This window comes from Coffea arabica, chromosome 6c, assembly GCF_036785885.1.
Source record: "Coffea arabica cultivar ET-39 chromosome 6c, Coffea Arabica ET-39 HiFi, whole genome shotgun sequence".
NCBI lineage: Eukaryota > Viridiplantae > Streptophyta > Magnoliopsida > Gentianales > Rubiaceae > Coffea > Coffea arabica.
Window position 1 is genome coordinate 15,851,019 of NC_092320.1, and position 60,948 is coordinate 15,911,966.

Genomic DNA, 60,948 nt, shown 5'->3' on the forward strand with positions numbered 1-60,948 from the left:
TCAAACAAGCTTTTAAACGTTTAGTTTATGGCTAATTGCAATTTAACCCCCTAACCACTCACTCGGTGACCAATACACCTTTTGTTCTTTTATAAGCATCATAATCTTGTTAAGTCTACACTAATAACAGAAATCATATTAAATTAAATATACACATATACAATAGATTGAAGGACCAATATCTAACGAAGAATTAATAAAAGAATACACACTATGCATAGGTCATTATTGAGTGACCAATAAACTTGTAAATTTTTTTTTTTTTTGACATTTCACTTGTACTATTAATTTCTGGTACATTATTTAATCATTTGTATGATTTCTATTAGTTTTATGACAATTTCAAAAAAAAATGTTTAATTAGCAAACTACCAACATATGTCAATTTCATAAATGTACCACACAAGGAAACTTAATATTTGTTATTGGAAACTAAAACATAGCTTAAAGAGATCATTAGGAGAACTGGCACAAATTATTGACCGGTTAAAGAAAAAAAATTAAAATATGGGGTTTTCCCTTCGTGTGTTAAAACATAAGTAAATTTATGTGTTAATTAATTTTTTTTCAACATTTACTTTTCATCAGTTTGGAGCAAAATGCTATGCTTTTGAAATTTATTTGGTGCTTTGAGGAGGGAGCTGATATGATCATGGACGTAGGAAGGGAAGCACAAATTGAAATGAGCAGCCAACAACACCACGTTCTCGCCAACAACAATTTTACATGCAATCATATTATAAAGATCACCTGATATCTTTGTTATATAGTGGACAATCAAAGACTAACATCATGGCATTCTTTTTCTTTATGACCTGAGTTCTTTATCAGGGGGCCGGAAACGAAAAGCAGGAAAGGGAAGAAGGGGATTGTAGGCGATAAAAACATGAACCATGTTACAAAAACAAGGAACAAAGACCATTTTTGCCAAGCGTATCAAACGTCAAATCCAAATCGATCTGTTCCCATCAAATGATGCTCCGGCCAGTTGACCATAGTTTTGAAATCCTTCTCTCCTAACTCCAGACTTGCAGCATTACTTGTATCTATTTTGGTTCCCTGGTTTTCCATTGCGTGATGATCAACTTGCTTAGTCTTCTGACATTCCCCACTATCAAAAGTCGCAGGTGCGTCGATCAGCATAGAGTTTACCATGTTCCCTTCAAAAGAATTTCCACTGAGATTTAACCTACGTTGTCTAATACAAGTATAAAGAAAAGGCCTAGCAGAAATAGTTAACTATGAGGAATTAATAAGTTTGTACCTTCCACATTACTGCTCCCCGATAGATTTTGCCGTTTTTGGCTTTCAGACTCCGGATTGTATCCTAATGGAATGGTTTGCCAGTTACTATTGGAGCCAAGTGCAGACCTGCTTCTTGAGAGCCTGAAAATCAGTTGTTGTATGAGATTCAATGAAAATTAAATGCAAATAGGCATTTTGACATGTATTAAGGGAGAGAAACTGTTTGTTTAGTCTGTGTCTGTGTCTAGTCGTATGTGAGGGGAGAAAAAGGAAGATAACCTAGAAGCCCTATGATAAAGAGGGGTGGCACTAGATATGCCTCCATACCCCTGATAGGTTACAATTTTTGAACCGTCACCAAAAAATGAAGAAAAAATGAATTGATTGATAAATAGAATACTCTCTTGGAAAACAAGACTGCAGATTCTCAATGTAAAACCGATTTAAAAGAAGAGATGCAAACATGTTCCAATTGAAGCGGCCGTTGCTTGAGCTCCCATGAGAAGTCTCCCCATAAAGCTTCACTGGGAATGTTCTCGCTTGCGACCTTATAGGACCTCCAGTTCCCCTACAATTATCATTTGATTAACATTAGTTCACTAGATAATTCCTATATGAAGCAAAGATTCTGATTATATTAATTTCTTTAGGACTAACCTAGTTACACTTGGTGGAGAAACCAAACTTGGTAGGGGAGTATTCGATCTCTCCGAGAAATTTTCATCCGTCCTGCTGACTAATGCGGTGGCAAGAAGACTAGGTGTTGCCTTATTATTTTCTTTGTATCCAGGGGTCCCTGGACTTGCAACTTGAAGTTTTCTTTTGGGTTGGCTGTCACCTTCTTTTCTCCTTTGACTTGGACAGTAGGGCAGATTCTGTTTCAACAAGTCTATGATCTTCAGGGAACCCTTGTCCCTTTGATTGGTTGCTTCTGAGGATGGTTCTACCATCAGTAGACCACCAGTGAAATTTTCTTCCTTGGAGAGGTTCCTGGTGGTTTGTTGCCTTTCGTTGACATCCCTGGTACAGTGCTTCATCCCTTCTTGGAACACAAATGCCAGTGAATAGTCATCTTTTGCTGGGAAAATTTCATCGATAGCTTGTGATGTTGTTTGACTTGGAGGGTCATCTTCTTTGGAGTTCTCAATTGGCCTTTTTAGAAGTTGTTCAGATTGTAACTCTTTTGGGACGTTGGGAGCCGAAAGATTTTCAGTTACCTTGTTTGGCAAAAGTAGGCTAGGGGAAGAAAAATGGTTCGCACTGTCTGAACCGTTTTGCCCCTGTTTAGGAGCAAAATTGTTCAAAAGTTGCGAACACCCAAGATTTTCTGCCGGCATTTGCATTTGGTTTACAACGTTAGAACCCGCATACAGCTGTTTTGCTGGATTCTGTAGCAAAGAGTACTGTCCAGGGACAGAATTGCCCTGATCTTTTGAACCCGTAACATTTTCCATTGGCGATTGCAACAGGTTTACTGATTTTGATGAACTGGCATACATCTCTGTTGCAGAATTCCGCAGGAAAGATTGTTGTGGTCGAAAACTGTTCAAAAGTTTTGAAGCACCAGGATTTTCTTTTGAGGTTTGCAAGGGAATTATAGGAGACAGGCTTTGGTTTTGGCTGTGGTTTCTATTGAAGTTTGAATTTTGGAGAAAACCATGATTCAAGCTGGATCTATCTGAGGCTATAAATTGACCAAAGAAAAGGCTATATTTTTTTCTCTCTGAATTAGATTCCATGCTTGGGATTGAAGTTGTCACAAGGCATTCATAACTCAATTTCGAAGCGTCTATAAATGGCCAAGAACCATTAGATGATGGATAGATGCTTACTCACTCACCATGTGTTTGAAAGTTTTATGCCAACATCCTGGCTTGACTAATTTATTCAAGTTTAGAGGTTATATTCAGAAACCAATAATTATGCTGTTACCATCATTTTTTTTTTACGAAAACATTAAAAATGTCATTGATATAAAAAACAAATTATACAAACTTGAGCAAAGGCTGTTACCATTTATTGCAAGATTTTTAAATGAGAAAATATTGACTTTATGGAAAGTAGTTGCATTTCTGAGTAGGAACTGACAAATTAATTGATAGCTATTGTTGTCGCCTGCACTGGATTACACGACACAATGAAGGAAATAGTCACCATGATTCTTTTTTAAACTGGAAACTGAGATGGATAATGTTGGCTACTAATAATAATACAACCCGCACTGTGTGTGTATATATATTTCAAAAACTGTTTTTGTTTTGGAGTCTATAGCGACCCTCTAAAAATAACACATACACGCAAATCTCAAATACATCTAAAAAATAAATAAATAAATTATACCCGCTTTCTTATTTCATCCACTACTACCCACCACCACCATCATTCCTTTCCTCCTTCTCTCTCTTCCCTCTTCTTATTTCTCCTCTTTTTTCCTTCTTTCTCCTCAGTCCTCTTTCTTCCCTCCCACCGGGTGCTAAAACCTTCCTCCCCATCCCATTTCCTTTCCAATCGCGACTAGAGAGTTGTAGTTGGACCCATTGGTCGCGATTGAAAAAGGAAGGAGAGGGTGAGGGGTTTCTAGTAGAGGGAAGGAAGAGAAGGGAGGAAGAGAAAAAAGGGAATGGGAGAAAGAGAGAGGACGGAGGAAGAAAGGGGAGAAAGAGAGAGGAAAAGGGAGGCGATGGTGGTAGGTGTTATTTTTTATTTTCAAAAAATACCTTAAAAATTTTAAATTCTAAAAATGCCCAAAATACATTCTAAAAAATACGTCCAAAAAATACTCTAAAAAAATTTAACTATCTATAATAAAAAAATTTCACATATATCACTTCATTCCCATAAATACCTAATTTATATGGAGCCATTTCTTAAGACTAAATAGAAATCAAATTTACCATTTACCATTATGTATTGCTTTTAAAGAAAAGCCTTTTCTGCTTATTTTCCTCCAAAAGATAGAGATAATTCATGATTTTCTCTTAAAGTGGTAGAGAACCATGCAAATAACCATTCTATGCCCAAGTTATCAATTTACCAAACTTACAAATCAAGCAACCATGCAAGAAATAAAGTATTGTGCAATACATACATAGATACAATACAGACACACGCATACATATATATACACACATATATGTATACATGCATACATATATACATATATATATATATATATATATACATACACAAACACACATACATATATATGCATATACATATAGATATACATATATACACAGACATACATATATGTTCACATACATACATATATACACACATATGTATATGTGCATATATATACATACGTACACAGACATATATACATATATCTATATACAGACATGTATGTATGTATACATACATATATACATGTATATATATATATATATATGCATACATATATATAATGGTAAATTTGATGTATGTATGTATATACATATATACAGATACATACATACATACATACATAAATATGTATATATATATATGCATGCATACATGCATATATATACATATATATACATACATATATATATGAGGGGTTAACCCCTTAAACTAGGAAAATAAATTAAATAAATTAAATAGAAAGTATAAGAGTTAGGAAGTGGGTCGCAGTCATACTGTCACTAGTTAGATTGTTAGTTTAGGCGGTATAACCGGCTATGGATGATTAGTATAAATAGAATAAATAAAACAAGAATAAGTATATGAATATGAATATAGGCAACTTAGCCGACCATTCAACAAAATAAGATTGAATAAGAGAATAAAAGAAAAGTTACAGAGTTTGAAACTTGCACGAGGCTTGCTTCCTTGTTTGAATTTTAAAAACTAAAAATTAAAAATTAATTTGTAAAGAAAAGGAGGAGAGAATTCTTCAAGTTAGAGAAATGGTGTGTGTAGAATGGTGTTGGGATTGAGGGATATTTATAATAATTTTTCGTATTGCTACATTACCCGCTACAGTGATTTTTACTATTTGTTACAGTATACAGTACTGCTACAGTGCACGTTACGGTGCACAATTTGTCTTTTTGCTGCCATATTTGCACAGTAACGTCGGACTACTACAGTGACTTCCGGTGCTACAATGAGAATAATTTTTTCTGATTTTCTTGTTCCGATTGAGCTAGCTTCAATGTTCTTAGAAGTTTTTTTAGCAAATTGTTGCTGATAATTCTTTTAATGCTTCTTTGATCCATCTCTTGTAGTGCCATGTATTGACTCCTTGTTTCTCAAGTAGATACTTGTTGAGAGCCATTCTTTTAATATTTCTTCTTTGCATGAAGTATTGTTCTTTCAGGGTTTGTACAGAGTAGTTTGAGTCTATTACCCCGATATGATTGTATCTGTGTATATTGTAGCATGAAATTCTTTCTCCAATTTTTCGGTTGAAATATATGGTACCAGAGTTTATGATCCTGGATTCTTTACGCTCGTTTTCAATATAGTGATATTCCATCCATAGGCGTGAAAAAGCATCGTATCTAAGTTTGATCTGGAACGATTGAGTAGTCGGATCTTTAGGAATTAGAAATGAATTTTCATCCTCTTCAGTTTCCTGAATCCAGTTTATCGTTGAATTTTCATCAATTGCTTGAAATTGGTTTGAAATTGTTTCAGCAGGTATCCAATCTGAAGTTGATTCAGCAGGGATCCAATCCCAATTTGATGTTTGGCCTTCATTGTCTTGATTCTAATTTGATGATGTTTGGCCTTCATTAGTTTGATTATTGGATATTTCTCCGAGAGAGGTTTGTGCCCGACTAGAGTATCCTTCAAAGAGACTATTGTTTGTTTCTTTCTTTCCTGGATTGTGTGACAATGAATTTCCTTCGTCTGCCATCTTTCTACAAAAAGAATTAGTTAGTTTAAAGGATTTAGGATTAAAAAGTTGGGATATTATCCTTTTATAAATGATTTGGAAAAGGAATAATTGATTGAGAAAGGATGTCTCTATTATGATATTGTCGATCAGATACTTGGTAAAAAAAAAGATATCTGAGAATTGGTTTTGGATATTTGAAAATTGAAATCTGATATCAAGCTTGGGATTGTTGGTTTCTCTAAGGTTTTCTAAAAATTAGATTGGAATGAGATTTTCATAAATATAGCTTTGGTCTGTCCCTATATCAAATAGGGCTTTAGTTTTGATTACATAATTGTTAGCAATTAGTAATCGTATTTGGACCGAATACTCCTGAAATGACTGAAAATTGTCATTCAAATTTGGACGGCTGGTTCCTTTTTGAAGATTTTGGAAGATTATTGGCTAAATAGGGAATTTGTTAGGGATTTTTAAGAAATCATGGAGTTTTGGTTTACAAGGATTTGGTTTGGGAATTTTGAAGCTGTCTTTTTCTAAAACACCAAAAAGGAGACTTTGATCTCCGGTTAAAGGATTAGAAACGATTGAAGCTTGATTTAGGGATTCAGGAATATCTTCAATGATGTCTAGAAGAAGGTTTTGATCTTTGGTAAACCCATTGACTGTAGGACCTTCTTTTTCATCTTCATCACTGGTGGTTGGGGAAGAAGATGTTGAAATACCATTGGTATAATCTTCTTCTTATTCAGATTCATCAGTATCTGATTTGATTTGATATATGAACTTTGATTTGGTCTATATGTCTAAGTTTATGGATTTTGAAAATGGAATAAGACTAATTGTTTTGTAGGAGAGAAAGGGTTTTCAAGGCTTTTTATGGGTTTAGGCTGTTTTTGGGCTTTTATAGCAGTTAGATGGCCCAAACTATTTGTAAAGAGGTTCAAGGTTTCTTTCTTAGGCTACGTTTTCTACATGTCGTCTAGGAAGCCTCCTGCTTGTTGGACTTGTCTAGTAATTTGTCCATAAGTCATTTCTTCCCAAGATTTAATCTTCTTATATTGAGGTTTGAGAAAGTCTTTGAGGAAATCTTTCCTATGAACCTTGTTTTTGTTTGGCCTTGTCAAGAATATATGTTGACATCTACTGGAGTTTGGGAATAGTTTTGATAAATCCCCTCTGGCTATTCCTGAATCAGATATGAATATGTCCAAGATATCTTCAATAGATATAATATTGAATGGTATTCCTGAAAGTTTTGTATGGTATTAATCAATGTGATTTTTTGGATTTTTAATTCTTGTTTGGGTAATGAAATAGGAAAGAATTGTTCAATCCTAAATTTTTTGATTTTCTAATTGGTCTAAAGGTTTGAAAAGTAAGTTTGAAAAATAATATGTTGCTTTGTTTTTCTCAAGAAGTCATAGAAGTTTTCTTAGGAATTCGTAGACGTCTGGTATCAGAGCCAGAGGGGAAGGTGGGGTGATGGTTACCTTTCTTTACTTATTATGATGTTGCAATTGTAGATCTACAAGTTTAGATCAATGTTTTCAGAACCGGATTGGACCGGCCGATTCAATTGGTTGGACCGTGAATCGAACTGGCCACCGGCCGGTCTAGAGCTAAAGCCAGAGAGTAATGAAACACCGTTAGAAACCAGATGACCCGGACAAACCGTGAAAAACCGCTTAGACTGTGAACTAGCAATTTTTGAAACTTTTCAAAAATAGTTTCCAGATTGCAGCCACCAAGAATCGAACGCCAGACCTTGCAATTGCAACAAAGAGTCCTTGCCATTAAACCACAGCCAGTGCACAGGATTGTTTGGTGTAGATATATACTTATTAAGTGAAAAACTAAAAATACCCCAACCCTGAGCCCCTTAACTCCTAAGACACATCAAACTTATTTCTTTGTTTGCTTCAGTTCGGCGGCTTTTCCTAATCTTTTCTATTCTGTTTTCTTTTTTGGTTTTTCCTCTTCTCCTTTTAGCATTTTGGTGTCGGCGACAATAACCATCTTGAACTATTTTTGCATCATTTCTTCGGCTCATTTGCAAAGTTGCAATTCGCAAGTAAATTTTGAAGGAAATTCAAAGAAGCACTAATCTAGTAATCTGGTTTATCTTTTTTTTTAACATGAATTCATCCTTTTTTTCGGGAAGCATAATTTCTGGAATTTCTGTAATGCATGTCCGAATTTATGGCTTGTATTTATGTTTTTCTAGCATTTTGAGGTGTTTAAATATGCATTTTGATAATGTACGCTATCTGTTTGGTTTTTGGCCTGAAAGAACCTTGTGAAGTGATTTTAATGCTATAGTCAAGTGATTAACCTTGTGAAAAGTTAATATGACTTCAATATATACTGTTGGTCTGGAAATGCTACAGTCAAAATATTGTGTTAGGTTGCACATGTTTTTAGACTTCAAGAATTAGCATAGTACAATACTGATGGTATGATGTTGGTGAGCAATCAAGGCAAACTTGTTACCTGCTAAAACACCTGTAATTTATTTTTTCTGATTTTTACTGGATTTGAGAAGATGGGCGCAATCTGAGCATTCTGTGCGATAGTGAGTGACATGGTAATTTTCGCCCAAAGTATTGAATTCCACAACAAAAATGTCAGAGCAACATGACTTTCTTGTAGTCTGTATTACTATTATTATTTCTAGATTTGGTTTGTAAATTACGATATTTTGGTTATGTTTATCATTCCATTTCATGTGTAAATTTTAGGAATTTCATTATTATTTCAACTTAAATTTATTTTTAAGTTATGTTGGTGATTGCATTTTAATTTTTAAGAACTTAAGTTATCAATAATTATGTTGGAGCATCAATAACTATGCTTTTAAATTTAGTTTTAGCACTGAAGTTGCATGCGTAAAAAAAAACAGTGAACCGGCCTGTCGGATCGGTCAAACCGCGAATCGGTCCTTTCTCCGGTTCACTAGCCAGTTCGACTTTTAAAACATTGGTTTAGATATGTCTGATGAGATTTTTTTTAATTTCGTGATTACTATCTTTCTCTATTTATGATATTGTTAGTGTAGATCTACAAGTTTAGATCTGTTTGATGAGATTGGTTAATTTCGTGATTAGTATCTAATATATTGAAACTTATTATAGTATTGATAGTATTGATCTATGAATTTATATTTGTCTTATGGACATGGAGCCTGTAATTGTCAACCTCCGGTCCAGGCAGTAAGGCCATTGGATTTGGCAGTGAGTCCTATAGGGATGTTGAGTTCCCTGTGGTCCGAGATCTAGGACAGTGAAGTGCTTAGAGGATCAGATCTGGTTTCATAGATTTATACTAGTAATATTATAATTTTGTTTGAAAATATAATCGTCATGCATAGTTGATCTTTCTCAAAAAATTGATCTATTCTTATAACATCCTCACTATTTTTGTTATAATAGAAATATAGTCGTCATGCATAGTTAATCTTTTTCAAAAGATCATATCTATTCTAATAGCACACTCACTATCTTTGTTATAATCCATGGATTCTAAAAAATTCTGTGCCAAAGGTAAGAGGATCATAAGAACATCTTTTGACCAATCTTTTTGCAGTTTTTTATTGCTTACTTTCTTATGGCTTTTGTTGTTAAAACAAACTCCAGATCTCTCATTTTTCATCAAACAGCAAGTCAGTAGACGATCTTCAAATCTGAATTGCTCGAATTGAACAATTAATTCTTATTCAAAAGAAACTAGAAAACAAGTCTCTTGAAATCCAAATCGACAAACAAAAACTTAGATCTGAATTCTTTGTAAATCACAATCAGTTTAAAAGAAAATAATTTTTTGAAAAATATCAGGGAGAAACCCGAAAAAACATACAAGAAGACTTCTATGATTTCTTGAGAAAAATAAAGCAACATATCCAATTTTTTGACTAGTATGAATCCCAAATAATCCAAAGATCTACCTCAAAATCCATCAATCTAGACCAAACTATATCAAAACCTGTATCCTCTATGTCAAAAACAATAAAAACTCATATTTTCACACCAGATCTCATAAATCCAGTCCAAAGAAAGCCAAAACCCATAGATCTATCCATAGATCTATATCAAACAACCAATATACTAGATTCCTCTCATAAACTCTCAGCAGAGTCTATAGATTCATCAAAATCAATTCATATATCCATACCATGATCTATAAACCTACCAAATCCATAAAAATTCTTGAAAAACAAATTTATAGATCCACCAAATTCTCCCGTAGATCTATCAAACCTAGCTAATAGAATCACCAAACCGAGAGTTTATCGGAATTTCAAAACTTTCTGATAGTCTTGATTTAGGAAAAGACACAGAAGATCCCATAAACATAGGAGATCCCATAATAAATATCTTGACCAAAACTCAACCTAGTATCAAATCTATAACAGTCAAAGATCTTTAAGTAGAAATTGCTTCTCTCAAACGGGAAGCTAAAACAATTGAGAATACAGCCCAATCAACTACAGAAGAAGATACCATTAAGGATCCTTCTCAGTAAAATATAATATCTTACAAAAAATATTTTGTTCTTATAAAACTAGTCATTAGTAATAATTATATTGCTGAAACAGAAGATTTATTTGATACAAGAACTGATCTTAGCTGTATTCAAGAAGCACTTATTCCAACAAGATTCTTTGAAAAAATAAAAGAAAGCTTGAGAGAAACCAATGGTTCCCAACTAAACATTCATTTCAAATTTTCAAATGTCCTAGTCCAATTTTCATCTGTATCCATTAAAGAAACTTTTCTTCTAGCAAAAGACCTAACCAACAATGTCATACTTGGTACAACCTTTGTTATCAAACTTATTCCATATTTAACCACCGATGAGGGTATCATACCATAAAAATATGGCCAAGACGGTCTCTTACCCTTCTCCAGAAAACAATCAAAAAAATACTAAATTATTTATCAATCAAACACAGCCAAATCAATTTCTTGAAAGAAAAAATTGCTTACAAAAGTATAGATAAACAACTCAAAAAGTCAGAAATCGAGCAAAAAATTCAGAATCTACAAATAAGGATCCAAGGAATGGTCTGTGCAGAGGCTCCAAATGTATTTTGGGTAAGAAAACAACAAACTATCCACCTTTCTTATGATCCTGATTTTGAGGAAAAGAATATTCCAATAAAGGTAAAACCTATACAGATGAATCAAGAATTACTCCAACGCTGTCAAATCTCTATGGAGCTACCCAGCATTCTATTTCAACAAACAATCAAAAATCGAAAGAGGAGTTTCGAAACTTGTAATCAATTACAAAGCTCTGAATAAATCTCTTCGATGGATCAGATATCCCATACCAAACAAAAAGGATCTTCAAAGGTTTTATTCAGCCAAAATATTCTTAAAATTCGATATGAAGTCCGGATTTTGGCAAATATAAATTCATATTGCAGACAGCTACAAAACAGTATTCACAGTACCATTTGGGCATTATGAATGGGACGTAATGCCATTTGATCTCAAGAATGCATCCTTAGAATTTCAAAGAATTATGAATGAGATATTCAGTCCTTAGTTCTCATTCATCATCATCTATATTGATAACGTTCTAGTATGTTTAGAAAATATTGAACAACACTTCAAACACCTAAACACTTTCTTTCATATTATCTAGAAAAATAGTTTGGTTGTGTTCCAAAAGAATATCAGCCTTTTTTAAAGAAAAGTCTGGTTTTTGGACATCATATTCACCAAGAAACTATTACCCCCATAAATAGGTCAATTCAGTTTGCCGATAAATTTTCTAAGCAAATTCTTGACAAACAACAACTCTAAAGATTTTTGCGATGTTCATACATATGTTCATACAGAAACAGTCGAAAAAAATTAAAACCCAAGTCAAAGTCATTCCCTGTCTAGTTCTTCCAAATCCAACAGCTCAAAAGATTGTGTAAACGAATGCTTCTAACTTAGGATATGGTGGTATCTTTAAACAAATAAAAATAATAAATAACAAATAATTGCTTTTGCTTCTAAACATTTGAACAATTCTGAACAAAATTATTCTACTATTAAACAAGAAATTTTAGCAATAGTTTTATGTATTATAAATTTCAGGCTAAATTACTAAATCAGAAGTTGTTACTTCGGGTTGACTGTAAATCAACCAATGATGTTTTATAAAAAGATGTTAAAAATCTTGTCTCTAAACAAATTTTTACAAGATGACAAGCAATTTTATCAATATTTGATTTTGACATTGAGTATATCAAAGGATTTTCAAACTCTATTCCTGATTATCTAAATCGTAAATTCTTGTAAGGAAGATAAGATATCCAGAAAAAAAAACAGCAGGAAAAATCGTCAGATAAACCAGGGCCTTCTTCTCAAATAACCAAACAAGACTCTTCGAATTCTTCCAATTCATCCCAAATAGAAAAGAAATTTTCTTCAAACTTACCATCAAACAGGCTTCAAATCCTTTTTTCACCTCAACCTATATCCATTGTTACCCCTAAAACATGGGCTGATATAGCTGAAGAAGAATATGAAAAACGAGTATACTTTAACCATTTCAAACAATAGATTGAATCACTAAGATATCAGTCTGAATCAATAAGATACCCTGTTTGGGATACACCGGACCATCTCAAAGCAACCTTAACCCAAAATATTAAGCCCAAACCACTTACTATTCAGGAACCCAAAACTCTGGCGAACTTTGAACCAAAAAACAAGGCCTCTAGCCAATATGTCAAATTGAGAACCCATGTCCTTGTGGCCGAAACAAAACTCGATTATTGGCATGATGATCCAAACATACTGGCTCGAACTATTCTCCCAAACATTTATAATTTCATACCTCAAACCCTTATCAAGACACTAGAGTATTACAAACTCATTCTTACAGATTCAAAATCATTAATTCTCAAGTCTCACCAGACAGAGATAAAAGACAAAAATGGAAAACCAACCGAAAAATACATCAATATCCATTTCAATGCCCAAATACTAAAAGTTATCAAATCATCAGAATGGGAAACAAACTTGAGTAAATCCAAACCTTTTACCACTACCTTTAATCTCCAGGTTATACCCGTTGGGACTATAAGACAGTATGGTTCTATGCTCTCTTTTTTCAAAACGATCTAAACCAACATTCTTATCTCTTCTATTTTTTGAAAAGAAACAAATATGATTTTTTCAGCATGATTTATAGTATGGTGGAAGGCACTTGGACCCAATTTGAAAATCTTTCCTCCAGATATGAAACAAAGCTACAAATTATTCAAAAAAAAGGTTTGAACCTCAAAACAATTATATACCAAATAGTTTGCATTTCTTTTCTATATTCTAGATAGTATAGGTCTACCAGTAAAAATATCAATATATACATCAAACTCAACTTTCGCCATTATGAGTTCGACAAGCATATTCAAAATGGTGAGCAACATTCAACAAAGATTTTATTCAACCTGCAAATATCCAAATCTGGTTCCAAAAGAATCCTCGGGCAATAAAGTCTAGAGACAATCAAACAAGTCAGTTCTTGCAACAAAAGTCCATATCAGCAGCCAATTTAGCATCAATCACAAACAAACAGGAGTATGTTAAACAACTCAAAGAAATACTTTTACAACTAGATCAATCAAAAGCAGAAACTTCAAAAAATAGAAGAAATCCCAAACTCTGAAGAAAATTTCGGAGAATACGAAGGGCAACAAAACGAAGACGATTATTATGAAATTTTCTCACAAATTCCATAAAATCACAAACTGGTACTCAAAACAAGAAAAATAGATAAAATTATTCTCACTATAGTGCCTAAAGTCACTATAGTAGTCAGGCAAATTACCGTACAAACATGGCAGCATAAAGACAAACTGTACACTGTAGCGCGCACTGTAATGGTATTGAATACTATAGCAAACAGTAAAAATCACTGCAGCGGCTACTATAGCAACGCAATTTACACACCATTTCTTTAAGACTACTTCTCTCTCTAATTTGAAGAAATCTCTCCTCCTCCTTCTCTCTACAATACAAACTAGTTCTTAGTTTTTAGTTTTTAGAATTCAAACAAGAAAGAAAGTCTTGAACAAGTTTCAAACTTTGTAAGTTCTCTTACAAACTTTATACTATATTTTATTTTGTCAAATGGTCGGCTAAGCCGCCTGATATTCATATTCATTTGTTTATTCTTATTTTGTTTCTACTAATAATCCATAGTCGGTTATACCGCCTAAACTAACTAATGACAGTCCAATTGTGACCCATTTCCTAACTCTTATACTTTTTATTTTATTTATTTTATTTATTTTCCTAGTTTAAGGGGCTAACCCCTCATCCATATATATATATATATATATATATATATATATTATACATACATATATATGTACATATACATATACATAGATACATATATGTATATGCATGCATTATATGTACATATATACATATATATATGTGTGTGCGTATATATATATATATTATACATACATACATACATATATATGTACATATACATATACATAGATACATATATGTATATGCATACATTATATGTACATATATACATATATATATGTGTGCGTATATATGTACATATATACATATATATATATATATATATGTTTACACATGTATACATTTAGATACTCTTTTTTAGGCACAAAGTTAGGTTTTCCTTTTGCTTTTGCAAATTTGATAGAATATCTACAAATAAGAACTTTTACATGGATCTTTATGAGTGGTAGCTTTTAACGTGATGATACTTCAATACTGGGCAAGTAGTTTAAGTAGCTAGATTAAATAAACTTACAACCCTATTTTACAAATTAAAGCAAAAATTAAAGAACTTCAAACAGATGTTGTTTTTCCTATTAGTACAGTAATAATAGATGTGAAGATTTTGTCCAAAAACATAATATTTTGGGTAAAGTACATAAAACCCCCCTGTGATTAAGGAAATTGACACGAAACCTCCTCATTGTTTAGAAACTCCCACTTAACCCCCCTATGCTTTGGACTTATTTGGCTTTTACCTGCTAACCGGCTGGGGAGCCGGTAATAATATGAAATACCAAAAATACCCTCATATATAATATGTGAAAAGTTACAGATGCAATGAGTCAATTTGAGAAATTGCATCTTGAATAGGCTTCCCTCCATCATGGGCTGAGCATCGTCCCTTCCTTTCCTAGCGGCAGGATCTCTTTGTTCTTCGCATTCGTTGGAGCAGCATTCCGCATCCCAAAACATTCTTCGCTAGCAAGCGTTGTCCACAAAAGCAGCACCAACTCCAAAGTCGGCATTCCTTCTTCCTGTTCCTGAGGAAAAACCCATCTTCAATGCACACCGTCTGCTTCTCGCCTGATTCTCTAGATCGTTCCCGGGACCAGCAACAACGAACGAAAGCCCAAAGAAAATCCTTACCAGTGTAAACAGCCCTAATTCAGGGCGCGTAGATAAATGCCAAAGTAAACTAAAGCTTCGTCTTTTCCGTTTTGGGTACAGAATCTCAGGGATTGGCTCAGAAGCCGCAGGCGCTTTTTCTGATCGGTTTGTTGCTTTGCTTGCTCCCTTCTCTTGCTTACACATTCTGTAGCTTTTTTTGTTTTTCAAGGCTTTGATTGCCTGTTTGATTAGGCCTAGATCTGGCTGAAACCTTTCAAAAGGAGTCGAATCAGTCTGGCGACTTCCTCAATTGCTAACCAACTAAACCCAGAAGAGATGCCATTGTGGATGGAAAGGCTAACTACGCAGCTATGCGATAGAAAGATGGGCGAAGCGGATCAAAAAGGTAGATTTGTGGCCCTTGAGAACTGCCTTTGGGGATTGAGCAAGCCAGGGATTAAGAACGTATGTTAGGTAGTTCAGATTGGTAGCAAGTAGTGCCCATGAATCTGAGTTCGGAGTGAGCTGGAGATGCTCCCTTTTCTCTATGAATTGCGAGTCACTCAAGAAGCAGTGCCCAACCTAGGACTACTATGAACCATTGCTTGCTTCCCGCCTAGCAATCCTGGTAATTGGAACGAAGCTATAGCCCTTTCTTTCATTCTCTTTCGAAATTAGGTATGAAAGGCTCTATTGCTTTCCCATTGAAGAAGGGTTAGGCTGACCTGGAATCCAATTGAATAGAGGTTGGGTCTTCGTTTTGCATCTCTGTCGAAATTTTTCATTTGCAGATCTACAACTATGGTGGGTGCAAGCTTGGAAGAGACATGGAGGACAAAATTGGAATGAAATGAGTTTCTGCTAGACACAAGTCACCATTAAGTCGCGTAAATATCACTCGCTAGCTCCCCAGCCGGTTAGCAGGTAAAATCCAAACAAGTCCAAAGCACAGGGGGGTTAAGTGGGAGTTTCTAAATAATGAGGAGGTTTCGTGTCAATTTCCTTAACCACAGGGAGGTTTTATGTACTTTACCCTAATATTTTCCTCAATTCTCTAACTGTTCCTAGACATTAGGTCACTTTTTTTAAATTTCTTTTTTAAATGAGAGGTTTTAAATTCAAAATCTCCTACTTGTAATCCCTCTCCTACTTACCATATAACCCAACCCCAACCCTCTCTAGCATTTGGTCGCTTAATGCACATATCAATTTATATATATTTATTTTGGTCTAAATCTAAAATGCATTTAATCTAGAATTGCTGTTATCTATATCATACTTCCATTTTTTAGCTCAATCATGTGCACAAAAGTATAAGCATCCATGTTCTTTCATGTTATTATTCTTTATCTGTTTGCTTTTGAATTTGGTTAATCAAATCAACAATTGTTCTTGAATCCTTTAAGTAGGTTTACTAGCTTAGGCTCCGTTTGATAACACTGAATCTGAATTCTGAATTCTGAATTCTGAATACTGAAATAATTAATTTGCTGAATTTTAAGCACTGAAAAGAGATATATGAATATCTGAATCTTAATACTGAATCTATTTATACTATTTGATAAATATTCATAACTTAATGCTTAATAAGCTAAATTGTACAATTTTGCCCTTCTATCTTTTAATCCGAAAAGAAAATAGAACCTATGATTTAATTAACTTAAATTGTTAGGTATGAAAATGACAATGATTGTAAAGAGCAATGCATACAATGATAATGTTTCTTTGTGTGGGAAAAGGGTATGGTTTCATCGTTTTGAGAATGGAAAAACGAGCTTTTAATACTCCAAAAACACGTTCAATTACATTTCTGAATCTTGCATGTGCTTGGTTAAAGCGTTCTTCTTTTGATCTTGGACGAGAAGCATTTCGAAAATCAAACAACCAATATCTAATATTTCGATATGATGTCATAAAGCCACGTGTGTGTGGATAAGTTGCATCACATAAATAATATTTATCTGCACAAAAAAATCAAAATATAAATGTTTGTGGATGAAAATTACTGCAAAAAAATACTATTGTTAAAAAAAAATTTTGAATAGAGAATATCAGGTTGTTTTGTTTAATTAGATAAGGATTTTGAATAGGAAATATTATGTTGTTTAATTAAATAAGGATTTTGAATATAATTAACAAACATAGATATATTTGGTAGATAAGATAAAGTAATTGAAGTAAATCTCTTGATTCTTATCAAATTAAGCATTCAGTTACGATTCTTGTGCTGAAAAAAATACATATAAATTCAGCACCACTTAATAAGTTCAGCAGGTGAATTTTTATTTATCAAACACCCACAATATCTGAATGTCTGAATGAATTCAGTTTCAACACTTTTTTATGTTATCAAACAGGCACTTAGTTTTATAAGAAATATCAAATGTATCTTTTTTTTTTCTTTCTTGCATCACTTTCATTGGAGTTAATTTGCTCATTTGACATTTTGCGCGCAGCTATACTCATTCTTCTGTATAGACCCATAATTAGCTTATAAAAGTTGTAAAAATCTTTTTCTAATGTAAGATCTAAGGTCATAACATAGACTGGTATATTTGCACATTCAACCTACTTTTAACAATTTATAATTTTGAAATCTGTTACTTTCTTAAATTTGAGCTTAATAGATTAGAGAGCTTATATATGTTTTTTTCCTTGTTCCAAATATTAAAAGGTTATTCTACAATTAGTCTTGAATTGATATAGTTGTGCATCACTTTCATTGTAATGTTTCATTTTAACAACTACTGCACAAATGATATATTATATAGAATAGGAAAAGAGGTTATTATGAAAATAATGAAAATGTAAAATCACAGTATGCTGATACTCAAATACATAATGGAGACCAGCCATAGGTGGATAAATAGTTTTGCTTTGGGACATTTTGGGTGTTCCATTTATTGCACCATGATATAAGTACAATGAAGAGGGTGTTATAAAACTAATAAAATGAAGATACTACAATAGGAATTGAAAAAGTATTAGAGAAAGGAGTAGAGAAAGGGAGAATAATATCCTTATATTTCAACAATATACAAAAGTACCCACAAAGGGTTTCAATGTACCTCTATATATAGGCACTACAAGATTAAAGGTACATAAATCTTATTAATCATCCACTACTACAATAATATGAAGAAACCTATGAAACGGTTTCTCCACTACATGAATGGATTTATGAATTGTAACTTATATACATAAGTAGCCATAAAATCATGAATTAATCCCCTTGGGAATACAAAGGGACATCCACATTTTTGTTATTTCATAACACTCCCCCTTGGATGTCCATTACACAAAGAATATGCCTCGTTAAAACCTTACTAGGGAAAAATCCAGTGGGATCAAAAACCCTAGTGAAGGAAAAAGAGTACACTATTCTTGTGTAATAATTTCTCCCCCTAATGCAAACGTCATTTGAGATCTTTTAATCGTTGCATTCCAATACTCTTCACCAATTTCTCAAATGTCGCAGTTGGTAATGCCTTGGTAAATAAATCGGCCAGATTATTATCTGATCGGATTTGTTGCACATCAATTTCACTATTCTTTTGCAAATCATGAGTAAAAAAGAATTTTGGTGAAATATATTTCGTCCTATCTCCTTTAATATATCCTCCTTTCAATTGAGCTATACAAGCTGCATTATTTTCATATAATATAGTTGGAGAATTTTCTTTTCCGGAGGATAACCCACAATTCTTCCGGATATAGTGGATCATTGATCTTAACCAAACACATTTTCGACTGGTTTCATGAATTGTTATTATTTCAGCATGATTCGATGAAGTGGCGGCTAGTGATTGCTTTGTAGATCGCCAAGAAATGGCTGTGCCTCCATATGTAAATAAATAACCAGTCTGAGACCTTGCTTTATGCGGGTCGGATAAATACCCAGCATCAGTATAACCAACCAATTCAGGTTTGAATTTATTTGAATAAAATAAACCAAGATCTATTGTTCCTTGGAGATAGCGAAAAATATGTTTAATACCATTCCAATGTCGTCTTGTGGGCGAGGAACTAAATCTTGCTAATAAATTTACTGCAAATGATATATCAGGTCTTGTACAATTAGCAAGATACATTAGTGCACCAATTGCACTGAGATATGGTATTTCAAGACCAAGCATCTCTTCATTTTCCTCTCGTGGTCCAAAAGAATCCTTATTAGGATCTAATGATCTGACAACCATTGGGGTACTCAATGTATGTGCTTTGTCCATATAAAATCGCTTTAATACCTTCCAGGTATAAGCAGTTTGGTGGACAAAAATTTCACCTTTCAAATGCTCAATTTGTAAACCAAGGCAGAATTTTGTCTTTCCAAAATCTTTAATCTCAAATTCTTTCTTCAAATATTCAACACTATTTTGAATCTCTTCAGGACTTCCAATTAAATTTAGATCATCAACATATACCGCAATTATCACAAAATTTGATCCATTTTTCTTGATAAAAACACATGGACATATTGGATCATTGGTATAACTTTCTTTTGTCAGACATTCATTGAGACGGTTATACCACATACGTCCAGATTGTTTGAATCCATACAGAGACCTTTGTAATTTAATAGAATAAATATTTTTAGGATTTGATTTGCATGCTTCAGGCATGTTGAATCTTTCAGGAATTCTCATATAAATATCATTTTCAAAATTTCCATATAAATATGCAGTAACGACGTCCATTAGACGCATATCTAATTTTTCATGTACTGCAAAACTCACAAGATATCTAAATGTGATAGCATCCATTATAGGTGAATACGTTTCATCATAATTAAATCCAGACCTTTGTGAAAATCCTTGGGCTACAAGTCTTGCTTTATATCTCACAATTTCATTTTTCTCATTTTTTTTCTCACAAATACCCGTTTATATCCTACTGACTTTACACCTTCAGGTGTTTGGACTACAGGTCCAAAAACTTTTCTTTTAGCCAGTGAGTCCAATTTAGATTGGATCGCATCTTTCCATTTTGGTCAATCATTTCTACCTCGACATTCATCAACCGATCCAAGCTCATGATCCTCGTCCTCTGCCATAATATCAAGTGCTATATTATATGCGAAAATATTATCAATAATTATTTCTTTTCGGTTCCAACTTTTTCTTGAAGTGACAAAATTTATTGAATTTTTTATAATTTCATTCTCTTCAAGAATTGGCTCTTTAGGAGCGACCTCTTCAGGAGGTTGAATTTTGTCACTAATTGTTGATTCATCTACTCCTCTTTTCTTTCGAGGATTTTTATCTTTGGAACCAAGAGGTCTCCCACGCTTCGACGTACTTTAGACTCATTAGCACTTGTGATTTGTCCTTCAGGGACATCAATTTTAATCGGAGCATTTTCAGCAGGAATATGTGATTTAGTAACTCTTTTGGAGTCATTAAATGCATCCAGTAATTGATTTGCAATTTTTTGCAAATGTATAATCCTTTGAACTTCTAATTCACATTCTTTAGTACGAGAATCAAGGAAATTCAATGATATTTTCCAAGTGATTTCCTTTTTCGGTTGATTTTTATCTCCCCCTAATGTCGGAAAATGTGATTCGTCAAAATGGCAATCTGCAAATCTCGCAGTAAATAAATCACCTGTTAATGGTTCCATATACTTAATGATTGAAGGTGATTCATATCCGACATATATCCCCAATCTTCTTTGTGGGCCCAATTTACGACGTTGGGGCGGTGCAATTGGAACATACACCGCACAACCAAATATTCGTAAATGAGAAATATTTGGCTCATAACCAAAAGTTAATTGTAGGGGAGAATAAGTGTGATAATTTGTCGGTCTAATTCTCACAAGTATTGCTGCATGTAAAATAGCATGTCCCCAAGCAGATGAAGGAAGTTTAGACCTTATCAACAATGGTCTAGCAATTAATTGTAGCCGTTTAATAAGTGATTCGGCTAGACCATTTTGTGTGTGAACATAGGCTACAGGATGTTCAACAGTTATTCCAATGGACATACAATAATCGTCAAAAGCATGTGACGAATATTCACCAGCATTATCTAGACGAATTTTCTTTATTGGAAAATCTGGAAATTGTGCTCGCAATTTAATTATTTGAGCAAGCAATCTCGCAAATGCCAAGTTGCGAGTAGATAATAAACATACATGTGACCATCTAGTTGATGCATTAATTAGCACCATAAAATATCGAAATGGTCCACATGGTGGATCTACAGGCCCACATATATCACCATGAATTCGTTCTAGAAATGCAGGGGATTCAGTCCCAACTTTAACTTGTGATGGTCTAATAATTAATTTCCCTTGAGAACAAGCAACACAAGAGAATTCATTGGCTTTTAATACTTTTTTATTTTTCAATGAGTGGCCATGTGAATTCTCAATTATTCGTCTCATCATTATAGATCCAGGATGTCTGAGACGATCATGCCAAATCATAAAATCATCGGGATGAGTAGACTTCTGGTCTACTAGGTGATGAATTTCAATTGCACTAATTTGTGCATAATATAACCCAGAAGAAAAAGAAGATAATTTTTCTACTTCGCATTTTTTTCCATAAATGATACTTGTGACTAATAAAAATTCACGATTTGTCTCAGTCATTGTCTCGATATGATATCCATTTTCGCGGATATCTTTAAAACTCAATAAGTTTCTTCGAGACTTGGGAGAGAATAGTGCTTATTTACAATAATTTTAGTCCCTTCAGGGAGAAATATAGTGGCTCTTCCGGAGCCTTCAATCAATTTTGCACTACCACTAATGGTATTAACATTTGTCTCTCCCATTTTCAAATAAGAAAAATATTTTTTATTTTTCAATATGGTGTGCGTAGTAGCACTATCAATGAGACAAATATCATCATCACCATTATTTAATCCCAAATATTTGACATCCATTTCTTCTTCAGAAAGAAATTTTCAAACAAAAATAAATATTAATAAAGATGCGAAAATAAATATTCAATGGAAAGGAAATTACATGAAAGATATAAAGTATCATAAAAATATCTAAATAATCATGGAATATTTGTTGACATCTTCAGGATGTTCAAAAAAATCAGCAACATCGAGGTGTGTCATGTCAGCATCATCACCATCATCATAGTCATTCTTTTGATCAATGAAATTTGCCTCAACACCTTTGTCTTTCTTTTTCAACGATACTTGATAGAGGTCAACAAGATGTTCGGCCGTACGACAGGTACGAGACCAATGACCTTCCATACCACACCGGTAGCATTTTTCTTCATAAACTTTCTTTTCTCCATTTTTCTGATCGTAGTTATTTTCCCTCTTTTGGGAAACATTTTGTTGCTTGCCACGGTTAAAATTTTCACGGGACACAAATTTACTACGATCACGTTCACAGCCACGGCCACGTCCGCGGCCTCCTCCACGGCCACCTCTACGGCCACGTCCACGACCTCGACCAGAATTTTGAAATTGGATCGCATTCGCTTCAGGGAATGGACTTGCACCAGTTGGTCGGGACTCATGATTTTTCAGCAACAATTCATTATTTTGTTCAGCCAAGAGAAGACATGCAATAAGTTCAGAATATCTTTTAAACCCCTTCTCTCGATATTGCTGCTGCAGGAGCATGTTAGAGACATGAAAAGTAGAAAATATTTTCTCTAACATATCTTCATCAGTGACTTTTTCGCCACATAATGATAATTGAGAAGTGATTCTGAATATAGCTGAATTATATTTGTTGACAGATTTAAAATCTTGCAGCCGTAAATGAAGTCAATCATATCGGGCTTTTGGAAGAACGACCAACTTCAGGTGGTCGAATCTTTCTTTCAAATCTCGCCAAATGACAAGAGGATCTTTAACAGTAAGATATTCTGATTTTAATCCTTCATCTAAATGATGACGAAGAAAAATCATAGCTTTGGCACGGTCTTGGTTTGAGGATTCATTTTTTTCCACAATAGTATTACCAAGACCCATTGCCTCAAGATGGATTTCAACATCCAATACCCATGATAAATAATTTTTTCCAGAAATATCAAGAGGTACAAACTCTTGTTTTGTAAGATTAGCCATAAGAAATTGAAATAAGATTTTGACTTAGAAATTTACCTCAAAAGTCACTTGAAGAAATACGGGCAGAATTTCGGCAAAATCTTGTGCTTCACTTTTGTTCAAAATAGCGCCTCCGTTTCCACCTTTTTGCTCAAAAGTAGAGCTTTCGTGCTGATAACGTGTTATAAAACTAATAAAATGAAGATACTACAATAGGAATTGAAGAAGTACTAGAGAAAGGAGTAGAGAAAGGGAGAACGATATCCTTATATTTCAACAAGATACAAAAGTACCCACAAAAGGTCTCAATGTACCTCTATATATAGGCACTACAAGATTAAAGGTACATAAATCTTATTAATCATCCACTCCTACAATAATATGAAAAAACCTATGAAACGGTTTGTTCACTACATGAATGGATTTATGAATTGTAACTTATATACATAAGTAGCCATAAAATCATGAATTAATTCTCTTGGAAATACAAAGGGACATCCACATTTTTGTTATTTCATAACAGGGGGCTTGTTTTGTTTTGATTTTTTCCATCCCAAATTACATTACAATGAATTATACAGTATAACAAAAATCTAAGACTACATTGTACTTCCACCCAAAAGCTACTAACTCTCGCCATAATTAATATTTAAAGAGTAGTAGAGAATATAAAACCAGATTTGAAAAAAAAAAAGTAGCATTTAGTTTCAAGCATTCAACTTCAAGATTCTTTTAAGGCTCGTGCTTCCGTTAAAGTACGTAAGCAATGAGAACAGAAAAGAATTATTGAAAACTTTGTGGTGGGAAAAGTTAACTAATTAAATGGCATCCTTTTTATGATTTAAAGCATTACATAATTAAGATGCCGGAGTAATCTTTTGATTAATTAACCATCCTTTCTTTCAATAGTTATCGCGTTAAATATACTTCACTTAAGTTCTTGATTTTGCTATACTTTATTTTGATCAGAGTAGAATGATTTTTTCTCTTGTAAATGAAAATTTTTTAATATAAAATCTCCTATTACCTATCATCGAACTTTATCACCCAAGCCAACTCTCTCTATGATTTGATCCAACGTCAAGTTGACGAGAAAGTCATAAATGCACATGGCATTTATTCAACTTTGATTGAGGCATAGCCCAATTAAGAACAACAAAATTTTGGCCCAAAAAAAAAGAAAATGAAAGAAAGAAAGAACAACAATAAGTCATTTCATAAGTCAATATTATGTAGGTTGCCAATTTCGACTACAATAAAAAGCAACAATGAATATTATCTGGGTTGCCAATTTTGACGGCCATATCTTAAGCTTTTTTTTTTTTTGTTTTTGAGCAACCATATCTTAAGTTTGTTGATTGAGTTACTCATTTCATAGCTCCTTTTAGCCCATTTGCTAGAATTTTTACACACTGGAGAAGGCAGTAGTCGACCTCAATCTCAGGTACAAATGGTTTTCTGGGAGAGCAAAAATGAAAAAAAAAAAAAAAAAAAAAAAAGGAACAGAACAAAACAATACTCAATATCAAACTTGCATCTCTTGAATTTTAAAGAACTTTTCTATTTCCTTTTTGCTGAATGAATTTTTACTCGGTTACTAGCAAAAATACATAACATACACAATATTGGAGGTTGCATAACCCACCATATTGCAGACATGTAAAGTCAGAGTTTAGATGAAACGTCAAATCAGTGTAAATAGTAGTTAAGACCAAAAGGTCTGGAAGTAATCCCACAGATGAAAATGTTCAAGAATAGACAACAGTCAGCGATTACAAATCCCAACTCCTAAGCAACTAGTGACTGTTTGAACCAAATGATGCAGCCAATTGATGGATCTATTCACAAGGGTTCATGTCGGATGCAACATTTTGTTTCTCCAACACTAAATGCAGTGTAAATTATATTACAATACGGCACAGAATTGTTTAAATTGGAGTAGAAAGTAAAGGGATTTCTGCTGCCTTCAGAAAAGAAAAAGGTATCATGAAACTGAATTGGAGGTACTTTTCAACAAGAATAAGCATAGCAAAGCCTCTATGAAATTTGGTAGGAAACAAATGAACATGCAACACATACTCCTTGCTGTTTTCTAAGCATTTACATGCATATTTCTTTCTGTTCTCTAGCTTTTCTGGAGGGCACCTATTTCCAGACAAAAGATGCATATTTCTGAGGAAAGGCATTCAAAATGAGAGTAAATTCAAGCAATATGTACAAAACGGGGAAAAAGAACTATTTTTCATTTCAATCCAAGTTCAGAAATGAACTGAACTTTCACCAGAAGATGATAATTCTTTGCTTGCTAAGCTATTCCTTGAGTTGATGGACTGAAGTGCTTTCAGGACTTCAGACATACGTGGCCGTTTCTCTGGCACCACACTGGTGCATTGCACAGCAATCTCCAGGACTGCCAGCATTGCTTGTTGGCAGTTTTGTGAAATCTTTGGGTCAAGAACTTGAACTGCCCCATTTTTTAAGTTGATCTTTCTTCTTACCCATTTCACAACATTGAGGGAGTCCATTGCTGCTGGTTGCTCTGCTTGACGGCCAGTAACAAGCTCTAAGAGGATGACACCAAAGCTGTATGCATCCGACTGTTCTGTAGCTTTTTTCGTATGACCATATTCTGCAAATAAAAATAGATACAAACGAGAAAATTGAATGGTTAACTTGTCTATTTATGTTTTGAAGTACCAACTAACAATAGATAAAGAAGAACAACAATTGTTATTCAAAACTAGCAGAAATTTTCAAAGTTAATTGAGAAGAAACTACATTTATGCGACTAGAGGGTGAAGTTACTATGATTCCAAATATTAACTAGAGATGTGCACTGACTAGCTTGTCAGTGGTGCACTATATCGAAGAACTCGAATGATTAAGGTTGCAGAAAGCTGAAAATTTGCTGAAGCTACTTAATCAAGAACTGATCAGATACTTGTCGTCCTATATAATTCTTCACTGGTAAGGTAGTATTTCAGTTCATAGAACAGACTACATGGCATTCATCTAACAATTGGAATTTAGACATCACCTCTATGTCAGATGTACCCGAGGGACAAACACTAGTAAATCATCAAGACAAGATTTTTCCAGGAACTTTTGTTCAAGTCACATGCTTGATAGCATGCCAGACACAACTTGCACCGTATAGAGATGAATCACATCAGCTGCAAACTCAAGTTCCTCAAACAGCATTTACAAGACAATTAATGCAAGTAGCACAATCAGAACAAATGGATCATAGTAAAGAGTTCTAGACCATTTCAGTACCTGGTGGAATGTAACAAGACTTCTCAGATCCCGATGCCAGGGATAGCTGATATGCAGTTTCACCAACAATTCTATCCAGAGCAAAATCTGTAAGCTTTGGTTCAAAATCAGCATCAAGAAGAATATTTCTTGACTTAATGTTCCTATGAAGCAAACGTGGAAGATAATCCTGGTGAAGATAAGCCAATCCTTGAGCAACTCCAATAGCTATCCTCAACCTAATGGTCCAAGGTAGCTGAGAGTCGGGTTTTCTGATTACATCACCAAGACTCCCTCTTGATATATTCTCATAAATCAACAAGAGGGAATCATCATTGTGGCAGAAGCCTAGAATTTTAACAATATTTCGGTGCCTAATCTTGGCCAAGGTTTTAACCTCTGTCTTCAAAGCTTTGAAAGATTGACTTCTGAAATTCTCCAATCTCTTTACAGCAACGCTCTCTCCATTCGGTAAGTTTACGATATAGACTTGTCCAAAAGCTCCACCATCTCCTCTAGCAGCCTTTCCATCCATAGCCATTATCAAATCATGCTCATTAATTCTCATAGGATAAAAGAAAACAGACTTCCAAGCATCCATTTGAGATTTTTGCTTGTGGGATTGTCTCAATACGTAGACTCCAAAAGCAACAATGGCTACCACAAAAACCAAAGCTATTGAGCTCAGTGCACCAGTTAATTTTGAAAGATTAGCTGTTCTGTGCCTAGACTGGTCACCTGAACAAGTATTTGGCAATCCTGGACCACATAGATCAGGATTTCCTTGCAAAAAGGAAGCAGGAAGGCCAGAAATCAGTGACAATGGAACTCTACCAGACAGCCTATTAAAGGACACATTGAAGAGAGCAAGCTTCAAGTTCTGAAGGCCTTCCGGAATTGGACCAGAAAGGTTATTGTGGGAAAGATCCAGGTAAGTCAACACAGGCAAGTCTGCTAGTGATTGTGGTATTTCACCAACAAGATTGTTATCAGCCAGAGATAGTGAGACTAACTTCCTACACTTCTTAACTTCAGGAAATCCCCCTGAAAGGTAATTATGGGAGAAATTCATGATGCTCATCACAGGTGAATCACAAAAGTTTGGAGGAAGCTCGCCATATAACTTATTCTGGGATGCAGAAAATCTATACAAGCTGCTTACCAGCCCAAGACCTTGAGGAACTTTACTTACAAAGCTATTATTATCAATTTGAACTTGCTCCAGCTGAGTAGCTTTTGATATTGAATCAGGTATCTCTCCAGAAAATCTATTGTTCTCAGCTCTAATGAGCTTTAATTTGGGCAAAGACCATAACCAAGAAGGAAAATTCCCAGTAAACATGTTGTTCTGAACCTGAAATCTCTCAAGGTTGCTGCATTCTTTAATCAAGTCATTGGGTATTGAACCATTAAAAGAATTGGAATATAGACCTAGATTTGCAAGATCTTTAGCCTCACATATCCCATTTGGAAATGGCCCAAAAAGCTTATTTTGTGAAACATCAAAAGAAACCAAATTTGGTAGAGACATACCAATTGGAGGCAAGCTGCCAGTCAGATTATTAACAGACAGGTCTAAAATGGATAAACTTTTTAAACCCTCGAAAATATTTGGGATTTGACCATAAAAGCCAGAGCTTTGTAGCAAAAGCATCTCAAGCTTATTAAGCTTACCGATATCAGCTGGTATCTCACTCAGCAAGAAAGGATTTTGAGATATATCAAGAACCACAAGCTCACTGCAATTTCCAAGAACCATTGGAACACTACCTGTAAGTAAGTTTCCACCCAAGTTGAGAACTTGAAGGTTATTAAGTAAGCCAATGCCTTCTGGGATTTTTCCTTCAATGTGGTTTCTGCTGAAATCAAGCACTTTCAGGAACTGGAACTGAGAAATCTGTTCTGGGATTGTGCCCCAGATGAGATTGTTACTGATATTCAAGGTTTCCAAAGAAGCACATTGTGAGAGATGCAAGGGGATAGCTTGGTTGAAGAGATTGTCAGCAAGGTTGAGGTTGGTGAGATTAGGAAGCTGACATATAGATGGTGAGATTTCACCTGAGAGATTCATGCTCTGGAGGTCAATGAAGTAGACATTCTGAGGAAATGTATTTGTGCAAGTGACTCCAGTCCAGTTACAATGATGAATGGCTGTGGTGTTGGACCAACTAGAAAGAGTGTTCGAAACATCTTCAATTGAGTCCTTGAATGAAAGAAGAATATCTGCTTCAGATGAAGCAGAGGCCAGGAGGAAGAATGAGAATGAAAAAGAGAGAAGAACAAAACACCTGCTGAAGATAGCCATTGGAAACAGAATGAAAGATTGGCTAAAGTGTATGATATCAGAAAGTTTCTCTCTACAATCAGTGAAGTACCGAAGTGTAAGTAGTGAAGGGAGGATGAGAGTCTGTGACTGAGGGAAGTCCAATCTGTACTCATTTGTCAAAATGACAGTGAAAGGTAACCTTGGCTTTGTCTTTCCTTGTCAAACGAAAACCTCACGAATTTTGACTCTTGTAGATGGCATCTATGGAAAGTAAAGCCAAGAAGTCAATGATGGTTAAACTTTTGATTTTTAGGCCACAAAAAAAAATATTTTTTTTCTTTTAATGTTTGCTTTGGCATTTTCTTTTTCTAGTCTAACATAATGCATTGCGTAATGATTGTAACTTTTTTTCAAAGTTTGGGAAGTTATATACAATGGATCAATATAATAATGATAATCAGGTATTGTATTCTTTTTTTTATTTTTTATTTTTTAAAAAAAAGATAATTAGGTATTGCGTATTCATCTTGTTTGTTAATTTCATACACAGTGTCGTGTTTACTTACTTAACTTACCTCATAATCTGTGGTTTACGACAATATGACTTTGAAATCAATTCAATTTTATCTTTATTATTTTCTAAACTTATTAGATAAAGTGATTTTTTTTAAAATTTTGATGTTTCTATCACCTGCATTTACACGATACCATCTTCCAGATTCAACTCTTTGGTTAAAACATCACTTCTGAGTTGAGTTCTGAGGGGCCTCTCTGTGGTTTTTTCTTGGCTTCGGCAGGAGACTTCACTTCGATGGGAATCCAAGAAAACTCAACCGGATCAATTCAGTAGTTAGTTTGTGTATTTAATTATTCAACTATTTAAGAAAAAGTAAATACTCCTTTGGATTGCAATTTTTTTAAAATTTATTATATAAAAAATATACTGTAATAATGTGATGTATATAAAGTAAAATAATAATTCAAAAATGTGTCCAGAGAACATTTAAAAAAAAAAATTGTTCACAAAAACTCACAATCCAAATGGATTTGTCTGGTTATTACCTATTGAATCAATAGTCAATACTACTCCCTCCGTCCCACTTTGATAGTCTTGTTTTCTTTTTTCGTTTGTTCCAAATTATAGTCCACTTTCTCATTAAGAAATGTAGTAATCTTTCAAATTGTCTAAAATACCCTTATTAAATATCTTGTTATTAATACATTATTATTAAATACTAACCCACTACATTGAATACATTGAGTTTTTCCAATACTAACCCATTAGCTGTAACTTATATTAATTGGCACTCTTCGTGATTAGCATAAGGGTATTTTAGGAAATTATTAATCTAAATTTATGTTTCCAACCAAATTAATTACACTTTCTTAATCTGTGTGAAAAAAAACTAAAACTAACAAAACGGGACGGAGGGAGTACTATACTACCACTAATGCCAAACAACTAAAAAATTGGTCTACTAGGTGGTTATCCCACATCGGGTTGGGACGGAATTTGGGTGGGTTTATAAGTCTCCTGAGGAAACTCAAGAGTTGCCGACTTTTGAGGTTTACTCGAGATTTAGGTTTGTAAAGTCACAAAAGTCTTACGAAAGGCTTTGACAAAAAAAAAAAAGTCTTCAAACCAATTTCAAGCTTTCTAATTTACCTCCTTCAAAAGTTTTTCTTTTTCTTTTTTTTTTGGTTTGTTGTTTAGCTTACAACAAATAAAAATTCAATCTCTGTATGTGTTTTAAACTGTCTCTCTGAAACTAAATACCAAATGCCTCACAAATTTGGTACTCAAAAATAATATCAATTGTCCATGCTTTTGAATAATATAATGTTGAAAAGAAGTAATTGACTAGTACACTTAAATGTTATAAAAGAAATGCTTAAATTAATATTTATTCTTTCTTTGATGTAAATTCAGTAAATTTGGAAACTCTAAAAATTGGAATTGCTAGAAAACAAAGAACGTTTCACAAACACATTAAGGTGAAATAATCAATGGATCATATTGGATTGCCATTTTTTTACAAAAAAAAAAAAAATATTTTACTTTTTCTATAAAAATATTTCTCAATTATTTTTTAATCTCACGCACATCACTTTTTACCTTACACATATCAAATCTTTTTACCTTACACACATCAAATGGCTACAATATTTTTTTTTATATAAATTCCAGAAAACAACAATCCAAACGGGCTCTATAATAAATTTGATTATCTGATTTCTCACTTAAAACTGAAAATGCCTATGGGATAAAAAGTGGCTGGCAAATTGGTATAACCGTACGAGTACTGCCAAAAAAAAAAAAAATCGCAAATTTACCAGAAGGGTAAAAGGACCCAAGGTGAATGGGGGTGGCATGGGGCTTTGCTTTGATACCCGTGACTCGGTTATTATGGTTGGGTTCCGAGTTCTGATCAGAGCAGACCGAGAAGACGACAGAATTAAACCACCCCCATGAATGCTTCCATTAAAGGACCTTTGTATGCTTTCTTCCTTCTCTTTTTTTTTTTTTTTTTTGAATCAAGGACCCTTGTATAATTGTATCCTACTACTGCATGTTTCACTCATTACACACATCAAGCATGAAGTTTCTCATAATTATGAACACCCTCATTATTTTACTCGTTTCTACATAAAAACTCTCATGGAAAAATGCATTAGTAATTATAAGTTACACCCTACATGTAAATGTCATAGAATTGGATACTATAGAGATTTAAAATTAGAACAAAATAGTTAAAAGCAATTTCAAGAATCGATGAATAAGTTTAAGCTATTGTAATTAAGAGGAGGTATGAGTTGGATAGTACGGAAGAACAGAATGTAAGCGAGAGATTTTGGATTCGTAACTTTTCAGTTGAACTAAAAAAATGGTATTATAATTAATTGCATAAATCGATAAGGCATCATTATCATAAAATAATAAATCTCAAAGAATATTAGACTTTAACTAATGTTTCCATGTCTAAATCTTGTGCTACTATCCTTTGGATACGGTAATTGAAGGCATTAACTATACTCAAGAAACAATAAATTAGAGAAGTAGGTTACATTGCAATTCTTGAAAGAGTGATGTTCTTCCTCCCAAATTATTAAAAAAAAAAATAACCGTTCCTTTTAGTTTTAGGGCAAATTATCCAATTGACCCTTGAACTCTTTGTCTAAGTAAAAATAACTCTTTGTCTAAGTAAAAATAAGCCCCTCATCTATTTTTTGCTGACTTTAAGCCCTCGAACTTGTAAAATTGGACACCCGTGACCCTTTTAGCCAGTTTCTCCGGTTTTGCAACCGGAAAGTGAATTCACACGAATGCCAGTATGCTTTTAAGAAAGGCATTTTTGTCAAAAGATTCAAAACTCGCGCGATGCTAGGGTTTCAGTACCCCCTCTTGCGATCTCTTCCACACACAGTAGAACACGGTAGCTAATATTCTGGGTGAAGAATTGGGGGCTGATGCCGGGCTTGGCCTTCTCCAACAAGCTGATCTCGCGGGACGACGGGTTTCACTGTGACTTCGCATGCCTGTTGTACGGGCTGCTGAGGGCGAAGCTGAGCGAGGAGATTTTGATCTCAGAGATGGAGGGCTTCACTGTGACTTCGCCAATGGAGGCCATGGTCATATAAATAGCTGGCTTTTCTACCAGAGACACCGACTTGCTTGAGCTGCTGAGTAGATAGACCCAGCACATTGTCGGGAAGAACTGCAGTCTCGCCACCGCAGAATGCTACAAAGCGATTGTAGATTGAGGTGCTTGCTTTGTAGGCGAGTTGCTGATAGAGAATGCTCTTGGTGAGGGCAAGGAATGGGGAGTGGTGAGACTCAAATGCCGGAGGCTGGTGGGTATCGATCAGGGTAGCAAGTAAAGGGTCAACAACGCGGAGGTGGTGGAGAGCGGCGTTGATTTCACCATCGGGCGACAGGGGTTTGATGATCTGGGGCAGAACCCTAGCTGATTGGACAGCACTACGCCTCCGATTCTTGGGCGTAGATGCCGTGGGTGTGGAAACTGTGGTGGAAGTAACAGCAGTGCTGGTCGACGCGGAGGTGGAGGTGATGGTAGTGGTGGTGGTAGAGGAGGAGGAAGCAGTGGTCGGAATAGGTATGGCAGAAGGGGAGGAGGAAGAATCAGTAATTTGTTGGGCTTTGGCCTCGGAAGTCTGCAAGGTGGGCATGGAGGAGGAGTTAACGACGGTGAGAACAACGGGGGTGGTGGCAATGGTGGAAGTAGGGTTAGATGACAGCTTTCGGATTTTTTGAGGTCGAATAGGTATTTTGGAAGGATTGGAGGGCTTCTGGGAAACGTCGGCATTGATGGTGTCCATGGGGGAGGAGACGAATGGGAGGGAGAGGGAGAGGTTGCGGGAGAGAGGAGAGGAGAGGGGACGGCATCGGTGGAGAAGTCAATGAGAAAAGAGGAAAGAGGAGTTGTTCCTTTTTTGCTTGACAAAAATGCCCTTCTTAAAAGCATACTGGCATTCGTGTGAATTCACTTTCCGGTTGCAAAACCGGAAAAACTGGCTAAAAGGGTCACGGGTGTCCAATTTTACAAGTTCGAGGGTTTAAAGTCAGCAAAAAATAGATGAGAGGCTTATTTTTACTTAGACAAAGAGTTCAAGAGCCAATTGAATAATTTGCCCTTAGTTTTACGAAGACATGCTCCTATTCATGACTTTTGCAAATTGGTTGAGATGGGGCCATCACCATGCATGGGTAAATTGCAACTTGCTTGCTGGCATCAAAGGTTAGAATAGAAGAAAGATGGGACGTCAAATTCATGAGATCGAAGAAAAATGCAGTGAATTTCAGGTTCTCTTGCTGGCATGCCATGATGGCGTTAGATCCTCATGTCGTAGGGAAGAGAGAAAGCCTATTCAATTAATCCATGGTGTCTTGATTACCATGCACGTGCTTGTTCAAAGGGGTTAGTACTAACTTCTATGATTATTAATCATTCTACTCATTTCAATTTCCACACCAAAATCCTCCCCAACCCTAAATTACTTGCTGCTTTTCTTTTTGCTTTTCACTAATGAAAATCTTGCTCCAATCCTAGATATAAAGCTTCTTTTGAGTCTGAAGTTTGTATTTCATAGCCTCTCAGCCGCGTTTGAATTGTAATTTTTTAGAGTTTCAGTAGAAAAATATTCTGTATCAATTCAAAATATGTGAAATAATAAAAATATAATTAAAAAATATGATCATGAAAAATATGTAAAAATTTTTCTTTGAAAATTTACAATCCAAACAAGTTACTAGAAACAAGCAGGATGCCTCTTCTAATTCCAACTACAGTTACTTACAGGATAAGCATTTTTATGCTTTTCCCCTCCTTTTTCTCACGAAGGGCGGGACGTCAAAAAAGGGAGAAAGAAAGCATAATGAAGATGTTGAGAGGAACTCTCATTCTAAAACAAGAAACAAACACCCCTAAGTCCTATTCACTAGCATGTGTGATCCTCAGTAATGGTATCTAGTTTTGCTGCAAAGACCGCAGGGCTTATTTGGCAAACAAATTTTTTGCTATGTTTATCTGCTACAAGTTTTTTAACAACTTTAACTACAATAATTTCAAAAATATTTTCAAAATTTTTTAAGTGTTTAAGCTATGCACTTCAAAAAAAATTTCTATAATTTCTACAGTAAATTATAATAAAATTTTAGACAAATATCAAAAAATTCGTTTACCCCAAACGGGCCTGCATTGCTTCAAGAAGAGTCAGGTCTGGCTTAAACTTCTCCGGGTCTGTCAAAAGAATTTATCTCTGGAAAGCAGAAAAATTCCACCAAATTTCACACTTTCTCTAGATGAACTGGCAGCCATGAAAAAGTTCTCATGCCTTTTTCGCTGCGAAAGCAGCAATCTTACCTGGTCCTGGAGGATGGCTCGACGGATATTGGAAAGGAATCTACACAACAAGAAAGACAATAATGTCTACGTGGGTTAAAAAACAAGTTGACTTTTCATTTTCGAATATCAACTTTTAACCTCTGCTGGAAAGATCTAAGACAACATTTCATGTCACGTCACATCAGTAAATGTTCCTTTCTACGAGAGATTCTTCGTTCTCAGATTACAGAAAAGATGATCACGTGAGCTCCTGCGTTGATAAATGCTTTATTTCGTCATTTTCTGCAGGTACTTGGAAATACATAATTTTACTGCTAAAGAAAAAGGATTTTTATTAAAGGCAGAATCATTTTTTTCATATTTTATCAAATGAATTTTTTCGACCTTCACTTTTAAATTTTTCATTTTACTTCCCTCGCAAATTTAAATTAGTAAAATTTGATTACAATCTAAGTTTTCGACCACTTTTTAGTTTGAAATTACTACATGACCCATATGCAACTATTTTTTATGTATAAAAAAGTCAGATTCTACATTTTTTAGTGACAAAATTAAATATAAATTTGGCTCAATCCCACTTTTTTAGAAAAAAAAAAAACAAATATGATTCACATCAACTCTTATTTTTTTAAGAACAAAAATGAATATAGATCAAATCATTTGTTTAATAACAGATAAGATCTAATTTCTTCCTCCCTAAAAATAATGATCATCTATATATCACGTGATAGATTCGAGGTAAAAAATGGTCAAAACTAGGTTTTGACTAAATTTTATTGATTTGATTTTGTAAAGAACATAAATTTTACTATTTTAAAAGCGAAGAACGAAAAAATTTATTTGGTGAATTGTAATGTACGTTTGGAGCAATTTAGTAAATAAAGATGGCAACAAAAGAATCCCCCTCCCCAACTTCACACAACTCCCTCGACACCACCCCTGTTCCTTCTACCCTCATCTTGCTCTATTCTCGCCACGAGTGTTCATTTTATTTTATATTTTTCAAATGGTGATGTAATTGATCCCAAGAATAGCATGTTTAGTGATGTGTTTAAGCTTAACAAATCAATATTAATTAGAAACACCTCTAAACTACGAAACTAGTTGTGACACTACTACATTAATAGCTAATTTGGGAGTTTAGAACTGAAAAGAAAAGAAGAGAAAGGGTAAGTTAGAAAAGAAAAGAAAGGATGGGAAAGATCCAAGTTTCTATTTTAATTGTTTGGGAATTTTAAGAAAGATCCAGTTTTTTTTTTTTTTTTTGGGAGTTGAATACAAATGAAAAGAAAAGATATTCAAAAAAGTTACTTTACAAATATTCCTTTTCTATAAAGTAAAAGGAGGTATTTTAGTGAGGGTTTTATAACGGGGGAACTCATCAAAAATTAAAATTTTTGTATCAGGATTTTAACTGTAGTTTTATTCTATTTGAAAACTCACTTAAGACTTCCACACTTTCCTTCCCTTTCTAACCAATTTTAGTCGGAAAGTTTTCCTTTACATGAAGAGAGATGAAATTTTTCCAAATCTTTTTTTTCCTTCACATATTTGCTCCCAAACAATGAAAAAACTTTATTATCCTTTGAAAACCTTTCTTTTCTTTTCATTTTCTTCCTCCCAAACTGGCTATAAAGCTTTACCCAGAATTTGACAGCAGCAAATCATAGCACAACTTTGGAAAAAAAAAAAATCATAGCACAACTTTCAAACCTGTCTTTTCACAGACCACAATTTACTGTTAAACATCAATAAGCAAGCAAAGCGCACCGCGTGCCTAAAACTAGAAGCATATATAATTATATACAAAGGAGGAACCTTTCCGGAGAGCTCCTAAACTATTGTTTTTGTACGATTTTTGCCTCTCAACTATAAATTGTCACAAATAAGTCCTTAAATTAAAAAAAATGCTCAATTTAAAGACTTTTCGTTAATTTTGACCATTAAAGGTGATAGAATTAGGGCCAAAACCGACCAAACAAAAAAAAAACTAACCCTCAAAAACAGTTTAAAAAGTCTCGTTGACTAATTATTTGATCAAATTAAGGTTAGAGAAGGTAGAAAATGAAAGAAGAGGAAGAAACATTGAACTTCATATTATTAGTTGACTTAACATAGTTTATTTTTAATTAAATCGTGGGTTAGTTTTTTTGTTTGAATGGTTTTTTCCGTTATAATTAGTGTCCAAAATTGACAGAAGTTCTTAAATTAAGCATTTTTTTTGTTTAAGGGCTTATTTGCAATAATTTACAGCTGAGGGGCCAAAATCCTTCAAAGCAAATAATTTAGGGGCCTATCAGAAAGCTTCCTTTACACAAAATCGATTATGATTGCAGCTGTGGAGATTTACTGAAGAGTTTATTTTTAATTAAGACTAATTTATAATAATTATTTTAAACTATATAATATTTATTTATATTTGTCAAGTGATGTCGCCCCCTTACTCCTTCCACGGGGTGGGCACCCATCTCCCCGTTGCCATCCCTAATGTTCACCTCAATTGACCAAGCAACAATAGCTGTATAACACTTGATATAATAGAGACATGTATGACACATATAGCTGTATTACACTTCAGATAAAAGAGTTAGCAAAATATAATTGAGACAACAAAACAAACAAGAGTTTTGCAGTCAAACCGTTCTTTATTAAGTTTCTGCCGTCCAATTCTTTAGCTTTTCTGCCGTCCAGAACCCCTATTAAGACCAAATGATTTCTCGTTTACGAAGCTGTTTCGGCATTATCTGGTAGGTATGGTCATATTAGTCAGCAGCAATTGGTGAATCCTCTGACCTGACAATGAACAGGACAATTTTGTACATTGGAGTCGTGAAATGGAATGCTATGGGAATGCTTTGCCATTAGTTGGATAGATTTGAGCATCTTTCAGTAGTACGATGATGCTATAAAGCAGATAAATCAAGGAATCCAACCCGTCAAACTTCGTGTTCAAACCTCAAAAAACGTCCGCTTTTCTGGGCAGCCCGACATCAGAATTATTCAGGTACATTTACATTAGAAAACGAACGCGTTTCTTTATCTCGAGGAGAAAAATAAGCAGGCATAAAAGAACCAAACACTATACCAGTTCCACTCTGTTCCACCAAGCTGCAACAAATTGCCTGGAAACATTTGGTATCTCCCCAGAAAATCAAAGAGCTCTCCTCTTTACCAAGTAGTAAAAAATGCTACAAGTTTCAGTAATCACACACACAACAAAAAGTGATAACATCCCAAGTTTCAGTGATCACAATAAAAAGGGCACAAGTTTCAGATCTAAAAGTGATAGCATCTGCAATCTACTTACATACACAAAATACTCCACGACTCACCGATAGAAACTCTCACAAAAATACAGTAAATGCCACATAGAAACATCCAGTTTGGCAAGCCTAAGAACGGCGCTGCGAAAAAGTCCAAGAATTTCAAATATAGCAAGCAGCCACAATGCGATATAAATTCAAACTTTCAGCCAATTATCAAGGCAGGAACTAGCAGCTTTAGAAGTTTTGACAAAGAAATACTAGCTTCTGAAAAAATGTAATCCAAGTTAGATGGAACAGATAATCCATTGCACATATTTCTTCTATCCATCTCACAAGAAGCGATAAAGAAAGACTAGCTTCTGACAAAACGTAATCCAAGTTAGATGCAATAGAGAATCCATTCCAAACATCATCTCCTGTATCCATCTCAGAAGAAACAAAAAAGTGAAAACGAGGCAAGTAAAGGTTGCTGAGCCATAGAAAATGGTTATCCAAAAGCTCGATCATTCTTCCTTTTATAGCAAGGACAAACATCTATACACATCTAGTATTATGTCTGGGATTAACTCATCCCAATATGTAGAAACATACAGCAGATGAATAGTTTCTTTTTTCAATTTTCCCGCCTTTTCTCTTAGAAATACCCACCCCCCCACCAAAAAAAAAAGAGTTTTCTTGAGCCATGACGCAGTTGCTTTACGATGACACAAATGGAAAATAACCAGGAGGACAAATGCACATTGCACAAAGACATCACCAACCCAGCACAAAGAACTAAGATACTGAAGCAACCCAAGCAATCGTAGCCAGTTGTAGAGGACTTCCAAAGTTCACCAGACAGCAAAGATGCCCAAATCCTTATGCCTTACACGTTGAGCATTGCTACAGCAGACACAATCAGACAAGTGGTCAACTTATAACAAATAGCAAATTCATTGAGAAAAAGCTGCATACTTTATAAAACTTCAGCCCTGGCTACTAGATCTTGTCGAGCTTTTCTGCTTTGACAACAGGATTAGCTTTAGCTATTGCATCTTGAGCAGCAGCGCGATAGTCAAATGGACACTCATGCTTATCAGAATAACGATGCACGGCGCAGAAAAGATTTCCACATCTGCAGTTAAAACCAGTTAAACCCACACGTTTGCGGCAAGTGCTGCACCTGTTTGGGCCCTCTTTTACCTTCGCTTCTGAGCCCTGCCCCACTAAAATCTCAGGGGATGCCTTAGTCGAAACAACTTCAAAGTCCGCTGACACAGCTTGTACAGCCAAAGCACCAGTAACAACAGGCTCTTTCTCTTTACTACTTGAACTGCCATTGACGATGTTCTCAATCGATGAAGCAGCAAGTTTGGCTTGCTCCTGCTTCAAGATCATCTCCTTGTGGCACTTTGAACACATGTTCATGGTTGCTGCACTACCAAAAAACCCACAATTGTTAATGCAAAGAATTGGACCTTCCGGAGCTTGGCAGCCTGTCTCTTCTGAAGACTCCATTAGACAAATATCCTGCCAATTAAGGATGAACAGAAAACTAAGTTTACCAACTAACTGAAGTACAAGATAACCTAGAAAACTTCAGAGCCATTTTGCTGATAAACAAATACCTTCATATCTGAAAACTAAATTCGGCAATGCAGTAACTAGTTACTTTTTTTAATATGCAACCACATATGATGTTAAGAATCTCTAACAAATTGTCGACAACTTATCATGAATGAAGCCTATTTAACTCAGCAAAACTCAACATACCTCTATAGTATGTAAGCAAAAGCATACCAAGTTGTTGGCTTCAAGTTCAGCTGAACAAGAGAAAAATCCTAGCATCGTGCAGGAACGTGGCACACAATCATCATAACATAATTTATAGTCAGGGGGAAGAAAAAGTTAGAGATAGCAAACCACTAGAGGTCAGACATGAGAATAGCATGGTAACAGAGAAGCTGCCATTCATCTCCTACAGCAGTACCCAATTTTCCATACATTCTTGTAGTTCAATCTAACAGCAAAATCCAGGGAATGTGGAAAAATATCAAAGCATTGGCACTTTCTCACGTTACGTGACCCCCAAAACAAGGTTTGTTAAGTGGCTGTTTAACTTCAACTAAGTTGCCTTTTATAACAATATTGTATTCCAGCGTTTCATGAACTGGCAACATTACACTAAAGGACGGTAAACAACAAAAACAAATAGTGATCTTCAGAAAAAGGGAAAAAGAATGAAGTTAGAAAGCTACAAGCTAAAAAGTGCAATAGTAATTTACAGAATTCTTTCTAGCAGAAATTGCAAGTTTACTGATATTCAATTAGAATGAAATGGAAAAGCAAAATGCAAAACTGCTATTCTATCTACTTGCACTCTTTTGTTTCCTCCTGATAGAAATCCATTCATGAGCTCATCTGAATTATGAAAAAGATCATTAGAGTAGACATGGTATGATGCAAGAGAACCATTAAGATATCGACACTAACACAGTCATCCACAAGTCAAAACACAAAAACTGAGATAATAACTTATCTAGATGAATAAATTCCACCAAAATTTGTTGGTAAATATCGTACAAGCATGCCAACAGCTGGAAACAGCTAGCCAAACACATACGGAAGGCAGAGTTAACATATTATTATCATCGGTAGCATCATTTAAAATCTCCAACCATACAAATTTTTCCATAAATTATCATGTAAAACACACAACTAGGCAGAACTTCCAGAAGATAACAGACAATCAAATTAAATTGCACTAGCAATAATCCAAAATATGTACTAACCAAACAAGTCCGTATCCTTAAAGAAAAGAATTTTTTTAAAAAATTAAATAAACAAAAACTACTTCTTACTGCCCATATTAGCGTAAATCAGATGGGATTCACAACAAAAATTCCAAAAGACCAAAACTTTTCACCATCTAGAAATAGTGGAACCCCTTACCACTAATTCTCAAAAAAAGAAAAAACAAAAGTACAACAAAACCCACCAAAAGTATTCATTGCTCAGACAATCACAAAAACCCCCCCAAGCAAAAATGGGGGTGAAACCTTTCTTTTTAAAAAACAAAAATTCTACAATTCCTGCATCGATTCAGGGATAAATTAAATTTATAACTAATCAGAAACCGATGAAAGAAAAAGAGAGAGAAAAAAATCCTTACGTATTGATGAAATTGAAGGAGGTTTGGCCGATCTTGACGTGCAAAATCGAACCAGATGCTAATTCTGGAACCCTTCAGGGTAAAAATATATAAAAAGGAATAAATATACTAAAATTCAAAAAGGAATTCCGAAGAGAAGAGTAAATAAATAGATGAGAAACAAGAAGGAGAATACGAAGACTGCAAATATATTAATAGTATTAAATACCTTAATATGTACAGTTTCAATTAAACTGAAGCTATAATAATCAGCAAGGTGAAGCCGCGGAAAGAGAGAATGTGGAGAGCTACGGAGGAAACGGCTGGTGTGAATTGGATTGATAATTGCAAAAATTGGGCTAGGACTTCAGATATTTTGAACCATTTTTGTTTTTTCACTATCTTGCTTTTTGGGAAATTTTGGGAGAAGGGCGGATGTTAATTTTTTTAGGTTTTTTTTTTAAGTTAATTTTTTAGATTCATCTTTCCTACCTTGATATTATTACACTATGGATTCTGGTAAAATATATATATATATATATATATATATATATATATATATATATATATATATATATATATATATTATTACACTACGGATGGAATGCATATGTATGTCACTTAAATATTAATTTAATCTCAATTTAAATTTTTTAATTTATGCTGATATGATGCGTTCTGTTTAGAAAAAATTAATTCTAATTTTTTTATTGTTACAATTCGTGAATAAGTAATAAGGGAAATTTGTCAAATTGGTCCCTAACATTTATCAAAAACACTTTTTTAGTTCCTAACATATAAAATCAGCCAAAATGATCCTTCACATTTAAATTATGAGCCAATTTGGTCATATTGTTCGTTTTTGCTCATTTTTCCGGCTAAAAATAGCACGCCCTCCTCACGTGGTCATATTTTTAGGGGCAAAATCGAAAAACACATTTCATTATCGGTTGAAAGTAAAAGGATAAGGGACCACCACCAAAATACACATTTCACCTTTGGCCCTCAAATTATAGTTTCAAGAAACCCTAATTGCATCCCCGACTTAACAAGCATAACTTGAAAATGTACTGCCGATGATGACGACGACAAACCTGTAGGGTGTGATTGAGAAATGATCGAAGGTTTGGTCAGAAAATCGTGAAGAAAATCTTCGAAAAGATGCAGAATGAATCGGAAAAATGGGACTTCACAATGGGTTACGGTAAGTTTTTTTTTTTACCAATGTGGTTAGCAATTGTTGACGAATCTTGCTTAGGACTATATTTTATGTTAATTAATTGAAAATTGTTCATTATTTTACTTAGTTTTGCTGTGGTCCCCAAATTTTTTTTTAGTTTTGTTGTGGTCCCCAATTTTTATTATGAAAGGCTCCACATTTCTGTTATGGTTCCAAAGTAATTGTCGTTTTAATGGCTGACAGGGGCCAATGAAATGCATTTTTCTATTCGTATACACTTTGGAGATGAACTTAGAGATACAGGAAATAGAGACTATGTAGGGGGTTCGGTTGACATAGTCGATGGTTGTAACCCAAAAAAATGGTCTCTGTGTAAGTTGGACGAAATAGCTAATAAACTTGGATTTGAGCCTTATATAGTGCGTTACTACTACCTGATTCCTGATAGGAATATGGCAGATGGATTAGTGTATATGTTGCAAGAGGATGATGTTGCTGAATTGGCTAAATTAGGGAGTACGTATGAGTTAGTTGATGTGTTCTTCATTCATCGAAGAACATATAATTTGCTTCATTTTGCTGTTGATGAAGAAGGAAGAAGGCATGATAGTAATAGAAATAATGAAGAATCTGTACGTGTGACCACACCAGAGAATGTTCAAGAAGAATCTGTACATGTGGCCACACTAACACCAGCTACTAATGGTGGTTTTCAAGACGCTAACATGGATGGAGGAATCCTTCACGTACTAGTAAGAGGATGAAACAGATTGCGAAGAAAAGAATTTCACATGCAAAAAGATTGAAAATGCAGCAGAGGAGAAAGGATGTTGGCCATCAAGATGTTGCTGCTCAGAGTGGTGTTAGTGGCAGGAGTGGATCATACCAAAGTGCATCTCATGTTGCTGAACATGAGAGTGGAGGAACTACAGAAAGTCATCCTGCTGATCATGAAACTCCTGATGCTGCTGAATATGAGACTGCTGAGGCTGTAGAAACTGATGTAGGTAAACATGCAACTGATGGAGCTACAGAAATTGATGGTAATAAAAATGAAAGACATGGCAGAAGCAGACAAGGAAGAAGAGCACCAACTAAGTCAAGAAAGACATCAAATAGAAAGACTGAAGGTAAAAAGTCATTCAAAAAAAATAAGGAGCAGATCATAGAGGATATTGTCTCAAGTGATCCCGAGATTTTGTATGATAGCGAATATGCCATAATTGATGAGGAAGAGCTAATGAAATCTATTAGTGAAATACCTCCAGATTGGGCTAATGTTGCTAAACAGTTCAAGACAGCAAAAAAAGGTAAAGAAAAGGTACAGGAAACTGCTGTTAATAAAGAAGATAATGAGTGCAGCATGGAGAAATCAGATAATTCATCACATGATGGGCTGCACAACAATGAGAGTTCTGAAAATGAATGAGGGAGTAAAGATGTGGACAAGAAAAAGTTTAGGGTATTCAATCCTGCAACAGAGATGGATGACCCAAAGCTTGAACTTGGGTTATTATTTAAGTGTAAGATTGACTTTATCAATGCTGCAAAATCACATGGAGTGAAGTATGAAAGGAAAATCAGGTTTAAGAAAAATGATTCAAACAGATGCAAAGCCATATGTAGAGGCAAGAGATGCATGTGGAACACATATTGCTCAATTAGGAGTGATAAAGTGACATTCCAAAGCAAAAGCATGCTGCTGACTCACATTTGTGGTAGGACAACCTATCATGGCCTGACAAGTGTGACATATTTGGCCAACAAGTATTTGGAGGACATTAGGCTGAACCCAAATTTTAATGTAGGTGATTTTATGACAAAGGTCCACAAGGACTTGGGAGTTAGTATCACACCTAATGTGAGGTATAAGGTAAGAGCAAAAGCTAAAGAGATGATACATGGTGATGTCATGTTCCAGTACAGCAAACTTTGGAGCTACTGTGAAGAACTTCAAAAAGCAAATCCTGACTCTAATGTGTTCATGACTACAACTGAGAATAATGAGGGTGATGATAAGTTTCAAAGATTCTATGTGTGTCTAGATGGTTGTAAAAGAGGGTTCTTGCAGGGTTGTAGATATGTTGTAGGTCTTGATGGATGTCACTTAAGAGGCTGTCACAAGGGAGTTCTTCTCACAGTCGTTGGTATTGATCCAAATGATCAATTATTTTCGATAGTATATGCTGTAGTTGAGACTGAAAATAAGAACTCTTGAAAATGGTTTGTAGAAGAGTTAAATGGTGACCTTGAAATTATTGATCAAAGCATTTGGACATTTATAACCGACAAGCAAAAGGTAATATATAACTAATTTTATCAGCCTTGTTGTTATGATAATACTTAGTGACAGTAATATAGGTTTGAATTTTTATTTCATTTATACAGGGGCTAGTTCAAGCTATTCAAGAGGTACTGCCAGGGGTTGAGCATCGCATGTGTGTGCGGCACATGTATAATAATTTCAAAAAATAACATCCAGGCCTAGCTCTCAAGGAAAGGATATGGGTTGCAGCACGAGCTTCTTATAGGGACGGATTTGCTGGATTGATGAAGTCACTAAAAGAGGTTGATGAAGGTGCTTACAAAAGAAGTGGACAAGATCACATTTTAGAACAAGTGTAAAATGTGATATTTTGTTAAATAATCTGTGTGAAAGTTTTAACTTCACAATCCTTGATGCTAGGCAGAAACCAATTCTTGATATATTGGAGACCATTAGATTTTACTTAATGGTTAGGATAGAAAAAAAGAGGGAATGGATAAAAAAATACACTGGGGAGATATGTCCTAAAATTCTGAAAAAGTTAGAGAAAAATAAGCTTGCTGCAAATGACTGCATTCCTAGCCACTCCAGGGACTGGAAATTTGAAGTTAGGTGCATGTATGGTGATAGGTATACTGTGGACCTTATTAGTAGATGTTGTAGTTGTAGAAAGTGGGACCTTAATGGCATTCCTTGTGCACATGCCATTGCTGTAATTTGTGACACTGGAGAGGAACCTGAGAAGTTTGTAAATAATTGCTACTCCAAAGAAGCTTACATGAGGGCATATGAACCCATGATAAGCCCAATGAATGCTGAGCACATGTGGAAAAATTCTGACATGCCGCCCGTGCTACTTCCTGAGAACATAAAACTTCCTGGTAGACCACGAAAGGCTAAACGAAGGGAGTTAGATGAACCAACATCAGGTAAAAAGCAAAATAAGCAGCAGCAAAAGCTGTCTAGAATTGGGCAGATGGTATATAAGTGTCGAAAATGTAACAAGACTGGCCACAATAGTAGGAAGTGTTGAAGCCATAAACAAAATGCCTCTACTGAGACTGATTCACATGGATTTGTTAGACCTACACCTCCAGTTCCTAAGTCAAATACTCAGATGTCTAAGGAACTCATGGTAGATGCACGATTGGGAAGTCAACAATCTATATCAAACTATTCTATTGCTGCAACTATTCCAGTGAGTATCATAAACATCTTTTGCTTGTCAAATACTCATATTTTACCTTTATGTTGTCTAACAAGCCTTCGTTAAAATTGTCAAGGTGGAGAATATTGGGAAGTACAAGTGCTCTATTTGCCACCAATATGGTCACATCAAAGGCAGGTGCACTTCCACTGTTGCAGAGCTTTCTCAAGGGCAGGCACATGAATCTTCAAAAATTAGTGAAGCAAAAAAAAAATTGAAGTGCTGGTGGCTTGTTTAAGCATCTTTTTGTGGCTTTAGCTACAACTTTTTATGTTGTATTTTGCTTTTGGGATATTATAGTTCATGTATTACGACTTGAGCTAAGACTTTAGCACTGTCGTAAATAGCATCTTGGCTATTAGTTTTTGATGCAAATATTTTGCTGTTAGTTTTTGGCACTGCTGTAAAAAGCATCTTGGCTTCTTATCTTTTGTGGAACTGAGTTTGGCCAAGTTTCTTTTCCCTCTATTAAGTATTTTGGACAGGTATAATTTTGTTTTTGGCTAGTCTAAAGCAAGTAAATAATTTCTGTGTGCATGATATGAGAGATCAATTTTGGTGCCTCCTTAGCCTCTGATGTTTTGAAAAATTTTGCATACTGTATTAGGTTCAGCAAGCCTGGCTCCATAGATCAAGGAGATGGACAAGATGTTACAATCCTGCTGTATCTAATCTTATTTTTTATGTTTGTACTATTATGTGGTTCCAATATCTGGTTGATATGATACATTCATGGGATCACCTGAAACAGTTGGCAAGAGGACTTCCATGCATGTTGCTGCAGTATCTAGATATTTGCACTATTGCTGCCAAAATGGGATCCTTCAGAAGTTGATAGTACATTTTTCTTTGTTGTTAGGACTGGACCAGTAGCAGAAATGATCGATAACCATGTAGCTCTTTAAGATTTGACCAGCTGTAACAATTTTATTTAGATCATATTGATACTTTTATCTTAGTTTAGTAAACATACATTTGGTTGTAAAGTTTCCATTAACAATATCTTGTAGGTTTTGTTTCTGGGATTTCAGTTTCCATTCACATAATAGATGTAACATTTCATTGTCATTTACTTCTATTGTTGTGTGAATCCATCCATTCTTATCAATTGTTGATGTTTAAATTTGAGTGTATCTGCAGCTTATTGTCTTCAAATTCAATGTTAAGAGACAAAGCCATTCATCATCTTCACTTTCACATTAGCAAATTTCCCTTTCCGACAATCAATTTACCAAAAGGCAGCTTTGCATTCATAATTGTAAATGGTACAAACATAAGCCTTTCCTATTACACAATAATTACCAAAAGTGCTGCTGTTACTATTACACAACCACTAACAAAAGTGCAGCTAGTACAAAAAGCCTCCTCATATTTTGGATACTGCTACATGCTCTCGGATTCACATTCTTCGATAAAGCCAGACAGAATTAAAACAACATGTTAGACCCATCAATAACTATCTTTCAATTTTTGTTTGATTCCAACTTATTAACAACAGCAAAGTGCACATCCAAGAGGCAACCAAAGCAGCCCAAAACAATTTCTCTCTTCGGATTCTCTGTTCTTGATCAGCTTGTAGCCGGTTGATTGATTTTAATAAACCAGATATTATTGACACAGATCTACTACATATTGGTGGATCATACCACTTAAAGTAGCCACAAGCACGAGTTACCTAAAATGCATGAAGAACATCAGATATCAAGAAACCTGAAACCTGAAACTAACCTGAACATCAGTTACCAAATTTTAACCCCACATCCCAAACCCAAACTGACCTGAAATTTCAAGAAAACTTACTTCATAATTTGGACAACCATAGAATCTTCTCCCTGGATTTGCAGGTTTCCAAGAAGTCACAATGATGGGTTCCTTTTCACAAAGACATCGCTCGTTTGGATTCATTTTACTCTCCAAGGGTCAGCTTCTTCTTCCCAATTTCTTACTGCTGTGTTTTCCCTCTTCAATTTCAATGGGTTAGTGAGGCGATTAGATGAAGGAAAGATGGCTTCTTTCAACCGGTAATGAAATGTGTTTTTCGGTTTTGTCCCTAAAAATATGACCACGTGAGGGGGGAGTGCTATTTTTGGCCGGAGAAATGAGCGAAAATGAGCAATAGGACCAAATTGGCTCATAATTTAAATGTAAAGAATCATTTTAGCTGATTTTATATGTTAGGGACTAAAAAAGTATTTTTGATAAATGTTAGGGACCAATTTGGCAAATTTTTCAAGTAATAAATATGTTAAAATGCCCTTTCTTTTTTTGTTTCTTTTGAAAAAATAATTATGTAGCATTCCTTTCAAATCATCTTCAGATTGAGGAAAATTATCCCACAATCAAACACATGAATAAAAATAGAGCTTTTTCGGGCTTGCAACGTGTTTGAACATTAGCGCATCATTTGTTGAGAGTACCTTGCAGGAAAGAAAAAGTTTTTTACAAATTTTTTTTTTAATTACCAAAATATTCCCCCCAACTAAGGTCACGTTTCTTGGTAAGTACCATAATCTGGATAAGAAATGTTGTACAAACGTCTCAACAAGGATTTTTTTTGGTAATTTCAAACACTAATCGAGGACTAAATTGTATGAAAAGTGTTGTAATAGGTGGCAAAGGATGGGTTGGATGTTTTGGAAGAAAAGAGTGTAAGTGAGAACTCTCAAATTTGAGTCATCTCGAAAAACAAAAGCGTCTCATTAAAAAAAAAAGTGTTGTATTAGTGCCTCATTAAGGATTCTGTGGTAATTTTTTTTGCCTTTTAATGAAGATTAAACTCTAGGGATTTTACTCATCTTTTTCAAATATTATATCTTCAAGTTAAATCCACCATTAGATGGTGAAATAAATTGTAGAGTACTGCACTAACTAAGTAAAAAAGTTAGAATTTGAGCTTATTGAGTTCTTCAAAGTTGAACTCGAACTAGAGGTCAAACTTATCTTATCTTACATGAATTCAACCAAATCAAACTTAATCGAGTTAATCAAGATTTCAAGCTCGATTGTTTAGTAAATTTCATAATTTTATAATAAATATTTAAAAATTATCTTAGCATATCTTGACAAGTACTCGAGTTTTGATTTTTTTCTATTTGAACTTGATTCGATAATCTTATCAAGTAGTTCGAACTCAATCAATGTTGAGTTCGAGTCGAATTTTTGATCGAGTTACTTGCAAGCCTGAGTCGAGTGGCTTGATTTAGACATGGTCACAGTTCCAAAACTGTCGGTTCTAGTTTAAAACCGACAATTCTGGTTCTTTTGAAAGTTGAAACCAAAATTGGCCATTATAGGGACAATTATGGTTACAAATATTGAATCTCTGGTTCTTGTTACAATTCCGGCTCTTTAAGTCATGTTTAAACACTTGTTATAAATTTGATTCTAAGAAAATATGAAAATGAATGTTAAAAAGGAAAGAAAGAAAGAACTTTATTATATTATCGTGTGCAAGGAAAAAAAAAAGAATGAAGCAAATTTTATGAAAAAAAAATCTCATTATTGATTAGATTAGATTCATCTTGGATTTAGATTAGTCACAAGGTATAAACTTACTAATGGAATAAAACAATGGGTTGTTGAGTTAGGGTTGGAGTTACTGGTATTAAATACTGACTATTGATATTGAACTTTAAACAAGTCAAATATGTTTAGGTAGCAAATGTTTTTTTAAACGGTTTGAATAGGTCGTAAACCGTCAGTTTCGATTATGGTTCAGAATTTCGATGAACTTGAACTTGAACCCGAACCTTTATCATGATTATGGCTCCAGTTCCAATTTCCGAAATCTAATTCCAATTTCAATTCAACAATCTACTAGACCGATTCCAATCTGATTTTCGATTCAAACTTGAACCATAGGCACCCTTTACTTGATTAATTTAGACCTCTATTGTTGAACATTAGATTATAACCATTTCAAAGAATTAAATTTTGAATAATTATCTTCATTAAGATACAATTTTGAGGAAATGATACCTAAAACGACATAAAAATTTGCTAAACTGCATCATTCCCTATTCCCACCTTATGCAATAGTTGTGCATAATTACATATTTTTCCACTGAGAAGGTTTTTATCTAGTAGTTGAAGTTGAGACTTCAAGATATAGAAGTTCTGGGTTTAAATCCTCTCTCGCTCTTTCTACTTCTTCAATCTCACCCTTCCATACTATTTTTTTTTTTTTTTAAAGATTGTATCGTTCCTTTGCCCTTTAGCCACATTTTTTTTTACCTTCTTTTTTTAACTTAAAAGCAAGCTAGAGAGGACTAACTAATGCATCCAACTTGATTCATCCTTCCACCCTAACTGTTGTAGTGTGTAAGCATCATTGTGAAAAAATCGATCCATGACAATGAATTTGTTTTGACATACCTACTTAATTTGGAAAGTACAAATTTGTCATCCTAGGCATGGTTAATTTAGGCCTGAAGTCATGTCCACTTGACTGGGAAAAATAAAAATTGCAGTAGAACCTGTAATAGTTCAATTAGGTAAAACCATCCCTTCTGTGGTAATCAGTTCACTTAACAACCACATTTGAAAGTGAATTTGATTATAGGGTTTTTCTAACGAGCACTCGTTAAATACCTAAAATCTATTAACAACCACATTTCTAACTGCATTTGATCATGAAGTTTTTTTAAGAAGCGTCCATTCTCGTTAGTACTCCTAAATTTTATTAGACTTATTATATATATACATACTAACAAGTTTTTCTTGTATTTATACACTTCTCTAATGAATCTTACTTTTCCCAAAATCTGATACCTAAAGCACATTTTAACGAATATCCAATGAATACTTATTTGGCAAACCCTTAACCATGATATCCTTTCTTACCTTTTCCCTGTCCAGGGTCATACCTCATAGAAAGGACCCAAAAAAAAAAAAGAGACTGTGACAGCCTGTCCAATTCTTGTGTCCAATTCTTGCAGCGGGATTCCAAATAGCCAAACTTTTTAATAGTATAAGTCTTTCCCAAAATTCTTTAAGTTTTTATTTTTTATCAAATTGAGGGCAGAGAATTCTAACATAACACCTCAGTATCAGGTCAATCTCCTTGGCAAATTGGCTAACCGTTTGAATTGCAATTTTTTGTAGTAAAATTTTTAGTAGAAACTTCCAATCCAAGAGACCAAAGCGTTTGGGGTCACAATCACTAGTAATCATAAATATTCGCGAAGATCTTCGGGAAATTTGTGAACATTGACCGCGTATAAAATTACTTCTAAGAGAAGGAAAACTCGAGTCCTCCTGAACCCGTGTTTACCAGAGTCATGTACACACGCACAATTCCTCATTGGAGGAGGAGCTTGCAGCCTTGAACGTTACAATAAAGAAAGACTAGCAGGATTTTCTAAACAATAATATAACCCAAGTTTAGATGCAATGGAGCATTCTTGGGAACATCTTCTCCTGTATCAATCTCAGAAGAAACACTTTGGGAAACCCCCAAAAAACAAAAAAAAAAAAACACATTGAAGAAAGTAAATAACAGGTTGTAGAGAGCCACTAAAAATGATAACTCAAACGTGATGGTTCCTAGGCTCAAAAAAAAAAAAAAAAAAGAAAAAAAAAAAGAAACGCGATGGTTCTTCCTTATATAGCAAAGACAAACATCTATACACATCTAGCATTATGTCTGGGTTTCCCAATACGCAGGGACATACAGCAGATGAATATTTCTCCTTTTCAATTTCCCTCTTTATCTTTCTTAGCATTCCCCACATCTTGAAGAGCTCTTAAAGCATGCTACATTTGCATTAAGATGACAGAAATGAAAAAGAACCAGAAGGACAAATTAAACATTGCACAAAGACATCCACCAAGCCTGCACAAAGAACTAAGATACTGGAGCAACCCAAGCAATAGTAGCCAGTACAAAAGGATGGACTTCCAAAGTTCACCAGATTGCAAAGATGCCCAAATCCTTATGCCTTACACCTTCAGCAATGCTGCAGCAAACATAATAAGACCAGTGGTCAATCTATAACAAAATGCAAAGACATAGGACAAAAGATGCGTACCTCATAATGCTTCAGTTGGTAACTTTAGATCTTATCCAGCTTTTCTGCTTTGACAACAGGATTTGCTCTGGCTATTGCATCCCGAGCAGCATTGCGATAGTCAAATGGGCACTCATGCTTATCAGAATAGCGATGCACAGCACAGAAAAGATTTCCACATCTGCAGTTAAAACCAGTTAAACCCACACGTTTGTGGCAAGTGGTGCACCTGTTTGGCCCCTCTTTCACCTTCACCTCTGAGCCCTGCCCAGCTAAAACATTAATCGATGCTTGAGTAGAAACTGCTTCCAAGTCCACTGGCATAGCCTGTATAGGCAAAGCACCAGTAGCCACAGGCCCCTTCCCATTGTTAGTTGAGCTGCCATTGACAATATTCTCAATTGATGAAGCTGCAAGCTTGGCTTGCTCCTGCTTCAAGATCATCTCTTTGTGGCACTTAGAACACATATTCATGGTCGCTGCACTACCAAAAAATCCACAATTGTTAATGCAAAGAATTGGCCCTTCTGGAGCTTGGCAGCCTGTCTCTTTTGAGGATTCCATGAGGTAAATATCCTGAGGAAGAACAAAATAGGAAGTAAACCAAATGATTTGAGTAAATGAGAACTTAAGGCATACATTTCTAGAAAACACATAGCCATAGCTCTATACTGATTATTGAATGTTGCAGTGCTCTAACTAGTTGCATCTCTAGGCAATTTTCAAAAACTGCATTGCAAATGAAGCCTACTGAATTCACCAAAATGCAGAAGTATACTTGACATACTAACTAACTCACCAAAGACAAAGGATACATAACACAGTAAAATTGCTTAATATACTAAATCGGCAAAGACCTCCGGATATGTAGGGCTTCAAGACAACTGAAACGTGTTCTACATCTAATAGACCAAGAGAAAAATCTGAAGATCTCCCAAGAACATACACAGTCATCTTAACATTATGCACAAGGAAAACATAAAGAAAGCATATCTGTATTAAGTATCAGAGAAGTGACCAAATTCATCTCTTAAACTTAAGAATTTGTACTACAGCAGTTCCCAACTATGTTGCAGTTCAATCTAATCAGTACAAAATTCAGGGAAGACAGCAAAATATGACAGCATGCTCAAATTACATAGTCACATAACAAGGTTTTTATGCTGTTTTAAGTTTCAACTATGTTTTCTCATTTTACTACTTCAATAAAGCATAAACCCTTTTATTACTTTTCCACTAATGCCCTTACCCCCATGTTGCTACTTTTGCATAACATGCCATTAATATCCCATTATCTACCAATTCGAGTCAGCTCCCCCTTAAACTTCCCCATCACCTTTACTAATTCTTTTTTTTTTTGGGCTTTTGTCAAATTGCACATTATGCCTTTTTCACAAGTCAGACAATTGAGTTCCAAAATGGTGCTGGACTGGAAGCATATTTTTCTTCAATTATTCCAGACTCATTTAAAAGTTTTAATTGTCTTAGACTTGCTTTAGCTCAGTCTTCTATCAGATAGCTAGGCCTTCCTAGTTGTCTAGCTATATATTCTGCAAAAATATTTGGGTTTCCCAATTTTGTAATTGCTGTTCTATTTTTAATTATATCTTCCAGCCTAAGAATTAGGGCTTAAGTTAAATTAGGACTTTGAAACAGGAAAGGAGTCTATTAAAACTTGATTCAGTTCTATTTCAGTTTAGTTTTAGCTGAACATTTTCAGAGGATTTCAGAAAGTTTCGTCAACATTTTTAAATCTATCAACAGCTATTGCACCCAACCTCACCCCCTTCCCCACCCCCCCCAAAAAAAAAGGCTAATTTTCACTGACAATTTGGCATAATTCTTTTCCAAGAACAAATCTTTCCAGACCATCCTTCTACTGCACAACATGTCACAAACCAACCATCTTACACAAGGATGATATACAACAAACTAACAAATACTGATATTTGAAAGTTAAAAGAAAAGCAATCTACAAAGCTCAAAATTCCAAGAGTAGTCTATAGAATTTTTTCCGACAGATACCGAACTTGGAGAATGTGAGTAGACCATTACGATCCCGCTTTCTTGCACATTGTGTGCCCACTTGACAGAATTCCATTCATAATCAGCTCAATTATGAGACGGATTATGACAATATATTTTGTTAGATACAAGTCAAGGCTACAAGAACAGAAAAGTTACCCATCAACTATCTAATGATCAAAACAGACAGCAAAGATCATGTGTCCACAAAACCACAACATCCGCCAGATACCCCCCACCATCTTTTCCCCACAAGGCCAAAAAAGAGGGCAATTTCATGAATAGCTCCTTCAAGGGCTTGCGATAAAGGATAAGATGTTTGACCCAATTGCCACAAACCCATATGGATAAAAAATCACAATAGCAGCAAAGCTTGAAAAACAATGTCAAGAAGACAAGGCTCCTCATTTGAGTGTCCCATCATCAGTGAAGTGTAAGATTTTTCTAAATCTATCTTGACCATCATGAAGACAAGCACAAGCAAATGCAGATGGCTCTTGGCAAGAGACAAGTGCCTCGTAGAAGATATAATATCAATGAAAAGTTGGAGAGGATTTTGTGAGATCCTACAACAAAACTTGCTTTAGGCAGCTAGAGTTTGACCTGGTGTGTGTCAGAGACTGTTTAGGAATGCTTTCTAAAGCTGGAGGTTGTTCAATATAAAGGGCAAAGAATCTGCTGCCCAGGAGACAGACCATTCTACAATGTATGGATAGTGAACAAAAGCGCCTTTCAGGTAAAGTCACAGGAGAAAAGTCATCCAAACAATATCCTTTCTAACAAGTTATGTTGAACAAACAAGAATTATCCATCAAATCATTCTTAGCTTTCAGAGAGGATTTGCTTCACCACAGATGGATGCAATACCTGCTATAAACAGCAGGGAACCCATCCGCGTCCTCAATAAAATTTGCCTTCTTTTCACCCCTCCTCCCAGGGGTGGTTGAGTTGTAAACTACCACCTCACGCATCTAATTGCAAGAAAAATCTAAAGTGTTCTTGATGAGGAGGCCCCTTAGATTAGTGAGGTATACCCCATACATGACCCCCTGCCCCTGCATTTCATGTCATATGAATCTATGAGGACTCCCTAGCTATGAATCTCCCTATTATGTGTAATGCCACTTCAACACTAACACCAATTATCCTCAAGTCAAGATCGAGTGCGAGATCATAAATCAAGAAGGCCACCATAGAAGCCTAAAGGTTACTTAATTGAATACTTTGATGATTGAAAACCCAACAGAATTTAGACTGAATATTGTCCACAGTCTACCAACAGTTGAAAACAGCTAAATAAAGTTAAGCTGAAGGTACACTAAAGATACACTAAGCATCATTTAAAATATCCAACTATACAAATTTAAATTACGCTAAGAACACAGCTTGGCAGAAGTTCAACAGGATACAGACAGTCAAATTACATCAAACTAGCAAATAATCCACAAAGATACTTAACCACACAGCCCCCACCCTAAACATAGTAGAAAATCTTTCCTAACCAACCAAATTCACAACAAAAAAAAACGAAAGATCAAAACTTTTCACCCTTTAACAATAGCACAACATATTTCCAACTAATTTTGGACAAGAAAAGAACAAAGTACAACAAACCCACCAAAGAATTTCATTCTTTTGCATATTGATACATAATCATACACCCGGAAAAGGGCAAACAACCACTTCTGCTACAACAGCAATTATTGACCTAATACTAGTATAAGAACAGCACAAACAAACCTCTCCTATGCTTCAACAAATTTGAAGGAACTTTGGCCGATCTTGACGCGCAAAATCGAACCAGATGTTAATTCCCGAAACCCTTCACCCACAAAAAAGGAAAACAATGAACAGGAAAAAATGAATTAAAATTCAAAAACCTTCATATCAAAATCATGGAGGATTGAAAAAACAATAGAGATGATAAACAAGGGATGAATATCATTCAATAGTACCTTAAATTAATTAAAATTAGAAAATAAGAGATAATAATCGCAGAAATCGAGAGGTGAAGGCGAAGAAAGAGAGCGTGTGGAGAGAGAAAATCGAAAGCAAAGACAGAGAAAAAGAGTTGTGTGGGTTTGGTTTAATAATTGCAAATTCGGTACTCTATGCCTGTACGTATATAAGAAGCCTGATACTGAAGACAAAAAAATTAGGGGGTAAAAAATGATAGGCCCGATCTTGGCCCACTCAGCCCAGAAAAGGGTCCGAGCCTCATGAAAAGCTCGACACGGTACAGTTTGAACCTAAATATATGACCCGAGAGTTAATTGTAAACTGATTGTTGACTACACTAAACTGAAAATTAAGTCCCATTAAATTTTGACCCTAATTATATATTTATATACTATCATATAAAATATCTTGCTTTTAAACATAATATATTACATATGGATAAAATACAAAAAAAATCCCGTTAACCTGCGGACAAGTCTCTTATGATTGTTTCAAATCATACATTTTAGACCTTTATGGTTTGAACTAATTTGAAATATCAACGGAAATCATCAAAACTAATGGAGGTGGACGAAATGGCACAATTACCCTATTACATATAAGCAATAAAAAACCTTTTAACAACCATCTTATTAAGCAAACTTATGAAAAAATCCCCTGTGGTTAAACCAACCTACAAAAAAACCTCCTATTGTTATATGTTGCTTTTATTTATTTATTTTGTGTATAGGAATAAGGAAACTTGTATTTGAAAGTTTTTATTTATTTATTTTATGTATGGAGATAAGGTAAGTTTTATTTGGAAATTTTTATTTATTTATTTTATGTATAGATATAAGGTGAGTTGTATTTGAGAGTTTTGGGTTGTTTTTGAAAATTTTATGAGTTCTAAGGCATTTAATAGGTATATTAGCTAAAAATTTGAATTAAAAAATTATTTTCCATGTTAAGGAACCTCAAACTTGTTAGTTTAAATGATTTTTGTTGATTTTTCACATTAGTTCAAACTACGAAGTACTGGATTGTATGATTTAAAACTATAAGAGACTTTTTTTGTAGGTTTACTTAACCACAAGGGGGCTTTTTTGTATTATAATTCTAAGGATATAATAGGTATATCAATTGAAAATTTGTTTGTTTCCAGTATAAATACTCACAAAAAAAGCACGTGTATTTCAAACTCGTTAATTGATTTTTGTCGATTTTTTAAATTAGTCCAAACTGTGAGATATCAGAATATATGTTTTGAAACTATAGGAAGTTAAAATATCTTAGACAATAAATTTTGTTAAGTTATGGCTAAAAAATTTTTCTAACGCACAATAATCTTTTCCTTTCCTTCACCATTCTAGACAATGTATACGGTGATTTTTTTTTTCCCGTTCCACATGCAATTCAAATAAAATGGATGAAAATCTTTCTCTACTTTCTCTTTTATTTCTTTTCCACGGGAGTGCCTTTTCTTTTCTTTGCATTCGTCTGCTTCAATCCAAATGGCGTCTAAATCATATGTATACATTTTTACTATCTTAGACGACTGCAAGTCTACAATATCTTTTATTTGTGGTCCTCTGCATTCCATGTCAAAATGTTCGCAAACATTTTATTTGATGTAAAGGAAAACAATTCATTGCCAACAAAAAACAATTATCTACTAGGATTAGCATCATCAAGAAGTTTTCCACGTACTGATTTGATCGGTTTCAATCACGAAAGTTCTTTTCTTTGATTAAATCCACGATGAAGTTAAATTACAAGGTTGGATCGGATTAACAATTTAACAAATTCACTTCGATAAATATGAAAACAATATATTTGTTCAACACATATGCCATTCGAAGCTTGCATCTCAACTTTTTTGTACAAAACTATAGTGTAAACGAACAATGATTTGATTTTGAAATGATCAAAACTCACTTGATTGTGAAAATAAAATAAGAGCAAATGTCACATATTGTAACTAAACTATTTAGGATTTTTTCATTTCAGCCACTAAACTTTTTATTTAGCTAAAGTGGTCATTCAACTAATTAAAACATGCATTTTGTGACTGAAAAGTATAAATTTTCATTAGTTGATAGACTAAAAATGAACCTTTTCATTAATTGAGTGACTAAAAGCATATATCTTTATTAGTTGAATGAATAATTTGACTCAAGAAAAAGCTTAGCGACCAAAATGGGGAATTTTAAATAATTTAGTAACTTTTTGGCCATTTTCTCTAAAGGTAATTAAAGATAAGTGAAAGTAATTTATTAACTTACACACTGATTATCTATTATTACTGTAATACCCCGAAAAAATAACTCTTAAGGGTTTATTTCTATTTTAATAGATTGAGTATATATAAAAAAGAAATTGTGGTATTTCTAAGATTAGGGCTAACTATAGGGACCAAATTTGAAATTTACGTCTAAATGCAAGATAGGTACATACGTCACGTTCATCATTTAACCTAATCTTTTCATTTGTTTTTCTCCAATAGATTAAATTCCAGATTCAGTAGCGGCTAGAAGAGGCTGAAGTAGCCCAACCAAACAACTAACTCAAACTACTAGAATGGAAAAGAAGAACAAGAAAAGAACATATAGATGAAGCTTCAATGGAGGCATGCTAACATATGATTGTATATGATGAAGAAAGAGTAATTTCGAACACTAGAAAATTGAGGTTGTTAATTTATAATTGTTTATGATGAAGTCTTCACTGTCCATTAACAGTCGTTCAAAACCACGACTTGGTTTTGGCTTCAGTAGAGCTGCAAATGAACCGAATTCGCGAGCGGCTCGAGTCAAAACTCGACTCGAGTTCGATCAATATTGAACTCGACTCGCGAGCTCGAATATATATAGGTATATATATATTTATTTATTTATTTATTTTTTATTTTAATAGTAAAATTACATATATATTTCTAATATTCTATTATTTATTAAGAAAAATAATTATTTGTTATTTTTATTAGATTAATTTCTAGAGACTCGAGCTAACGAGCTGCTCACGAGTCAGAAATTCGACCTACGTTACAGGTTGACAATTCGAGCTGTTTGCGAGTCAGAAATCGAGCTACAATGGTCGCGAGCCTTGTCGAGTTGAGCCTGGTTTTTCCTTGGTCGAGTTGAGCTCAAGCTCGATTTTCTTGGCTCGTCGAGTTCGAGTTCAAATTCGAGCCCACCTGTTATTAAGTCGAGCTCAGTTCAATAAATCTAAAATTCGACTCAACTCGACTCATTTGTAGCCCTAGGTTTCGGTTTTACTTTCATAGAATTAAGAACATTTCGCTCTACACTTTCAAACATATCAATATTTTCTCTTTGGAGAAAAACATATAAATCGAAAATGGTATTACAAATTTTCAAGAGAAGAAAGTTATAATGAGGCATTCGTTGTTCCAAATAAGCATCCAAGGATCACCTCCAGTATTGTTATCGATTGAAGTTGAAGCACAAACTTGTTTGGCAAGCAAGTTTTTGAGCAAATTTGTCTGCTTCAAATTTTTTAGCAACTTTAACTACACTAAACTCAAAAAACTTTTCAAAAATTTTAAATTATACACTTCAAAATATTTAAAAATTTACACACTTCAAAATTTTTTTCTACAACTTCTATAGTAAAGTTTTAGACAAATATTCAAAAAACTCATTTGCCAAACGGGCGCGTAGTATTCCACGTTCAAATGTGCACTTGAACCCCTTCTTGTGCGAAAACTCCCATTCTTTGTTAACTATCCGGATTGCCTGTGTATGAAAGCAAATAAATCAGTTTTGTTCAAGCAAAAACACTAGCCAAGGAGGAAATAAATCAGTTTTGTGCAATTATTGGTTGGCCAGAGGAGGAAATTACTACGTCTTCATAACACCTGATGATGATCTACGTCTCTGAACTATATATCGCCATCCTTCTCGATGGCATAATCGGAGCTTTCCCTTTATCAAGAAGATATGGATAGAAAATGTTGAACTTGTACCTTTGTACAATCTTCAGGGTCAGTTATCGTGGTCATAGTGGGTTTGATTGTGCTTATTCCACTCACAACCAGTATGAACACGATTGAAATATTTTTTTGGTTTTCTTGGTCTGTTCTTACCAGTATAGATAGCCCTGTCCTCTTCAGGTCAATTGCTTCTTCGTTTTCATTACCATGAATTTAACTGTGGTGAAAATGATATAGCCCCTTTATCTACCCTCTGGAGTCTCTTCATGCATTGTAGGTTCTGAAGAGATAATTTCAGTATCTGCACAGGATGTCAACCAAAGATCAAGGTGCAAAATCCAGAAGGAAAAGTCCCAGGCATGATAAGATTTCATCACCTTTTTTGTCATGACCAGCATCTTCCTCGTCAGGCTTTGGATTCAATACTCTTTCACTATCTCCAACTCCCAGCGGTTTTTCAAAGCACTGTTAATGCTTGCGTAAAATTTTGGCAGGTATTTCCTTCAGAAAGCCTGAAATTGAGAATATGAATTAATCAGGGCAACTCTCGGTTTTGATCACAAACTCTAAAGCAGCACAGAGGCATCACCCCAATATTTGACGTTTAAGAAGGGCTTCCCAATATTCGACCACCTTAGCCATACCAGACAGCATCTGTGCCTCAATCTGAGACTGTAAAGCTTTTAGTTCGCCGTAGGAATTCCCTTGTAAAAGTCTCTTGAATTGACATGTGCCTCAATGTTTGAATGCATTCCTCTTTCTTCAGCAAGTAGTTCAGAAGGCAGTTGCTTTCCACGCCCCTCTGGCTTGATCCAAAGCATCTTTTTTCCTTACTTCAGCAAGTTCCCAATCACAAACCACCCAGCAGTTGCGCAATTCCAAGTAGCTCAGATAAGAAAGATCTTCAAACTAATGTTAATTAGAAATTTAGATTGTAGCATCCCAACACCATTTATCTAATATTACAGATGATGTGAATTGGAAATGCAAAAACTGCAAAAAAAAAAAAAAAAAAAAAAGTTATCACAAGTGGACCATGTAAGTAAGGGTGGTAATTTTTGACACGATCTAAAACATAATACGAAACTAATACAAAATTAATGGGTTGGATTAA

The 60,948-nt window shown here is 34.6% G+C and overlaps 5 protein-coding genes across 9 annotated transcripts; 1 reads left to right on the plus strand and 4 right to left on the minus strand.

Annotated features, from left to right (window-relative positions):
- Nucleotides 1–22,451: 22,451 nt before the first annotated feature.
- On the minus strand, nucleotides 22,452–23,045 carry LOC113693022 (uncharacterized). Its single transcript, XM_027211612.1, has one exon. It carries the CDS (start codon nucleotides 23,043–23,045, stop codon nucleotides 22,452–22,454), a length of 594 nt encoding a protein of 197 aa, XP_027067413.1.
- Nucleotides 23,046–25,481: 2,436 nt separating this feature from the next.
- LOC113693982 (probably inactive leucine-rich repeat receptor-like protein kinase At5g06940) lies at nucleotides 25,482–29,165 on the minus strand. The gene is made up of 2 exons (XM_027212802.2): nucleotides 26,751–29,165; nucleotides 25,482–26,103 (listed from the first exon to the last, which is right to left on the minus strand). The coding sequence occupies exons 1-2, from the start codon at nucleotides 29,032–29,034 to the stop codon at nucleotides 25,733–25,735; spliced, it is 2,655 nt and encodes an 884-aa protein (XP_027068603.1). The 5' UTR covers nucleotides 29,035–29,165; the 3' UTR covers nucleotides 25,482–25,732.
- A 9,444-nt stretch (nucleotides 29,166–38,609) lies between these two features.
- Nucleotides 38,610–41,745, minus strand: LOC113693863 (zinc finger A20 and AN1 domain-containing stress-associated protein 8-like). Of its 4 annotated transcripts, none has more exons than XM_027212611.2 (4): nucleotides 41,485–41,745; nucleotides 41,277–41,348; nucleotides 39,080–39,634; nucleotides 38,610–39,007 (listed from the first exon to the last, which is right to left on the minus strand). In XM_027212611.2, exon 3 carries the CDS (start codon nucleotides 39,620–39,622, stop codon nucleotides 39,104–39,106), a length of 519 nt encoding a protein of 172 aa, XP_027068412.1. In that variant the 5' UTR covers nucleotides 39,623–39,634; nucleotides 41,277–41,348; nucleotides 41,485–41,745; the 3' UTR covers nucleotides 38,610–39,007; nucleotides 39,080–39,103. The 4 variants fall into 4 exon arrangements, with proteins under 4 accessions (XP_027068412.1, XP_071909207.1, XP_027068411.1 ...); XM_072053106.1 differs by adding an exon at nucleotides 39,878–39,945 and having other exon boundaries at nucleotides 38,610–39,634; nucleotides 41,485–41,727; XM_027212610.2 differs by having other exon boundaries at nucleotides 38,610–39,634; nucleotides 41,485–41,722.
- Nucleotides 41,746–43,918: 2,173 nt separating this feature from the next.
- On the plus strand, nucleotides 43,919–46,813 carry LOC140008641 (uncharacterized). The gene is made up of 8 exons (XM_072053476.1): nucleotides 43,919–44,582; nucleotides 44,667–44,734; nucleotides 44,824–44,888; nucleotides 45,122–45,661; nucleotides 45,785–45,899; nucleotides 45,985–46,046; nucleotides 46,516–46,572; nucleotides 46,768–46,813. Exons 1-8 carry the CDS (start codon nucleotides 43,919–43,921, stop codon nucleotides 46,811–46,813), a joined length of 1,617 nt encoding a protein of 538 aa, XP_071909577.1.
- Nucleotides 46,814–51,482: 4,669 nt separating this feature from the next.
- LOC113693630 (zinc finger A20 and AN1 domain-containing stress-associated protein 8-like) lies at nucleotides 51,483–56,035 on the minus strand. 2 transcript variants are annotated; one of them, XM_027212193.2, is made up of 4 exons: nucleotides 55,897–56,035; nucleotides 55,682–55,763; nucleotides 51,938–52,492; nucleotides 51,483–51,865 (listed from the first exon to the last, which is right to left on the minus strand). In XM_027212193.2, exon 3 carries the CDS (start codon nucleotides 52,478–52,480, stop codon nucleotides 51,962–51,964), a length of 519 nt encoding a protein of 172 aa, XP_027067994.1. In that variant the 5' UTR covers nucleotides 52,481–52,492; nucleotides 55,682–55,763; nucleotides 55,897–56,035; the 3' UTR covers nucleotides 51,483–51,865; nucleotides 51,938–51,961. The 2 variants fall into 2 exon arrangements, with proteins under 2 accessions (XP_027067994.1, XP_027067996.1); XM_027212195.2 differs by lacking the exon at nucleotides 55,682–55,763 and having other exon boundaries at nucleotides 55,897–56,033.
- Between the last annotated feature and the right edge of the window lie 4,913 nt (nucleotides 56,036–60,948).

Coding starts and splice junctions, on each gene's coding strand:
- LOC113693022 (XM_027211612.1), bottom strand. CDS start 23,045: ATGCTCCTGCAGCAGCAATATCGAGAGAAGGGGTTTAAAAGATATTCT.
- LOC113693982 (XM_027212802.2), bottom strand. CDS start 29,034: ATGGCTATCTTCAGCAGGTGTTTTGTTCTTCTCTCTTTTTCATTCTCA. Junction 26,104..26,750: donor GTCTTGTTACATTCCACCAG/GTACTGAAATGG, acceptor TTTTATTTGCAG/AATATGGTCATACGAAAAAA.
- LOC113693863 (XM_027212611.2), bottom strand. CDS start 39,622: ATGGAGTCTTCAGAAGAGACAGGCTGCCAAGCTCCGGAAGGTCCAATT.
- LOC140008641 (XM_072053476.1), top strand. CDS start 43,919: ATGGATGACCCAAAGCTTGAACTTGGGTTATTATTTAAGTGTAAGATT. Junction 44,889..45,121: donor CGCATGTGTGTGCGGCACAT/GTATAATAATTT, acceptor CCTTGATGCTAG/GCAGAAACCAATTCTTGATA. Junction 46,573..46,767: donor CAAGATGTTACAATCCTGCT/GTATCTAATCTT, acceptor CTTTGTTGTTAG/GACTGGACCAGTAGCAGAAA.
- LOC113693630 (XM_027212193.2), bottom strand. CDS start 52,480: ATGGAATCCTCAAAAGAGACAGGCTGCCAAGCTCCAGAAGGGCCAATT.